We start from the raw sequence: 72,089 nt of genomic DNA on the forward strand, positions 1-72,089 counted from the left end.
CATTGTCTTGAGAGATCTTCCAGGGCACAGAGCAGAGAAGGGTAACCAGGGGAAGCCCAGCAAATTCCCTGAGATAGGGAGGGTAAGCTGAGAGTTGGGCAGTACCTGACAGAACTCTGTGCTGGGGAGCTGCAGAGGGCCCTCCTCAAGCATTCACCAGGATACTGACCAGCACAGTGTGTGAGGAAATGTCCTCAGACAGGAAGAAGAACCACTCAAAAAGATTAAAAATACCCAGGAGTCACAGGGAGCCAGTTACAAACTTTGTTCCCACCAGTTAGACACAAAATCTCAATTCATGAGGCATTGAGTAATATTACATATTTAGAAAGGTCTCGCCTCAGTAGTCAGAAATAGGTAGCCCCTTACTGAATACTGCTAGAATCCTGCCTCACAAATCTTAAAAGCAAAACCTGAGAGGATCAAACTAGTTCCAAGTGACTTAACAGTAGCTCAAGAGTATTTGTAGAACATAAAAATATCCAGTCCCCAACAAGGTAAAATTTATACCATCTGAAATCCAATTAAGAATAATCAAACATGCCAACAAGCAGGCAATAACACCCATAATGCAGAGAAAAATCAATCACTGAAACCCATAACTGACACAAATACAAAGACATTAAAGCGGTTATTCTAGCTATATTCCATATTTATATACAGATACAATTTTTAAAAAACAGGATGGTAGAGTAGAAGGATGTGAACTCATCTTCTCCTGTGAAATCTCCAAAATTGCAACTAAGCTCTGAACAACCATCGACAGTAGAATGTTGGATCCACCAAAAAAAGATATCCCACTTCCAAGGGCAAAGGAGAAGCCCCAACCAGACAGTAGGAGGGGCGAAATCACATTTAGAATCAAACCCCATAGAGATCTCTTCAAGAAAATTAGAGATACCACGGGGACATTTCATGCAGAGATGGGCACAATAAAGGACAGAAATGGTATGGACCTAACAGAAGCAGAAGATATTAAGAAGAGGTGGCAAGAATACACAGAAGAACAGTACAAAAAAGATCTTTGTGACCCAGATAACCACAATGGTGTGATCACTCACCTAGAGCCAAACATCCTGGAGTGTGAAGTCAAGTGGGCCTTAGGAAACATCACTAAGAACAAAGCTAGCGGAGGTGACGGAATTCGAGTTGAGCTATTTCAAATCTTAAAGGATGATGCTGTGAGAGGGCTGCACTTAATATACCAGCAAACTTGGCAAACTCAGCAGCGGCCACAGGATTGTAAAAGTTCAGGTTTCATTCCAGTCCCAAAGAAAGGCAATGTTAAAGAATGTTCAAACTACCGCAGAATTACATTCATCTCACACACTAGCAACGTAATGCTGAAAATTCTCTAAGCCAGGCTTCAATAGTACATGAACCAAGAACTTCCAGATGTTCAAGCTGGATTTAGAAAAGGCAGAGCAACTAGAGATCAAATTGCCAACATCCACTAGATCATAGAAAAAGCAAGAGAATTCCAGAAAAACATCTATTTCTGCTTCATTGACTATGCTAAAGCTTTTGACTGTGTGGATCACAATAAACAGCGGAAAATTCTGAAAGAGATGGGAATACCAGACCACCTTATTTGCCTCCAGAGGAATCTGTATGCAGGTCAAGAAGCAACAGTTAAACCAGATGTGGAACAACAGACTGGTTCCAAATTGGTAAAGGAGTCCGTCAAGGCTGTATATTGTCACTCTGCTTATTTAACTTATATGCACAGTACATCATGCGAAATGCCAGGCTGGATGAAGCACAAGCTGGAATCAAGGTTGCTGGGAGAAATATCAATAACCTCAGATATGCAGATGACACCACCCCTATGGCAGAAAGTGAAAAGGAACTAAAGAGCTTCTTGACGAAAGTGAAAAAGGAGAGTGAAAAAGCTGGCTTAAAATTCAACACTCAGAAAACTAAGATCATGGCATCCGGTCCCACCACTTCATGGCAAATAGATGGGGAAACAATGACAGACTTTATTTTCTTGACCTCCAGAATCACTGCAGATGGTGACTGCAGCCATGAAATTAAAAGATGCTTGCTCCTTGGAAGAAAAGCTATGACCAATCTAGACAGCATATTAAAAAGCAGAGACATTACTTTGCCGACAAAGGTCCCTCTAGTCAAAGCTATGGTTTTTCCAGTAGTCATGTATGGATGTGAAAGTTGGACTGTGAAGAAAGCTAAGTGCCAAAGAATTGATGCTTTTGAACTGTGCTGTTGGAGAAGACTCTTGAGAGTCATTTGGACTGCAAGGAGATCCAACCAGTCCATCCTAAAGATCAGTCCTGGGTGTTCACTGGAAGAACTGATGCTGAAACTCCAATACATTGGCCATCTGATTCAAAGAACTGACTCGTTGGAAAAGACCCTGATGCTGGGAAAAACTGAAGGCAGGAGGAGAAGGGGGCGCCAGGGGATGAGATGGTTCTATGGTATCACCGACTCAATGGACATGAGTTTGAGCAAGCTCCAGGAGTTGGTGATAGACAGGGAAGTCTGGTGTGCTGCAGTCCATGGGGTCATAAACAGTCGGACATGACTGACTGACTGAAGTGATAACAGATATAAAGGGCTTCCCTGGTAGCTCCCCTGAAAAGAATGTGCAATGCAGGAGACCCCGGTTCAATTCCTGGGTTGGAAGGTCCGCTGGAGGAGGGCATGGCAACCCACTCCAGTATTCTTGCCTAGAGAACCTGCATGGACAGAGGAGTCTGGCGGGCTACAGTCCATGGTGTCACAATGAGTCAGACACGACTGAGTGACTAAACACATAGATAAAAAAGATATTTTTAAAAGACCCAAATGAAACTTCTAGAAATGAAAACTGAAATGTATGAACTAAAGATTAATGACAGATCAGAAATTGTGGAAGAAAGGATCATGAACATGAACACAGAGCAATATAAACTACTCAAAGTGAAAAATGGATGTAAAAGAGAATTTTTTTTAATTTTAACAGAGCTTTACTACACTGTAGAACAACTTCAAGTGACTTAATATATACCTATAGGAGTCCCTGTAGGAAAGTAGAGAAGAGGGAACATAAGGGAAAAAATTGCAGAAATCATGGCCAAAAGTGTTCATCATTTGATGAAAACTATAAGCCAGGAAGTGCAGTGAAATTTAAACACAAGAAACTTGGTGAAAACTGAACAAAGCACATCAAATCAAAGCCTTAAAAACCAGTGTTTTAAGAAAAAGTCTTAAGAGCATCCAGAGGAGGAAAATTACATACAAAATAAAAAATATATGGGTGGCAACAGATTTCTCATCAGAAACAATGTAAGCAAGAAGATACTAGTCAACATCTTTCAAGGGGTGAAAAAAAAATCAACTTAAAATTCTGTACCTAATAAAAATAACTTTCAAAAAAAAAGTTGAAATAAAGAATTTTTCAGATGTATAAAAGCTGAAAGAATTCACCATCAGGAAACTAGCACTACAAGAAATGTGAAAGGAAGTTCTTCAGGCAGAGGAAAATAGATCCAAATGGAAATAGGAATCTATACAAAGGAAAGAAGAACAGAAATGGAAGTTTTCTTGCTTGTTTCCCCTAAATAGAAGTAAGGTGCTAAGGAATAAGGCTGCATTTTGTTTCATTTTGTCTTATTATTTTTTATTTAAGTATGATATATACAACCAAAGTACATAAATCACAACTGTATAAAGTATACACATCACAGATGTGTAACTGATTAATTTTTATAAATCAAACATAGCCCTGGAACTACTACCCCAGGCAGGAAACAAAGCACCTTGGGAACTTCCCTGGAGGATGAGACTGGGTGGTCCAGTGGTTGAGACTACACACATCCAATGCAGGGGGCTTGGATTCCATCCCTGGTCAGGGAACAAAGATCCCACATGGCATGACCTAAATAAATAAAGAAGAAATTTTTTAAAAAGAAGCAAGCACCTCAAAAATTTCTTTACCTAGTCAGTCAACCCTGTGGGTAAAGCTGTCTTGACATTTACAATCATAAATTAATTATGCCCATTTTTGTATTTTATAAATGAAACTGTTCAAAATTTACATTAAAATACTTCATATATTCTATATGACATGATTAAATTATAAGAAACTTGTATTAATATATTCTACCCCAGTATAATTTGTTAATTTCATTTGCAGTGCTTCTAAATTTACTAAAGTGAAGAAAAAAAGAATTGGCTACATTTCCCCTTTTCTTATAATTTCAATGGAAGGGGGGAAAAAAACCTATTTTTTCTTACTTGGTAACTGTAAGCTGAGCCTGGAGCTTCCTTATTGGACAATTCTACTTCACATGTATTCATTAGGTAACCACTTCAAAAACCTACAGAGGATCTGGGTAATAAAAGAGGATATATTATACCTCAGAACCTGCATATCTTTCGAATATATATAGTTCCAAAGGAAAGAGACTGATGAAGGAAGAAGCAAACTGGTTCTTCCCATTCCATCCCATTCCTCTTACCTCACACTTGGTAGAAACGTAGAATGAATTTAGCCTTCCAGCTACATCTCTTGATATCAAGGTCCTCTGTTCACTGCCCATGCAGGCAACAATAAGGAAAATAATATCACATACCACTGACTTATTTTACTTATCAATCCAAAAGTAGTAGGTTAATAGAGGGGTTCTCTGGCGGCTCCAATGGTGAAGAATCCACCTTCAATGAAGGAGACCCAGGTTCGATCCTTGGGTCTGGAAGATCCCCTGGAGAAGGGACTGGCTACCCACTCCAGTATTCTTGCCTGAAGAATCCCATGGACAGAGGAACCCAGCAGGCTACAGTCCATGGGGTCTCAAAGAATGAGACACGACTGAAGGACTAGGCACAGGTTAATAGAAAATTGGCATGGATAACCAGCACACTTGCTTAAGAAGATGGCCATGACAAAGAACCAAGGGACTGATATACAAACCTCCAGCACTGGGTTTTGCAACATAAGGTGAGGGCAATTAAAAATAGGCTTCTGTGAGATAGATGATTACACTTTTGTGGTGAAATTAAGGGGGAAGAGTTTATCTTTTACAGGAATTTACAAAGAAGTCCTCCCTACCTCATCAAAATTTTCTTTCTCAGTGGTGGTTAACCCCTAAAACTAGAGCTACCACTAAGAATCCCAAGAGTTGGACACAACTGAAGTGACTTGGCATGCACGTATAGTTGATTTAGTGTTAATGTTTAATTTCTTCTATATAGCAATGTGACTGTTATCCACACACACATATATATATAAGTTACAGACACAGATATATATACAGATACAAAAAGATACAGATATATATTATAAGTTATATCTTTTTCATATTCTTTTCCATTATGGTTTATCACAGGGTATTGAATGTAGTTCACTATGCTCTACTGTAGGACCTTATTGTTTAGGATTATCACATCTTGTGCCAGCCATATAGACCAACCCAGTGACTTAACCAGAGGGACCTTCACTGGGGAGAAATATTTGGATTAAAGTAATGATAAGTGGAAGAAAAATGAAATTGTTGCTAAGGGGAAGTTAGCTAATCAATAGGTGTTACAAAAGGCAAAGTCTGATAAATTTTGGTACTTTAAGAGAAGCATAGAGCAAGAGAATATTATTCTCTTAGTTTTAACTCAGATGCCCTTTGGGTGAAGGACTCATTTATCAAAATATTCTCTTTTGAATAATCAAGAAGTAAGCAGAATAGCCAACCCAGTGAACATACATATACACACTTGTGAGAGTGGTCTGTGTCCTCATGATGGATAAACGAAATGTCTGACTGTAACCATATGAACAATACGAAGGTGGCTATGCCTTTTGGTTACTATTTCGTAGGATAGAGCTATTATGGAAGACCTGAGTTAGGAAGAAAATAAAGGGAATATATATCCACACTGATTAATAATCATCTAGATTAGCAATTGCATGCCCATTAATTTTGATCGTGAAGATTTAAGGAATATGAAAATAGAAGCTCATCTTCTGGAATACAAGAGTAGAAGTTCATCTTCTAAATGTTCCTTTGTCAAAACATTGTGTGTGAAAATAGCTCCTTGCCCAACACTGTGGGTGAAAAACCATAAAGAGGTAGAGGAACAATTGAGACTCTCGGATCACTGAGAAAGGAAAAGAATTTAGTATAACTTGGTAGGCCCACCCTCCTGAGAATGAAAAGCCTGAAAGTCTGTGTGGATGGCTGTGGGAAGCTCTATGTCATATCCAAACCAAAGTCCATTTAGCAGTCACAAGTACTTGCAGTATCTTACAGCCTAAGGGGGGTCAATGTGATCAGCTGCCAGGTGTATTTCCTAATTGTAAGAAAACTTTTCCTCAGTTGTGTCCAACTCCTTATGACCCTTTGGGCTGTAGCCCACCAGGTTCCTCTGTCCATGGCATTTTTCAGGCAAGAATATTGGAGTGGGTTGCCATTTCCTCCTCCAGGAGATCTTCCTGACCCAAGGATCAAACCCAAGTCCCTTTGTCTCCTGCCTTGCAGGAGGATTCTTTACTGCTGAGCCATCAGGCAAGCCCTAATTGTGAGAAGCTGATACTCTAAATGTCAACAGCAGGTCTAGTGGATCAAACAGCTTTTGCTTTCTTGAAAAAAGAGAATCTTAGGAGAATTAGGAGCTGGTCTAGGAGTAATTGATGAAGAGGGATTCACTTTTAATGAGGAAAGATATTTTGAAGGAAAAAAAAAGACTTCTGGGACCTCCAAGAAGGGGGACCTCCAAGGCATTTTCCTCCAGGAGGAAAGATAAAGATGGCAATTGGATGGTAACACAGCATTGGGAAAATGGGCTTTTCAACCAGCACAGACACAGTGATAATCTGCCTAAACTCAGCAGCGGAAACAGGCTTGTATATCACCACATCTGGGCTCTTCGCTGTCATAACTCAAATGGAGTCTGAGCTGCCTGAGGCCCAATAACCAAAGATTCTCACTGCGTGGGAGACCTGTGGGCTCTACAGTCTGTGGAAATTTGTAACTGGAGAATGTTACCTCTCAAAGTGCTCTTTAGCAACTTTAGTGTCATGACTGATGGCGAACCATTCCTTTCCTGTAACATGACTAGCAGGTATTGGACAAGACTTTAAACAGGACTAGAGGGCTCCCCATAGAGAAGAGTTATTCCCAGTTGTGGAACATCTCACTAAGAACCACTGTCTCTCAGACAGAGAAAAGGAATTTGACTGTGTTTTCAAGAGGTTTGGAGTCCTGAAATAACAGAGACACACATGGCCTCTAACCTACACCTCTCTGAGAAAAGGTAGATTTTGTTGGAATGGACAAAAATAATGATATGTAATTATATCTGATTTATATTGTACTGTGTATCCATGACACTACTGTATGGTATAATACACAAATCATAGATAAATTTAATATTGTAGAAGCTAATACAATTTATGGCATTACCCAGGTTGATCTAATGTATTATGAGATTATACTAAAACACCCTCATGATGTTCTTCCTATGGAGGAGAAATGGCTTAATCTCTCTCACCTAATGGATATATACATTAAGTGCTGATAACTGTGAGTCAGGAAGACAGAAGTATTATAAAGTTAGTTCAAAGTATGAGGAGGTTTGTGCTAGTCTGTACTAATATTATTGGATTGTTCATCTGTTTAAATCCATACCAAACCCTTGTTAGTTATTATAGATGTTTGCAATTTGGTGAATTTTGATTGTCTCTGTGATTATGTCATGCTTTAAGGCAAGTAATTACTGTCAAACCAAGAGTTATCGTTAGGTCTAAAAAGGGCTTACTCATAGGTCAGGGAGCTAGACCATGCTATGAGGGGAAGTTCCAGTTCCAGAAGAACTGGAATTAGCCAGATCAAGACATGGAATGTGCTGGTTAATGGAGTTGCTTTGGAACCATGAGTTTGAGGAGTTCCCAGCCAATCTGTTCCAGCTTTGAGCATTGTTGATCGATAACAGTGAGACTGATGATTTGCATCTGCTCTTCGTGTCTCAGGAAGCTGTGCTGTTGGGGTGATTATGTAGCAAGAATATGCCTATGTAACCAGCAGGGAATAAGAAACCCTGGCTGAGACTCCCATTCTGGCTCCCTAGGTTCAAGGTGCTCAAAGTCACTTGGTCCTAGGGAAGAAGCACACATGTGTGGCCCTTACAAAGAGAGGACAACTGGAGCTCAGCCTGACTTCTCCAGACCCTCTTTGTAAAGCAGCCTTGGGTGGTGATGTTTATCTTTCCTCTATGCTGATGCTGTATCAGATCCCCTTCCTGCAATAAACCACGGATTTGTAAGCATTTTCATTTTGGTTCTGTGAGTCTTCCTTAGTGATTGAACACTATCTAGCTGTCACCATTAATGCAGTTAGATTCCAGATGCTTTAGAAAAATAAGGCGTAACAGCCATAATTTCTCAGCCTCATCTCCCCTTCACCTCCCCACCCCCACACCACATACATACACACGTACACACTCTCTCCTAGGATGACAGCTCACATCTCTCACCCAGGAGAATGTAGACCACCTAAATAATACACAGTGGAAACTTGAGTCTGTCAAAAACTGCAAGATACAAGAAACTACTGGGACTTGATCTTATCTGTGGGGTACGGGGAAATCCCAGGAAATAGTGGGGAAAGGGCTTTGGTAAGAAATGGGGGTGATTAACGAAGAAAGACATGAAGAATGAGCTAAAAGAAAAATGTAAAGTAAGTCTGAGAGAGCATTCACTTGGAACACTGCTAAAGCCTTATATCCTCACTCACTGTGGGCCCAAAAAAGCTGTCACAGGACCCATCCATAAAACCCAAGCCAGTCTCCATCCACAGTACTGGTCAGACTCTACTGAAAGTTTACAGTAAAGAGCTACCTAAATCTGCATCAAGGATCAGTGTATTCAAAATCAACAAAACAGAAGAGAAGCCCAAGGCAAATAAGGAACAACAGACAAACTGATAGGTGTCTTAATTTATGTAATCCCAGAAGCAGATCCTGAGACAAAGATCTATACAGGAAATTTGAGAGGTGATTCCAGGAGTACTAGGAGAAGAGTGGCAAAAGGAAGCAAGCCAAGAAGGGTGCATTGAAGTTACACTTTGACTAATGAAATCTTAATCCTCCTGGGACACTCTGGAGGCCAGTGTAGAATGGGCTTCTCAGAGTTATTCCCATAGTTGTAAGGGAGCCACAAATCACTGGATAAAGATTGCTAGAGTTTGAGGGTGGCATCAATTCTCTGGTATTTCCAGCCTGAGGTACATATGCAGAGCAGTATCAGGCCACCAGAAAAAGCCATCAGCAAGGAAATGCAGATGCTGGCAGGTGGGAGGCCAGAAGGTATGAGCCACAGCAGTGAGGCCAAAGGAGATAACAGGCTGGGCACTGACAACATAGTTATAATCCCAAGAGTTTTTCTCCAGCAAAGAGTAATAGCAGCCATCTTTCCAACTTTTACCTTTCTTAGATGGCAGCTGAGGACTCATTTTGTAGACAAGAAGGAATGGGTTCTGTCTCATTGGTTACATTAGGGGCTCCCGTGTAGGGTTTTTGAACTTGAGTGCTGTGTCCAGCTATATCATACTTTAGATTCATATCCTAGAACTGAGCCACCCAGAAGATATATGCCACCCCTTACCCAGTACCACCATGGACACAAACCTGTTAATGGATAGACACCAAGGAACAAAATTGACCTAACTAAAGGTGTAAGGGTGCTCAGAATACCCTCACAGAGTGAGTAGGGTATGTGAGTTGATGCTACTAGAGTGCTAGAGTTGATGATGTAGTTAATGAGTGGATGTTCCAAAGGGTGGATAAAACTTTATTAAGAAAATATATTATGCAGGTTTTAACCCTGTTGCACGAGGCCAAATGACATGCAAAGCCTGAAATATTTGCCATCTGATCTTTTTTCAATGTTGACCCACTACTGTAAGCCACAAGTGAGTCCCCCAACCCTAGTCAGGCTCTCAATACCTCACCCCAGGAGAGGAGATCTCAAGGAAGAACCAGAAGGATTGACTGGTCTGCCTTTCTGTTGTCGGGGCTCACCAAGACCACCTTCATATTCTATGATTTGCTAGAAGGGCTCACAATGCAGTAAAGATGCGGTACTCACAGTCACAGTTTAATTCAGCCACAGGATACAAAGTAATATCAGCAAAAGGGACAGTCCAGGAGAGACCAGGCACAAACTTCCAGTTGTCCTCTCCCAGTGAAGTCATATGGATAGTGCATAATTTTAGCAATGATGAGCAGCAACACGCATAAACTATTGCCAACCAGAGAAACTCACCTGGGCTCTGGTGTCCAGGGTTTTCTGGGGGATTGATCATAAGGGCATTTAGCATCCACATGGTTGACTTTCATTACCCAGTCTCCAACCCTTCCAGAGATCACACTGATACCACATGGCCCAAGATTCACACCATGAATCACCTTCTTAACACAGACTATCTGGCTTTGCCTAGGCCCCAAGTAAACAAAAACACTTACATGGCTAAGATATTCCAAGACCTTAGAGGTTATTTCCTAGGATCTGATCAGTGGCCAAACTCTTCTTTGAAATAGGAAGCATTTGGACAACCCAGGCCTGCTGAGTTAATCCTTCATTGCACCCTTGCCTTAGTGTTTTCCCAGAACTGGATGAATGATGGAGAAAAAAGTAGCTCAGGAAAACATATCAAGGAGCTGGATGGAGAACAGCCTGGGGAGAGGCCTGAGGCCTCCTGAAGAATGAGGAGCTGTGTTTCCTTCACCTCACAGTGGGCTCCTTCCTGGGTACTCACGGATGGTAAATGTTTTCAGTTGTTACGTTCTCTGTGTGATTTTTCAAAAGCTTTCCACCAAGTTGAAGGACATGAGTCAGAGAGAACTAGACAGAGCTGTGGGAGCTATAAAACATGGTATCATTAAACAATAAGAAAGCTTTAGCAAGTACTCCTTTAGAAATGCAAAGGGAATTAAATACACAAACTGAGAAGCATACAAAAAAGTTATGGCAGCTTAACTTAAGAAAAAAAGGAGACAAAAAAAATCAATATGTGAAAAAGAATAAAAGACGGAAAAAGCTATCAATAAAATGCAAAATAGTCTCAGGAAGAAAAGAGCTTGGTTTTTGTACTTTCCCTTCATCTCTAAATGTAAGCCTGCTAGGAAGTCCCTGCATGGTGATGCTTTTAGTCTCTTGGTGGTGGTTTAGTTGCTAACTCATGTCCAACTCTTGTGATCCCATGGACTGTAGCCTGCCAGGTTCCTCTATCCATGGGATTCTCCAGGCATGAACACTGGAATGGGTTGCCATTTCCTTCTCCAGATGATCTTCCCAACCCAGGAGTGAAACCCAGATCTCCTGCATTGCAGGCAGATTCTTTACCTACTGAGCATAAGGAAAGCCCTGTTCTCCTGTTGGCTGAAGGAAATGGAAGACGTTGGAGACTGAAACCGAGCAAGACCTGTAGGGTTCCTGGGCATGGAAACCTTTGTGTGTTCCTCATTTCTTCTTTGCAGATGACACCACCCTTATGGCAGAAAGTGAAGAGTAACTAAAGAGCCTCTTGATGAAAGTGAAAGAGGAGAGTGAAAAAGTTGGCTTAAAGCTCAACATTCAGAAAACGAAGACCATGGCATCTGGTCCCATCACTTCATGGGAAATAGATGGGGAAACAGTGGAAACAGTGTCAGACTTTATTTTCTGGGGCTCCAAAATCACTGCAGATGGGGACTGCAGCCATGAAATTAAAAGACGCTTACTCCTTGGAAGGAAAGTTATGACCAACCTAGATAGTATATTCAAAAGCAGAGACATTACTTTGCCGACCAAGGTCCATCTAGTCAAGGCTATGGTTTTCCCTGTGGTCATGTATGGATGTGAGAGTTGGACTGTGAAGAAGGCTGAGCGCCGAAGAATTGCTGCTTTTGAACTGTGGTGTTGGAGAAGACTCTTGAGAGTCCCTTGGACTGCAAGGAGATCCAACCAGTCCATTCTGAAGGAGATCAGCCCTGGGATTTCCTTGGAAGGAATGATGCTAAAGCTGAAACTCCAGTACTTTGGCCACCTCATGCGAAGAGTTGACTCATTGGAAAAGACTCTGATGCTGGGAGGGATTGGGGGCAGGAGGAGAAGGGGACGACCGAGGATGAGATGGCTGGATGGCATCACGGACTCGATGGACGTGAGTCTGAGTGAACTCCGGGAGATGGTGATGGACAGGGAGGCCTGGCGTGCTGCGATTCATGGGGTCGCAAAGAGTCAGACACGACTGAGCGACTGAACTGAACTGAACTTTCTTCTTTGTAGGGATTAGGCTTCCGCCTCTACGAGCTTCCCTGAGTTCCAAAGGGCAGGTTGCTAATCAGAAAAGGGAGGCCATGCAGAGACAAGGGAGGAGCAGTCAAGAAACAATAATACAGCCTTGCAGGCAGGGTCCTGATTCTGCCTCAAGGGATACATATAACAGTATCTAAATGAAGATGTTAACTACTAGACAAAGCATTCTTCATTTCAGAGAGAAAATCAGTTTCATAACCTCAGGAACCACAGAAGCTCATCAGGAGACCACCTGAAGCTAGATTAAAGGAATGCAGGCCTACACACACCCTGATCCTTATCAGCAACCTCACCCTTTAACCATTGATGTAAAACTTTTCACCAAATCCCCCAGACTGGGACACACAATTCTGAGGGCAGGGGCCCACTGTATCCCTCTTTGTCTGGCAAAGCAATGAAACTAGACTTTTCTACTTCACCCAAAACTCTATTGAGATTCAATTAGATAGTGATGTACAGAGGCCATGTTTTTGGCATCAAGACTACGATACAGAGTCCATCATCTACTGGGTAAGATTAAGCCTCTTGCTTTGTCCTTCTTTTCTTTGTTGAAATTAATTTTTGTTGGAGCATTGTGGATTTACAGTGTTGTTAGTTTCTGCTCTACAGCAAAATGAAACAGATATACATGTATCTGCTCTTTTTTAGATTCTATTCCCACATAGGTCATTACAGAGTATTGAATAGAGTTCCCTATACTATACAGTAGGTTCTTATTAATTATCTATTTTATATATAGCAGTGCATATATGTCAGTCCCAATCTCCTAATTTGTTGCTGCCCCCCCCCACCTCTCTTTGCCTCTGGTAACCACAAGTTTGTTTTCTACATCTGTGACTCTATTTCTGTTTTGTAAATAGATTGATTTGTAATATTTTTAAGATTCTAATCATCAACATCATATGTTATTTATTTATCTTTTTATGTCTGACTTAACTTTACTCAGTATGACAGTCTTTAGGTCCATCCATATCACTGCAAATGGCATTATTTCATTCTTTTTTATAGCTGAGTAACATTTTATTACACACACACACACACACACATATATATATATTCCTTCATCAATGAACATTTATGTTGCTTCCATGTCCTTACTATTGTTAGTAGTGCTCCAATGAACACTAGGGTAAAGTGAAGTTGCTCAGTTGAGTCCAACTCTTTGTGACCCCATGGACTGTAGCCTGCCAGGCTCCTCCATCCATGGGATTTTCCAGGCAAGAATACTGGAGTGGGTTGCCATTTCCTTCTCCAGGGGATCTTCCCAACCTAGGGATCAAACCCGGGTCTCCCATATTGCAGACAGACTCTTTACCCTCTGAGCCACCAGGGAAGAACACTGGGGTACATGTGTCTTATTGAATTATGGTTTTCTCCAGATATATACCCAGGAGTGGGATTGCTAGATCATATGGTAACTCTATTTATAGTTTTTTAAGGAACCTCCATACTGATTTCCAGACTTTCCTGGTGGCTCAGTGGCAAAGAATCTGCCTGAAATGCAGGAGATGCAGGTTCGATCCAGGGTTGGCAAGATCCCCTGGAGAAGGAAATGGCAACCCACTCCAGTATTCTTGCCTGGGAAATCCTGTAGACAGAAGAGCCTGCTGGGCTATAGGCAATGGGGTCGTCAAAGAGTGAACACAACTTAGTAACTAAAACAACATCAACATACTGTTCTCCAAGGTGGCTGTATCAACTTACATTCCCACCAGTGGTGTAGGAGGGTTCCCTTTTCTCCACACCCTCTCCTTACTGTGTCCCTCTTGACAAAAGCAAGATGAATCTTTAAGTCTATGTTCAATTGCCTTCTATTCACTTTTTTCCCACAGTGACTGGATAAGGCAAGGTAATGTTTATTTCTGTTCTTAGCTATATTAGAAAGTTAATGAATTAAGTTAAAGGATCTAAACAATGTCAATAGATCTTGGACCACTAGTCACAATCCACTAAAAGAAAATTATTTTATGTCTTTGTTTAATAGCAAATTGCTAATTGTTGGCAGGATTTATTTGTGTATATTTTTGTTTACAGAGCTTGAATTTTTAAAGTACTGTAGATACTTAAAGAAATATACATCAGATGTGATAGAGAAGGAAGGGAACTGGTACACAAGTTACAAAAAGACTTGACACTTCAATAAATTTAAATAAATTCAAATAGAGCACCAAGAATAAAATTCTGAGCTTTGCTCCTAACAACTGTATGTTCACACAAAGTGAGAGAGTGAAATGTAGCCAATGTGATTTCATCATTATTCTATTTCCTCAATGTTCTCTACTTGGCAGCCCATTTCTGTGAAAACAGTTCAACACAACCTAAGGCTAGGTCCCCAGGGCTGTCGAATTGCTTTCTCTTTCCACATAGAATTGCAAGGAAAAGAAAAGCAAAATGTGCAAGTTATCTGCACAATCTGTAAAGTAAATCCCTGTTTACTTTCTGGGCCAACCTACTCAGTATCCATTCACCATCTTATCTACAGCGGTTAGAGTCATCTTGTTTACTTCTGCACCTTATCTAATACTACAACATCAGCAGTGTATTTATCAACCTTGCTTTCCTTCCTGCTTCACAATGAATGCTCTCTAGCCTCTCCAGTTTAGAGACTGGAATTAAGAAATTACATAAAATAAATGCTTCATTGGCAGGTGGATTCTTAACCACTGTACCACCAGAAAAGTCCTGTATCCATAGTTCTGCCTATTCTGGGCGTTTCATATAAATAAAATCATATACTACATGCTCTTTTGTGACTGGCTTCTTTTACACAGTTTAGTTCAGTTCAGTTCAGTCGCTCACTTGTGTCCGACTCTTTGCGACCCCATAAATCGCAGCACACCAGGCCTCCCTGTCCATCACCATCTCCCGGAATTCACTCAGACTCACATCCATCGAGCCCGTGATGCCATCCAGCCATCTCATCCTCTGTCGTCCCCTTCTCCTCCTACCCCAATCCTTCCCAGCATCAGAGTCTTTTCCAATGAGTCAACTCTTCGCATGAGGTGGCCAAAGTACTGGAGTTTCAGCTTTAGCATCATTCCCTCCAAAGAAATCCCAGGGTTGATCTCCTTCAGAATGGACTGGTTGGATCTCCTTGCAGTCCAAGGGACTCTCAAGAGTCTTCTCCAACACCACAGTTCAAAAGCATCAATTCTTCGGCACTCAGCCTTCTTCACAGTCCAACTCTCACATCCATACATGACCACAGGAAAAACCTAGCCTTGACTAGATGGACCTTAGTCGGCAAAGTAATGTCTCTGCTTTTGAATATACTATCTAGGTTGGTCATAACTTTTCTGCCCAGGAGTAAGCGTCTTTTAATTTCATGGCTGCAGTCCCCATCTGCAGTGATTTTGGAGCCCCCCAAAATAAAGTCTGACACTGTTTCCACTGTTTCCCTATCTATTTCCCATGAAGTGATGGGACTGGCTGCCATGGTCTTCGTTTTCTGAATGTTGAGTTTAAGCCAACTTTTTCGCTCTCCTCTTTCACTTTCATCAAGAGGCTTTTTAGCTCCTCTTCACTTTCTGCCATAAGGGTGGTGTCATCTGCATAGCTGAGGTTATGGAGATTTCTCCCGGCAATCTTGATTCCAGCTTGTGTTTCTTCCAGTCCAGCGTTTCTCATGATGTACTCTGCATATAGGTTAAATAAGCAGGGTGACAATATATTCATCCATGTTGTAGGATGAATCTGATTTCATTCTTTTTAAATGACTGAATAATATTTCATTATGTGGATAGACCACATTTGTTTATCTATTTGTGTATTGATGGGCATTTGGGTTGTCTCCACTTCTGGGCTATTATGAATGATGTTGCTATAACATTTGTTTCTAAGTTTCTGTGTGCACATGTTTCCAATTCTCTGGAGTTTATACCTAGGAACAGAACTGCTGGTAACTCTGTTTTTAACTTTTTGATGAACAGCCAAATTGTTCTCTAAGGCAGCTACATCATTTTGTGTTCTAATCAGTAATACACAAAGATTTCAGTTTCTCCACATTATTGCCAATACTAGTTATTTTCCATTTAAAAAATTATTATATTATCTTAGTGGATATGAAGTGATTTCTCATTGTGGATTTGATGTACATTTCCCTGGTGTCTCCTAGTGTCAAACATTTTCTCACGTGTTTCTTGGCCATTTGTATTTTGTCTTTGGGGACATGTATATTTAAGTATTTGACTTGCTTTTCAGTTGGGTTGTTTGTTACTTTGTTGTTGAGTTATAAGATTTCTTTACATATTCTGAATACTCACCTTTATCAGATCCACAATTTACAAATATTTTACTCCCATACTCTGTGTTGTCTTTTTACTTCCTGTGTCCGAGGTCAGGGGCAGCGGCTGAGAGGAGCTATCCTGCGTCTGAGGTCAGTGGTGGCGGCTGGGAGGAGCTACCCCGCGTCTGAGGTCAGGGGCAGTGGCCGGGAGGAGACACCCCGTGTCCGAGGTCAGTGGCGGCCAGGAGGAGACACCCTGTGTCCGAGGTCAGTGGCGGCCAGGAGGAGACACCCTGTGTCCGAGGTCAGGGTGGCGGCCAGGAGGAGACACCCCGCGTCCGAGATCAGGGGTGGCCAGGAGAAGCCACCTCGCGCGAGGCCAGGGGCAGTGACCTTGAGGAGCCACCCGGAGCCCGAGGCCAGGGCCGGCGGCCTGGAGGAGCAACCCAAGGAGTGGTTGCTGCGCAGGCACAGGAGGGCCTAGAGGAGCTATCCCACGTTGAAGGTCAGGAACGGTGGCAATAAGGAGATACCCCTCGTCCAAGGTAAGGAACAGCGGCTGTATTTGCTGGAGCAGCCGTGAAGAGATACCCCACGCCAAGGTAAGAGAAACCCAAGTAAGATGATAAGTGTTGCAAGAGGGCATCAGAGGGCAGACACACTGAAACCATACTCACAGAAAACTAGTCAGTCTAATCACACTAGGACCACAGCCTTGTCTAACTCATGAAACCAAGCCATGCCTGTGGGGCAACCCAAGACGGGTGGGTCATGGTGGAGAGGCCTGACAGAATGTGGTCCACTGGAGAAGGGAATGGCAAGCCACTTCAGTATTCTTGCCTTGAGAACCCTATGAACAGTAGGAAAAGGCAAAATGATAGGATACCAAAAGAGGAACTCCCCAGGTCATTAGGTGCCCAATATGCTACTGGAGATCAGTGGAGAAATAACTCCAGAAAGAATGAAGAGATGGAGCCAAAGCAAAACCAATACCCAGTTGTGGATGTGACTGGTGATAGAAGCAAGATCCAATGCCGTAAAGAGCAATATTGCATAGGAACCTGGAATGTCAGGTCCATGAATCAAGGCAAATTGGAAGTGGTCAAACAAGAGATGGCAGGGGTGAACGTTGACATTCTAGAAATCAGCGAACTAAAATGGACTGGAATGGGTGAATTTAACTCAGATGACCATTACATCTACTACTGTGGGCAGGAATCCCTCAGAAGAAATGGAGTAGCCATTATGGTCAACAAAAGAGTCCGAAATACAGTACTTGGATGCAATCTCAAAAACGACAGAATGATCTCTGTTCATCTCCAAGGCAAACCATTCAATATCACAGTTATCCAAGTCTATGCCCCAACCAGTAATGCTGAAGAAACTAAAGTTGAACGGTTTTATGAAGACCTACAAGATCTTTTAGAACTAACACCCAAAAAAGATGTCCTTTTCATTACAGGGGACTGGAATGCAAAAGTAGGAAGTCAAGAAACAGCTGGAGTAACAGGAAAATTTGGCCTTGGAATGCAGAATGAAGCAGGGCAAAGACAGAGTTTTGCCAAGAAAATGCACTGGTCATAGCAAACACCCTCTTCCAACAACACAAGAGAAGACTCTACACATGGACATCACCAGATGGTCAACACAGAAATCAGATTGATTATATTCTTTGCAGCCAAAGATGGAGAAGCTCTATACAGTCAACAAAAAAAAGACCAGGGCCTGACTGTGGCTCAGATCATGAACTCCTTATTACCAAATTCAGACTTAAATTGAAGAAAGTAGGGAAAACCACTAGACCATTCAGGTATGACCTAAATCAAATCCCTTATGATTATACAGTGGAAGTGAGAAATAGATTTAAGGGCCTAGATCTGATAGATAGAGTGCCTGATGAACTATGGAATGAGGTTCGTGACATTGTACAGGAGACAGGGATCAAGACCATCCCCATGGAAAAGAAATGCAAAAAAGCAAAATGGCTGTCTGGGGAGGCCTTACAAATAGCTGTGAAAAGAAGAGAGGCGAAAAGCCAGGGAGAAAAGGAAAGATATAAGCATCTGAATGCAGAGTTCCAAAGAATAGCAAGAAGAGACAAGAAAGCCTTCTTCAGCGATCAATGCAAAGAAATAGAGGAAAAGAACAGAATGGGAAAGACTAGAGATCTCTTCAAGAAAATTAGAGATACCAAGGGAACATTTCATGCAAAGATGGGCTCGATAAAGGATAGAAATGGTATGGACCTAACAGAAGCAGAAGATATTAAGAAGAGGTGGCAAGACTACACAGAAGAACTGTACAAAAAAGATCTTCAGAACTCAGATAATCATGATGGTGTGATCACTAATCTAGAGCCAGACATCCTGGAAAGTGAAGTCAAGTGGGCCTTAGAAAGCATCACTACGAACAAAGCTAGTGGAGGTGATGGAATTCCAGTTGAGCTGTTTCAAATCCTGAAAGATGATGCTGTGAAAGTGCTGCACTCAATATGCCAGCACATTTGGAAAACTCAGCAGTGGCCACAGGACTGGAAAAGGTCAGTTTTCATTCCAAACCCAAAGAAAGGCAATGCCAAAGAATGCTCAAACTACCACACCATTGCACTCATCTCACATGCTAGTAAAGTAATGCTCAAAATTCTCCAAGCCAGACTTCAGCAGTACGTGAACCGTGAACTTCCTGATGTTCAAGCTGGTTTTAGAAAAGGCAGAGGAACCAGAGATCAAATTGCCAACATCTGATGGATTATTGAAAAAGCAAGAGAGTTCCAGAAAAACATCTATTTCTGCTTCATTGACTATGCCAAAGCCTTTGACTGTGTGTATCACAATAAACTGTGGAAAAGTCTGAAAGAGATGGAAATACCAGACCGCCTGACCTGCCTCTTGAGAAATCTGTATGCAGGTCAGGAAGCAACAGTTAGAACTGGACATGGAACAACAGACTGGCTCCATATAGGAAAAGGAGTACACCAAGGCTGTATATTGTCACCCTGCTTATTTAACTTCTATGCAGAGTACATCATGAGAAACGCTGGACTGGAAGAAACACAAGCTGGAATCAAGATTGCCGGGAGAAATATCAATAACCTCAGATATGCAGATGACACCACCCTTATGGCAGAAAGTGAAAAGGAGCTAAAAAGCCTCTTGATGAAAGTGAAAGAGGAGAGTGAAAAAGTTGGCTTAAAGCTCAACATTCAGAAAACGAAGATCATGGCATCTGGTCCCATCACTTCATGGGAAATAGATGGGGAAACAGTAGAAACAGTGTCAGACTTTATTTTGGGGGGCTCCAAAACCACTGCAGATGGTGATTGCAACCATGAAATTAAAAGACGCTTACTCCTGGGCAGAAAAGTTATGACCAACCTATATAGTATATTCAAAAGCAGAGACATTACTTTGCCGACTAAGGTCCGTCTAGTCAAGGCTAGGTTTTCCCTGTGGTCATGTATGGATGTGAGAGTTGGACTATGAGGAAGGCTGAGCACCGAAGAATTGATGCTTTTGAACTGTAGTGTTGGAGAAGACTCTTGAGAGTCCCTTGGACTGCAAGGATATCCAACCAGTCCATTCTGAAGGAGATCAACCCTGGGATTTCTTTGGAAGGAATGATGCTAAAGCTGAAGCTGCAGTACTCTGGACACCTCCTGTAGAGCTGACTCATTGGAGAAGACTCAGATGCTGGGAGAGATTGGGGGCAAGAGGAGAAGGGGACGATAGAGGATGAGATGGCTGGATGGCATCACAGACTCGATGGACGTGAGTCTGAGTGAACTCCAGGAGATGGTAATGGACAGGGAGTCCTGGCGTGCTGCGATTCATGAGGTCGAAAATAGTCGGACACGACTGAGCGACTGAACTGAACTGAACTGAAGCACAGAAGTTTTAATTTTGATGTATTCCAATTTATTTATTTTTCTTTAGTTGCTTGTGCTTTTGGTGTCATATCTAAGAATCTATTATTTAATCCAAGGTCATGTGTCAGGGTCCAGCCTCAGCAGAGTCCAGGGATATCCTCAGGATGGATGACGTTGGCAAATGAATGAATCAATGACACGGGGTGACCAACCTTCAGTGAGCGAGGCCCGTAACTTTATTTTCAGAGAGGACTTTTATACCCTGAGTTGTACATTGAGCTAAGTAAAAAATGCAGAGTCAACTCAACATTCCATCAGTATTAACTCTTATCAATACCAGGTTCCTTCGGGCAAGAGTCTTATTTTTTGTATATTGTCTTCTGGCCCGGAGGCCTGTTGATATTTTATTACCTCTTTTTGAAAAACAGAGCAATAATTTTTGAGAAACAGAACAATAATTTTCCCTTGAAGTGTTTCTTCTTAAATTTCTAGTCTGTGTCACCCTTAAAGTACAGAGTTATATTTTTATGGAGCAAAGATTCAGTGGATTACAACAAAGAAAGAACTTATTAATTCAAAGCCTTTTATTGCTAATGTTAAGGCTACTGCTTTTTTTTTCTATATCCTGACTATATGCACTCCCAGGAACACAATGGATAAGGGATGTGGGAACTTGGCAGCAAGCATTAGCTCAACAATGTTGCAAGAGTCTGGATAAACCTGCCAAGTAAGCTAGAATGCTAACAGGGCGTTTGAAATACTCCTTTCATGCCCAGGAGATTTATCAGCTAGAGCCCTAAGTTGATTTTTTTCCAGAGAAAGGTGGTTGGGGATAGCTCCCTGTTATTGTCAGAAGAGTTGGTGAAAGGCATAAACATAGTAAGACAGACGGATTCTGTTTTTGGGGTAGATGCTTGAGCAGGTCCAGGGGGTCTCTCGAGTCCTGAAGCCTTGCTTATCAGGTCTCTTCCACATGACCTTGTCATGGGTGGGATCTCCCGTGCTGGCTCCCGGCAGTCATGAAGATTTACTATTATGTTTTCTTCAATGTAGCTTCTTCCAAACCCTTACAAAACAAAAACAAAATAACACAGCAGTACAGTGGACAGACAAAAGAACTGAAGAGTGTGATTTTCCACAGTCTTAAGTAGAGAATTTATTTCCAAATCTAGTCATTATGACTACATTTAAACAAGTCAGATTTATTTTCTTGGGCTCCAAAATCACTGCCGACAGTGACTGCAGGCATGAAATTAAAAGTCGCTTGCACCTTGGAAGAAAAGCTATGACAAACCTAGACAGTGTATTAAAAAGCAAAGACCTCACTTTGCCAACAAATGTCCTTATAGTCAAAGCTATGGTTTTTCCAGTAATCATGTACAGATGTGAGAGTTGGACCATAAGAAGGCTGAGCACTGAAGAATTGATGTTTTCTAATTGTGCTGCTGGAAAGGACTCTTAAGAGTCTCTTGGACTCCAAGGAGATCAAACCAGTCAATCCTAAAGGAAATCAACCCTGAATATTCACTGGAAGGACTGATGCTGAAGCTGAAGCTCCAATAATTTGGCTACCTGATGCAGAGAGGCAACTCATTGGAAAAGACCCTGATGCTGGGAAAGATTGAGGGCAGAAGGAGAAGGGGGAGACAGAGGATGAGATGGTTGGCATCATCAACTCAATGGACATGAGTTTGAGCAAACTCCAGGAGACAGTGAAGGACAGGGAAGCCTGGCGTGTTGCAGTCCTTGGGGTCGCAAAGAGTCAGACACTACTGAGTGACTGAACAACAAAAATATATACAAACCTGGTCTTAAAAACTTCTGGTTTTGCATGTAAGGAACTTGGAAGTTGCCACTCCCTTCTGCCAAGTCAAAGAATGAATGGACTAAAAAATAAACTCTTTTAGAATTCATAAAAGGAGAAAGGACATAGGGCAAACCACTCTCCCCAAAACTGGAGAGATAGACACACAGTCCTAGGTTACTAGAGCAGAACAGAGTTTGAAAACAGGAAATGCCATGGGAACTAGCGCCAGGGGAGAAAGCCTGAACTATAAGATCAGTGTCGACAACTCTGAGAGTTAAAAACTCCAGTTAGGAGTCTTCCCTGGCAGTCCAGTGATTAGACCCTGTGCTTCCACTGCGAGGGACTCAGGTCCCTTCCCTGGTCCCTCATGGCATGTGACACAGCCAAACAAAAACTTTTCTTAATTAAGAAAAACAACTAAAGGGGAATCCGCTCACAGGGAGGTACCCACAATACTGTGAGATTTACCTCCAGGAGCTTGACCAGGTTCCCACAGAAATGTCAGAAAAAACCCACACATGCAGGGGAAGGGGAAAGGAAACACTTTGAAATATGACCGAGCAGTCTGTCCTTCTTAACTAGGCCTACCCAGTGGAAACTAATTAACTGGAGCCTGATCTACCAGGGCTTTATCAAACCCTAACAGATATGATGAAAGGGAAGTACCCAGCTCTAGCCCACTGAAGCTATCCTGTCCTATCTAAGAGGGGAGGCAGAAAAAAAAAAAGAAAAAAAACTTGAGAAATATTTGTGAAGTTCATAGTCCAGAGTCATAGGCTCACTGAGAGACTGAGATCCCCTAATAATCACAGAACACTGAACACTTCCTCTCCCCCATACACACCTCACCAGCACATTACTAAAGGCCTGTTTACAGCAGCTTTTTTATACAGTACATCATGGCTGGCCTTTCAAGGAAAAGAAAAAAAAATCACAAGGTATACTAATAGGCAAAGACAGTTTGAAGAGATGGAGCAATCATCCAAGCCAAACATGCAGGAATGTTAGAATTATCAGGCCAGAAATTTAAAACAACTATCATGAATATACTAAGGGTTCTAGTCAGAAAATGTAGGCAGTGTGGGCAAGAACAAAAGGGCAAACATTAACTGGAAAAAATAGATGCAGCCCCATGTTCATTGCAGTGTTATTTACATTAGCCAAGACATGGAAACAACCTAATTGTCCTTCAACAGATGACTGAATAAAGAAAATGTGAGATATACATTCTATAATATTCTAGTTTTGGAAACAGTGGCAAACATTTGTCATCCCTGAGTTCAGTTCAGTTCAGTCGCTCAGTCGTGTCCGACTCTTTGTGACCCCATGGACTACAGCACCCCAGGCTTCCCTGTCCATCACCAAGTCCCGGAGCCTACCCAAACTCATGTCCATCACATCAGTGATGCCAACCAACCATCTCATCCTCTGTCATCCCCTTCTCCTCCTGCCTTCAATCATTCCCAGCATCAGGGTCTTTTCCAATGAGTCAGCTCTTCACTCAGGTGGCCAAAGTATCGGAGTTTCAGCTTCAACATCAGTCCTTCCAATGAATATTCAGGACTGATTTCCTTCAGGATGGACTGGTTGGATCTCCTTGCAATCCAAAGGACTCTCCAGAGTCTTCTCCAACACCACAGTTCAAAAGCATCAATTCTTCAGTGCTCAGCTTTCTTTATAGTTCAACTCTCACATCCATACATGACTACTGGAAAAACCATAGCTTTGACTAGACGGACCTTTGTCAGCAAAGTAATGTCTCTGCTTTTTAATATGCTGTCTAGGTTGGTCATACCTTTTCTTCCAAGGAGCAAGCATCTTTTAATTTCATGGCTGCAGTCACCATCTACAGTGATTTTGTAGCCCCCAAAATAAAGTCTCTCACTGTTTCCATTCTTTCCCCATCTATTTGCCATGAAGTGATGGGACCGGATGCCATGAACTTAGTTTTCTGAATGTTGAGCTTTAAGCCAGCTTTTTCACTGTCCTCTTTCACTTTCATCAAGAGGCTCTTTAGTTCTTCTTTGCTTTCTGCCAAAGGAGTGGTGTCATGTGCATATCTGAGGTTATTGATATTTCTCCCATCAGCCTTGACTCCAGCTTGTGCTTCATCCAGCCTGGCATTTCACATGATGTACTCTGCATAGAAGTTAAATATGCAGGGTAACAATATACAGCTTTGATGGACTCCTTTCCTGATTTGGAACCAGTCTATTATTCCATGTCCAGTTCTAACTGTTGCTTCTTGACCTGCATACAGATTTCTCAGGAGGCAGGCCAGGTGGTCTGGTATTCCCATCTCTTGAAGAATTTTCCATAGTTTGTTGTGATCCACACAGTCAAAGGCTTTGGTGTAGTCAATAAAGTATAAGTAGATGTTTTTCTGGAGCTCTCTTGCTTTTTCTATGATCCGTCGGATGTTGGTAATTTGATCTCTGGTTCCTCTGCCTTTTCTAAATCCAGCTTGAATATTTGGAAGTTCATGGTTCACATACTGTTGAAGCCTAGCTTGGAGAATTTTGAGCATTACTTTGCTAACATGTGAGATGAATACAATTGTGTGGTAGTTTGAATATTCTTTGGCATTGCCTTTCTTTGGGATTGGAATGAAAACTGACTTCTTCCAGTCCTGTGGCCAGTGCTGAGTTTTCCAGATTTGCTGGCATATTGTGTTGAGGGAAGGCAAACATGTGTCATTGGCAACTCACAAAATCCTAGGGATAGGAGTACCACAGAAACTCCAAGAAAAGAAAGTTCAACTGGTGTATTTATGAGACTATCAGAATATGGATCCATGCCAATGGTTCATCCTATTATCTAGTACATCACTGGATTGTAATTTTGCTTCCTAAATATCTTTGAAATCCATCTATTTCATCTCTCTTGCCATTATTCCTAGTCCAAACTATCACAATCTCTTTATTACTGCAATAGCCTCTTAAATGCTTTCCATGATTCACTTTTGTTACGTTTCAATGTATTTTTTGCCAAGCAAGCAGAGTTATGTTTCTAAAAGACAAATCTGATTGTTCCCTTCTTCTGCTTAAAATCTTTCAGTTGTTTCATATTACTCTTTTTAAGATCTTATCAGGGTCTACAAGATTCTGCTTTACTGATTCTTCACCGACCTTTTCTCCTTGATCTCACAAGATGCTCTAGCCCCATGCACTCTAGTGACATCAACACTTCATTTCCTATAAGTAGAAGTTGTCAATAAATTTATAACAGAAAAATGAACTGTTAGGTAGGCTCTTCCACCAATGAAATTCCCCAGATCCTTTATTTCAGTTGGGAATTTTTTTCTCAAATTCATCAGCCGCATGCCTTTGGACAGCTTCCATCAGCTATCATCCTTTCACTGGAGTTTTCTTTCAGCTTTCTTCCCTCCTGCTTTGTTACTTCACCACAGTTAGAACAAAACCACTGCCACTCTAGACGACTTAGGGTCCTGTCACTATTTCTTTAAATTGCAGCAAAATACACAAAATAAAACTGCGTATCTCAATCATTTGTAAGTGTACCATTCAGTAGTGTTAGTGTGTTAACACTGTTGTACAGCTATCTCCAGAACTCTTTCAACTTGCAAACCCCAATCTGTGTACCTGTTTCCAACTTCCCATTCTCTAATCCTCTCAATTACTATTTTACTTACTGCCTATATGAATTTGACTACTCTAGTTCTCTCACATAAGTAGAATTGTACAGTATCTGTCCTTTTGTGATTATTCACTTATGTCCTCAAAGTTTATCCATATTGAAGCATATGTTAGAATTTCCTTCCTTTTCACAGCTCAAAAAATATACCATTGTGTATATAACACATTTTGTGTCTCTTTTCATCTGTTGATGGACACTTGGGTGGCTTCTACCTTTTGGCTATTGTGAGTAGTGCTGCTACAAACAGATGTAAAATATCTTTCCAAACCTTTCCAAAGCTTTCAATTTCTTTGTGTTTAAAAACAGAAATGGAATTGCTGGATCATATGGTATTTTATGTTTAGTTTCTTGAGGAATTGCCATACTGTTTTCCATAGTGGCTTCATGATTTTATATTCCCACCAATAGGGAACAGGAGTTCCAATTTCTCCACACTCTTGCCAACATCTGTTCTGTTCTTTTGTTACTAACCATTTTAATGGGTGCAGGGTGTTATCTCACTGTGGTTTTGCATTTGCATTTGCATTTGCATTTCCCTAATTATTAATGGTGTTGAGCAGCTGTTTGTGTGCTCATTGGCCATTTGCTTATCTTCTTTGAATAAATATCTATTCAAGTCCTTTGCTTATTTTCAAATTGCAGGGTTTTTGTTGTTGAGTTTAAAGAGTTATCCATATATTCTGGATAGTATTTTGAGTACTTATTAGAAACATGATCCACAAATATTCTCAGATTCCATAGGTTACCTTTTCACTCTTAATTGTCTTTTGATGCAAAGTTTTATTTTGTTGTTATCCAATTTACCTATCTTTACTTTCTTCACCTGTGCTGTTAGTGTTATTTCCAATGAGTCTTATTAGTTTGTATTTTTATACTGGAATCAGATATAGATAAAATAATAAATGGGAAATATCGAGTTTAAAAGAATAAAAAGTTTCTACATAGAGTCAACATTGATGCCTACTTTATCCATAACTATAGTCTTATTTTTCTTGGAGCTCTATACTCTTTCTGCTGTTTTTCCATGATGCAATATAAACATCTGGTTCAAACCTATAGGCATTTTCCTTCTATATATTGTCGAGTCTTACCTCTGACAAAATATTCAATCCTGCCAACATTCCTTCTTTGACAATATTTCTGCCAGTTTTAAATCTGAATTACCCCTTGGCTTCAGCTGTGCCGCTGTGCTTGACTCTATGGTGGTGTTTCTTACTGAAAGGAGAAAAGACTTCTCTGGGATTTCTCATGCACACCTTCCCACACAGCCCACCAGTTGAGAATCACAGCTGTTCAGGAGCCAGCAGCCTTTCTTCCTGCACACCACTGCTCGTCTCATGACTCACTCTCCTGTCTGTGGTCCAAAGAGATTCTCCATGTTGATTGGAGATCAGCCCATAATGCTGATTTGATCATTCCCTTTTTTTTCTTTTTTCCTTAATATTTATTTACTTGGCTATATCTAGTCTTAGTTGCAGCATGCAGAATCTTTTTTAGTTGTGGCAGTTGCAGCATGCAAGATCTTTAGTTGTGGCATATGAACTCTTAGTTGCGGCATGTGGGATCTGGTTCCTTAATAAGGGATTGAACCTGGGCCCCATGCAGTGGTAGCCCAGTGTTTTAGCCCCTACACCACAAGGGAAGTCCTTCCCTTTTTCAAGAAAGATTCTGTGGGTTCTTTCATCAGGTAATCCAATTTCTCTGATGTCTGGCTTCTCCTTCATCCAACCTAATGCATCTGGGCCAGACAGAACCAAACCATCACACCCAAACTGGCAGCATTCAGTAGGCAACAACCTGAGGGGTAGATGAGTAAGGTGGTAGAGCAATAGCAATGAAGGGGCATCTAAATGGCAGTGAAATGGCTTCCCAATCAGAAAAACAGGTTAGACTTAAATGGCACCTCCAGCTACCCAGTTGCCCAGGTCAGGACCTGAATGCCATCTTAACTCCTTTCTTCCCTGCTGCCCTCAAATCTAGTGCCAAGTTCTCTCAACTTCACCTCCTCAGTTCAGTTCAGTCGCTCAGTTGTGTCCAACTCTTTGCAACCCCGTGGACTGCAACACACCAGGCCTCCCTGTCCATAGCCAACTCCCAGAGTCTACCCAAACTCACGTCCATCGAGTTGGTGATGCCGTCCAACCATATTATCCTCTGTCGTCCCCTTCTCCTCCCACCTTCAAATCTTTCCCAGCATCAGGGTCTTTTCCAACGAGTCAGCTCTTCGCATCAGGTGGCCAAAGTATTGGAGTTTCAGCTTCAACATCAGTCCTTCCAGTGAATATTCAGGACTGATTTCCTTCAGGATGGACTGGCTGGATCTCCTTGCAGTCCAAAGGACTCTCCAGAGTCTTCTTCAACAGCATAGTTCAAAAGCATCAATTCTTCAGTGCTCAGCTTTCTTTATAGTCCAACTTTCACATCCATACAGGACTACTGGAAAACCCATAGCTTTGACTAGACAGACCTTTGTTGGCAAAGTAACATCTCTGCTTTTTAACATGGTGTCTAGGTTGGTCATAATTTTTCTTCCAAGGAGTAAGCATCTTTTAATTTCATGGCTGCAGTCACCATCTGCAGTGATTTTGGAACCCCCCAAAATAAAGTATTTACCTCCTCAATACTCCTTAAATCCATTTATTTCCATCCATTTCCCCTATTAGTAATTCAGGCCATCGTCATCTCTCATTGGAGGCTCTTCTTTTCATGCCCTTTTGTAGTGTAAGAGGAAAACAGACTTTCCCTCTACCATTCTGAGTTCTTGGCTAAAAACAGATTAACAAGAGAAAAACAGTTTATTAACACTATGCTGCATGTATACACTGGAAATAACCAGGAAAAAAAAGGGTAAAACTTTCTGAGATGGACCAAGCCACTACTTTAAATAACCATCCTCAGTAAATACAAAGGAAAGATTTGGGGAGTAGGGGGTGGGGAAAAGGCAATTTACAGGAAGGTGAGAGAAGGAAATGTTTCTCAGCAAAAATTGCCCTGCTGGCAGATAAATCTCAGGTTAAAAAGTTTTATCTGGTAAAAGCTCTCTTCCGGGTATAGGTCCCCTTCTAATGTAAATTTTCTTTATGAATGTAATTTCCCTTACAAAAAGGTAACTCCTACTCTGTTTTCAGAGCTTCTGCTGTGTTTGCAGTTTTCAAAAAAAAAAAAAAAAAAAAAATCAGCTCAAAGTAACTCAATGTGCCAGAGATATATTAGGGTGGCATATTCAGGTGTCAGTACCAAGATCTTACTGATTTACAGACGAATCTGATTTCACTTCTTTTACAATAATACACTATCCCACCTACTGAGCTCCCACTTTGTGTGAAGCTTTACACTAGTGACAATTCGCACATTATCTCATTTTATTCAACCCTCCAAAAATCCTATGAGGAAGGATTATCAGTCCCCCTTTACAGATGAGAAAAATAAGGCTCAAAGAAGTAACAGATAAGTTACAAGATGGTTCCATGCCCAGTGAAAGCAAAATTTAAATCCAGCTCTGCCTTCCAAATCTACTTGATTAGAAACATGTACTTGTGATGTATGTCTGGCTGTCAAATGACAAAAATAATACAACTTGGTAATGAGTTTGATGTTCTTTATTCAAGGAAGAACAGTCCATGGACTGGTGGAGTGCAGTGCCTGGGAGGCAGCAGAACACCCTTCCTGAGAGATTTTTGGCAAGTGCTATTTTTATAGGGATTAGAAGAGGCAAGGCAGGAATGGCATGATTGGCTAGGAGGTCAGGAATTACCTTCTAAGGTGAGCAGGTCCTATTTTCTCGGGCAAGATAAGCTAGCTAAACTGAGCTGGAGCATTGTGATTGGTGTTAGGTTTTCTGGACAGTCCAGGCTGACTTAGGTTTTAGGTTTGTGACATGGGACAGGCCACTGGGGCAGCCTCCATTTTGTGCATCCTGATACTATGAATTAACTTTATCATGCCCTAAACAGTATATAGCTGAAAATCTGGGCTAACTAGAAAAAACAAACAAACTTTTTTCTAGGTCCAGAGACCCAAATCCTATCTGTTAGCATTATACTTTTGACCTGCCTGTTTCTCTTTCTACTTGGTCTACACGAAGGGTTGGCAAAGTATGGATCACAAACCATAGTTTGCCTCCTGAGTTAAGAATGGTTTTTACATGTTGTGGTATTGTATTTACAGTTAGAAATATGTATCTGGTCTTCATCCCCATCTCTGGCACACAACTCTTAATAGTTTATAATAGTGAGAAATTGGAAAAAAAACTTAAATATTGGAAACTAGTTTATACTAAATGGTGAGTAAATTTTGATATACCCAGAATAGAGACTATGACAAAGCCGTAAGAAATTAAGCCATAGAAGAATATTTATTGACATGGGAAAATGTTAACAATATACCTCTATATGAAATATGCAAGATACAAAACAGTATATACAGTTTAATACCATTTTTATGGAAAGAAAAATAGCCATATATACAAAATCATGCATAGGAAAAAAAATAGAAGCATACCAAATGTTAATAACGTTATCTCTAGACAGTGGAATTACAAGTGGCTATACAATTACCACAATAAATTTTACCTGCCTTCCAAACAGTATCTGCTTCATGCTATTCTTTCTTGGTTGTGATCAATTTGATACAATTTCTCTTCAAATAGGCTCTGTACCATGATATATACCTCCAAATCATATTGTTATTGCCATTTAAAAAGTAGATGCTACTTGCTCTTTCATACTGGCATATGGAGATTATTTTTAACTAACACAATATACTATAAAACATGCCACAGCATAGATCTGGCTATAGAGAATTATTATTTAGAGAATTTGAAAACCTTCTAATAGAGAGAAATTTTAAATAGACAAAAGGATACTATAACTAGTTAGGGGTCCATAATGAAGAGTGTGAAATAACTCAGGTTCCATAACTGGAAACTTCTGGATCTCTCTTTTTTACTAGCTGACTTTGGGCAAAGGATATTAGGGTTTTTTTAGTCTGGAAAATGTGGTTAATAAAAGAAGCAAAAATAAGTTGTTGTTGTTGCTCTTTTTTTTTAGTAAGGGAAAATGGGACCAGAGATTAAAAGGTTTTCTATAAAGATGAATCCCAGAGATGGGGGAGCCTGATGGGCTGCCATCTATGGGGTCGCACAGAGTCGGACACGACTGAAGCGACTTAGCAGCAGCAGCATAAAGACCTAAATAAATGTTAGATAAAACAGCTAGAAAGAAATTCAAATTTGGTGTTGCAGAAAAATTAACTCACATTTTTCTGTAGCACCAGTTCTTACTGTTTTTTATCTTCTTTGACAGGTTTTGACATGCCAAAACTGAAATCATTTTAATCAATAGCCTTTAAGTTCTTTAACAGTTAATACATAAAACATACTTTTTCATGGAATTTGAGGTAAATGTTTTAAATAAATATGGGTTACAACAATTAAACACACTGACAACAAATGTAATTTAGATTTTACCTCTCAGAATTCATTCCAGAGTAAAGCAGTTTACTAAATTCTAATTAAAAATACCAAGTCAAGATGTTGTATCTCCTAAAACATTAGAGAATAGGAAAAAAAAAAACAATGTGTCCACTTTTCTTTGATGTTTTCCACGCTCCAGCACCATTCCAAACTGCTTCCTTATTTCTGTTCCCTCTCTTCGAAAGAATTTCAGGCAAATCTGTGACTAATTAATCATTTTTAATAGTTGCTTATAACTATTATCTGAAAGGGAATAGTTAATGACTTATAATACCTCACAGATAAATTTATTTTCTAAATGCCTAGTGGTAAATTGTACAACTTGCAAATGAAAAAAGCAACTTTTACAAAAAACTCATGAAAGGAAGATTTTATAAGAATGGGGGGAAAAAAGAGGGATTTTCTGTTTTTCCCATCAAAGATTTGTTCTTTCTCTCCAGAAGTCATGGAGCTGAGAAAGATAGCTGGAGTATGAATAGGAAAAGCGCACCACATTTACAGAACTCCACAGCACACTGTCACTCTGCACCAGCAGCGTTCTGCCGCCTCTATGCCACTCCATAAATGTCCCATTAACCTATCACAGTGGCGGCACAGTTCTAATTCCTCAATGAAGATCACAAGAAAAGTACTTCCAGGTTGTTCGAAGAAACCAGACTATTACACCAATACATTTCAGCGGTTGGAGGAGACTACTGGCACACCGTATTTATTGCTTAACAGTACAAGAATTAAACAAAAAAGTAGAGACTAGAAAATCACTTTTAAAATTCACAAATACGAATTTGCAACAGAAAATTGAGGCATAACACTTATACTAACAAATCTGTTAGATGAATTATCACTTCAGCACATTAACTGCAGGTGTATACGCCTGGATTTTCACTTAATCCATTACTCCATGATGAACACTATAAAATGAAAGGTGACAGACTTATGAATTAAAATCACAAGAAGAAACTCTTGAAGATCATCTTCAATGAGCTCCTACTCCAATAAACCATAAAGAGCAGTAAAAGGTAATACTCACTTAACAAAATGAGAATCCCAATAACGAGAAATCAGGTATTTATGTTCCTCTAGAGACACTTCTTCCCCACCTAACAAAGGCACTTGACATGTAATGAAATGGACAGTTAACTCAGGTACTGCCCTGGGTAACTGTTACCTTTCTAAAATTAGATGCAGTGGTGATTAACTTCAAATTAATCCTTCTGAATCAGCCTGAAACACACATGAAAATATCACAAGTTCTCTATTTTGGCAGATGATATAACCAAAGAACAAAAGATATGCTGGTGTTCACAATGAATTGGCTGACTTGAACAGTCCAGGGTTCTCTCTCTGCACAATATATTCTTGGATGACCATGGAATTTGTATATAATTATAGGCAAATTAACCTTTCATATAGTTTCAGATGTTAATGTTCACTCCTTTTCTTGTCTTTTCTTACTTTTTTGTTCTTTCCCAAAGCCTTAGATGATTCCTCCTGAAAAAGATGTAAATTAATGTAGTATCTTCCTACACTTAGGAATCTTAAATCTAGTCATACAGAATATGCAGAATAGTGAAAGTGTAATTACTTCCATATGTATCATCTTTCTGTTTTACAGGGCTCTTTCACTTATCACACTCTATTTTAATATTTCCAAAACAGTCAAGGATAATCAAAGAAAACATTTATCTCAGTTATCTAACAAATTTATATTTAAGTAGTATCAATATTATTTATGTTTATTTTTATTGGACTTCCCTGGTGGCTCAGACAGTAAAGAATTTGCCTGCAGTGCAAGAGACCCTAGGTCAGGAAGATCACCTAGAGAGGGAATGGCTTAACCCACTCCAGTATTCTTGCCTGGAGAATTTTATTATTTTCTGTGAATATATAAATTTTGGCCATGCTGCAGAGCTTGAGGGACTGAACCCATGTCCCTGCAGTGGAAGCCTACAGTCCTAACCACAGGACCCCTAGGGAATTCCCCTTAATGTTTTTTAATCTATTGTTCATTTTCCAAAGTAAGGCAGCAAAATTTAAATGAATTAGATATGAACGTATCTGAAATATGAGACAAAAATCTCAAAATATAAAAGAAGAAGGCATCTAAAGGCATGCCAGGGAAAAGGGGATATACTTTGACACTAACAGAGAATATTAGAATTTTATGGATGTTTAAAGACCATCCAGTTCACTGTAGCATTAGCTGCAACTTCTACAGGCCTCAACTTTAGGGAGTGGAAACTGACTGGTCTTAAGGTTTTTATAAAACCCCATGAATCTACGAAATTAAGGTCTGAAGAGATGAACCAATCTGCCCAAGATCACACAACTAGTCAATCACACTGTTCTGACCAAAACCTAAGCCTCCAGTTTCCTAGTTCAAAGGATCTTCTAATGTACGTCACTCATTCTAATTCACTCTTAATTTTCTTTTTCATGTTTTTCTTTTAATCTCACAAGCAGCAGTGAGAAACTCTTTAGATATAGTATCAGTAACCACTTACCGGTGAATTTGTGTAGTTCTTCTCCACTAGAATGTTCCTGGCACAGTTGTTGATATGTTTGAAGCGATCTGGTCCTAGCAGAACCCCTCCATACCAGCGTGATACCACCACCATGACATCTCTCACATTCAAAATCTGTTATTTTCAGAAGCATAATTATGTACAGATATGGACAAGTACAAATCTGAGTTTTAAAGAAAAATGAAAAAATATATATACACATATATAAAATTGCACATAAAATTTCCCCCCGACTTTAATGGCATAACCATGAGTGAGCAGAGTGAGGTTAGTAACAACTGAGGGGACAGATGTTAGAATGAGAAGGGAATTTGGAAAACACTGTGCTCCACAGTGTCCTCAAATTCTAAACCTGGAGGCCACCAGTCAGAGTGAAGGGGAGGTCATACTGTAGGTTACGGTTCTTGGTAACTTCAACCAGAATAGCTGAGCTTAGGCAGGTTTCTACTCATACGTCAAACAGCAGCACAAAACCTGCTTTTGAACAAACCGCTAGACAGAACTGAGGCTGTATGAGTAATCTCTGGTGCCTACCAGTAAGGTCTTCCACAGTTTGACATTTGTTAAATGTTGCCCTTAACATGAAGCCCACCAGTCTACAGGCCTGACCCCCGCAAAGTTCCTATCAAGGGAAGGGCCTGGTTAGAAAACAAACCTCTACATACAATGGCAGAAGAAACTACAGCAGCTACCTTAGGGAAAAAAACCAATCCATTCTTAAAATTAATGAACAATCAATGATCACCAGATAGATGAAGAAAATCCAGCACCATGAAAGAGAAAGGGCAAGATAAACAAACTAAAATGGACAAGGAGAAATTTAAGGAAGAAAACATCTGGAAAAAAAAGCTAATTATTATACTCAGAAAAATTGCAGAAGACACTGCATTCATAAAAGCAGAACAGCAAGCACACTATGAAAAGGGGAAAACAGAGAACAAGAAAGAAAGAACTGAAAATTAAATATGGTTGCTAAAAAAAAAGAAAAATTTTATTCAACAGAAATTTTGGAAGGCACTCAAGAAAATGTCTCAGAACATAAAGCAATGAAATGAACAACTTAATAAAAAAAAAGAAACATTCTGGATCTACCCAGAAGTCCAATATCCAACCAACATGAGTTTTACAAAGACAGAACAGAGAAAACAGAGGAGAGGAAACTGTCATGAAGAAAAAAGGATAACTTTTTCCAGAGCTGAAGATAATCTTCTATTGTCTATCACTGGAAGAGCTTGAAAGCATAGCACAAATTATTAACCTTTTGCTTTCTGCCCCATATCCAGTGGTTAAAGTTATCTCTCAATCAATGTTTAAAAATTATCTCCTAATAAAACCAAATATGGCTCATTATATATCATATAACTGATTGACTTATTCCTAAATGGAGCTCTGTTTGGTTGAGAAATTTTATGGCTCACAGAACAGGACTGACAGGGTTTAACTCACACTTACCTCCATGAGATGGAGAAGACGCCCACCAGCTGCTGTTTCCCCGTCATCCTCACAGTCCTGTAAGAAGGTCTGCTTATCCTCACAGTATATTCTAGAAATCCATATCACAGTGTTACACTTTGAAACCTTGAAATACTGAAGTAAATGTTATACCCCCTCATACTTGTTGCCATCAGTTTACTTCCAAAATTAGCATATTTATTTTAAAAAATCTTTCTTGATATATATTGGTTATATTTTCACTGATGATTTACTATCCAATATGCTTCCCTTTTTATATTCTGGAAAGCTAAAATCAACAGTACTTCCTTTGAATCAGAAATGCTACAATTTCAGAAAGTGAGCTTACACATATGACACTTTCTGATTCATTTAATCTTGAAGCTGAGATTAGATACAGTAGTCACTAAAAAACGTTTACTGAGAGTCAGCTGTCTGAACATTACACATAAGAGGCACTAACAAATGGTATAAAGGAAACAGCTGGTACACTGTCCTCAAAGAGCCTAAGCTCTAGTGAAGGAGAAAAAAAGTACATTAAAAAGATGGAGGTGATAAAACCAACCTAAATCAATATTTTATACTTTTCTAAAGTCTTTATTCTAGCCACGAAGCATTTATCTTCCCCACTATAAGGATTATAAGATTTATTTTTTTCCATAATTTCCCCCTGGATAGTTATCAGTATCAGAAATAAATCACAGTGTTTTTACCCATTTAAATTATCTAGAAAATTAGCATCTGGAATAATAAATAGGGCTACACTGTAGTTCAACAAGCTTGGAAGCTAAGTAAGAGGTATAAAAAGAAAACAGTGCCAGTTAAGATATGCCATCTAGTGGGTTTTTTGGGCCCCTACAAATACTAATATTCTATCTAGGACTAGGCAAATATAGCAAAGATATCTTTCCAGCTATTGTGATAAAAAGCCAAATACTACCTTATCTATACACCTAAGTCAACTTTATTAGTTTTATTATACCAATCATATTAATTCATTCATTCATTCATTCATCCGTCTTTCCATCCACCAATCCGTCTATCCATCCACCAATCCATTTATCCATTCATTTACTCAGTAAATATTAACTGCCCAGTTCGATCCCTGGGTTGAGAAGATCCCCTGCAGGAGGAAATGGCAACCCACTCCAGGGTTCTTGCCTGGAAAATTCCATGGAAAGAGGAGCCTGGCAGGCTACAGTCCATGGGGCCACAAAGTGTCGGCTAAGACTGAAGCCACTGAGCACGAATGCATGCATACACACACACACACACTGAACCAAGCTCTACTATTATTTAGAGTTGGCCTGATTTCAAGAAGAGAGAGTTAGTACTATTAAACAAAATTTTGTATGGCAAATTTAAGGTAAAAAGGAGTCAGGGATTGACTTTAAGGAACAAAAGAAGAAATTTAACTATGTAAATCAATAGTTAGGTTTTTGTTTTTTTAAAAAAGAAGTACCATGGACATTTTCACTACCCCTTTCCTCACATGCCAGGAAGACAAAGATGCAGCATCCAATACCTGTGTGGACCAATGGCCTGAAGAGTGCCCCATAACTCCAAAGCAGGGACACAGCCCCAGAACCAGGAAGTAGCCTTAAAAGGACCCTAAGCATTCAAAACACACAACACAAAGTCCATGGACCACATACAAGTTATTTCTTTAACTCCCAGTGGAGTCCTTTAAGCCTCCACTTTGTGCCTTTTTAGTCTTCTCTGACACACAATTCTGACAAGCTAAGTTCCTTCATTCCCAAATATCAATTATATAAGGGGGTGATTTGGAGGGGCTGTTACATGCAGTCAGCTGACATCTGTGAGAAGTGATAGTTGATCACCATCAATATGCAGAAATACTCAAGTACTTAAACCTGGGGCTTGAAATACAGTATCTGGCACATTATTTATTTTCAGTTCAGTTCAGTCATCTAGCCGTGTCCCACTCTTTGAGACCTCATGAATCGCAGCACGCCAGCCCTCCCTGTCCATCACCAACTCCCGGAGTTTACTCAAACTCATGTCCATCAAGTCGGTGATGCCATCCAGCCATCTCATCCTCGGTCGTCCCCTTCTCCTCCTGCCCCCAATCCCTCCCAGCATCAGAGTCTTTTCCAATAAGTCAACTCTTCGTATGAGGTGGCCAAAGTATTGGAGTTTCAGCTTTAGCATCATTCCTTCCAAAGAAATCCCAGGGTTGATCTCCTTCAGAATGGACTGGTTGGATCTCCTTGCAGTCCAAGGGACTCTCAAGAGTCTTCTCCAACACCACAGTTCAAAAGCATCAATTCTTTGGTGCTCAGCCTTCTTCACAGTCCAACTCTCACATCCATACGTGACCACTGAAAAAACCATAGCCTTGACTAGACGGACCTTTGTTGGCAAAGTAATGTCTCTGCTTTTGAATATACTATCTAGGTTGGTCATAACTTTCCTTCCAAAGAGTAAGCGTCTTTTAATTTCATGGCTGCAATCACCATCTGCAGTGATTTTGGAGCCCAAAGAAATAAAGTCTGCCACTGTTTCCCCATCTATTTCCCATGAAGTGATGGGACCAGATGCCATGATCTTCGTTTTCTGAATGTTGAGTATTAAGCCAACTTTTTCACTCTCCTCTTTCACTTTCAGATAACGTAAAATCAATATCATGTCCAGTGACTGTCGAAGGGGCAGCCACATAGCCGTGTATTGACAGGAATAAGATAGAGATAAATAACATTAAATTCTCAAATTCAGATCTACCACTTAACGACGATGTGATCTTGAAAAAGTTCACCTTTTTACAGGGGCACAATCACTTAAATAATTAGAATTAATGCATGTAAATTGAGTGCACAGAGTAGGCACTCAATAAAGATGTGAACTAAATAAATGGTACCTATTAACAATTTTACAGCACATTCTAACCACTGAGAGCAACCACAATCTAATCTCTCTTTTTTACTGATGACCCTAACTCACTAAAACACCAAAATTCTATACCCTGATACTCTAATAAGTAGGGAATTATGTAACAAATGGGTTTTGGGAAGATGTGGCATTTAATGGGATGTGACTTAGTAATATTAAAAACTCACCAATCAAAAGTGATAATTTTTTTTGAGTTTTCTGAATTTTAGATAGCCTAGATTTTACAGATAGTCTCAATCACATTTTAAGTTTATACCAAATTCCTATGTCTATATTCTGATCTATTTTAGTCCTAAACTATGTTAAGTCTGTATAAATTTGAATATTTAAAAAAATACACCCTTCATCTCTTTACAACAAATTTTGCAGAGATTTGTATAAAACTTTCATACTCAAAGACGTGTAGTGAAAGAAGCACTCCAAATTCACTGCTAATGGGAGCATAAATTGGTTTAAAAAAACTTCAGAAAAAATTTGGTAATATGGATTAAGAATTTCAAAAATGTCCACATTTTTTGATAATTCTACTTCCAGGAATCTATTCATTTTTTCCTTTTTAACTATACTTCTGTTTCATTTCAAAAAAGAATATGAAATAATCAGAACCTATCCTAAGGAAATAATCTAAAAAGTATACAAAGATGTTCACAGGACTATTCTTTATAATAGTTTTAAGAAATGAGAAACAAAGAGGAAATGGTTAAATAAATTGTGGTGTGGAACCTCAAACAAGTATTACAAAGCCATTAAAATAATGTTTAGAAAGCAATATAACAACATGGAAAAATGCTTTTGTTATATTAAGGAAAAACCTGGATACTAGAATGAAGCATTAAAAAATAAACTTTAGAAAAGATAGAAAACATTTCACAATATCAGTTACACTGAATGGCAGAGAATGGTTAACCTTTTCCTTTTTTTTCTGCCATTTCCAAATATTTTACACATGATTATTACTTTTACAATGGAAAAAAGAAAACACATAATTGGGTGTTTGTTTTGAATCATGCATCTGTTTCTCCCTCCTTTTTTTTTTTTGACAAACTGCACATTCCTAAAGTAGTGATGATCACTTACCGGTACGCATAGATGTTGTGGGTGGCACTAGCAATTTTCTTATTCTCATACAATTTGGCAAGAACCATTTTCACCTTAAAAGCAGCAACAATATAAATAAACTGATATATATTTTTTATTTGCTCTGTAAATGCTAAAAAAAATCTTAAAGCATATTGATATACATACTGTTGAACTGAAATTAACAGTTATTTAAATAATCAACTACATTTTGAAAAAGCCATTTCCAAAGTTTTCTCCTCATTTTTAGGGGCAAAAACTGAATTACTCCAATTGGTACAAAAAAAACAGTTCTAGAATTTTTGAGCACCAGTTTTCAACAAATATCTGAGCAGTAACCATGTCCAAGATACTTGTATATAAGAAATTTTCCCCATACTGTAGAGAGAAAGTTAAGTGAGAATATGAGAATTTCTAGAAATGGCTCTGAAAATTTACCAGCGTGAGAGGTGCAGAGTAATGGTATGTTTCAAAACTTATGAAACCAAACTCTTCCTGGAAGAAATAAGGTTCAGAGAGGACGTAACAAGAGCCAGAACTTGAAAGATAAGTGACAATTCTGCATCAAAACTGAAGAGTAGGGTGGGGCAAGAAGAAGTCATTCCTTCAGAGGAAAGAGCATGTACAAATGAACCAGATTTAGTAGGAAGAAATAAATAATGCTTAAGTTTAACTAGAGGCTTCGCTGGGAGCTCAGTTGGTAAAGAATCTGCTTGCAATGCAGGAGACCCTGGTTCAATTCCTCGGTCGGGAAGATCTGCTGGAGAAGGGATAGGCTACCCACTCCAGTATTCCTGGGCTTCCCCTGTGGCTCAGCTGGCAAAGAATCTGCCTGCAGTGCAGGAGATCTGGATTCGATCCCTGGATTGGCAAGATCCCCTGGAGAAGGGAAAGGCTACCCACTCCAATATTCTGGCCTGGAGAATTCCATGGACGGTACAGCCCATGGGGTCACAAACAGGCAGACATGACTGAGCAACTTTCACTTTGGGCTTCCCTAATAGCTCAGTTGGTAAAGAATCTGCCGGCAATGCAGGAGACCCAAGTTTGATTCCTGGGTTGGGAAGATCTGCTGGAGAAAGAATAGGCTTCCCACTCCTGTATCCTTGGGGTTCCCTGTGGCTCAGCTGGTAAAGAATCCGCCTGCAATGCAGGAGACCTGGGTTCAATTCCTGGGTTGGGAAGATCCCCTGAAGAAGGGAAAGGCTACCCACTCCAGTATTTTGGCCTGGAGAAATCCATGGACTACATAGTCCATGGGGTCACAAAGAGTCAGACATGACTGAGTGACTCTCACTTAGTTGAAATGGAACTCCAGATAAACCACAATATTTTTATTATAAGTATGACCTATGCAATAATGTTTACCTTAAATTCCAATTTAGGTAGGTATCCTGGCAACCTTAGCAGGGACATAAAAGAGAAAGGTTCAGAAAGTGACCAACAGTTTTATGTAGCTCTGCCTTTAGAGTATGAACGTAATGATAGATGTATCAGATGATTAACGCAGGGTCATATCACAAAGTGACTTGTATAACATGTTTGAATTTCTCCTTGCAGCCAAAGGAAATCAGCAAAGATTATTGAGTATGCGGGGGAAGAGTGACACGTGGTCAGATCTTCCAGAAAAGTAGTTGGCAAGGGGCACGGATAAAACTGGAGGTAGGAAGATTGAGTTAGAGACGGGGACACCAACTTGGATCAGAAATGATGCTATCTTGTGTTTCTCAGACTCAGATTCCTGACTAGTAAAATAAGTAGACACTGACCTCTAAGATTTATTTCAGCTCTCACAAATTATGATCCTCTAAGTCTAAGTGACTATAATCAGAAATGGAAAAGGGATCCAAGATGAAGAGATTCAGAATAGAATGTGTAAGGATTCTGGCAACAAGAGTATAAGTAATGGCCAAGGGCAAAACAGGGTTTCTGAGGGAAAATCTCAGAAGTTTGCACCAGAAGCTCTTATCCCAACCACAAATTAATGAAGAAAAGAACTTCCTCTTCCAGAGACTAACAGAGAATTAAAAGGCAACCTGGTGCAAAAAATTATATTCCTATATATAGGGCTTTAGAAGAACTTGGAGAGACCAAAGGGAAGAAGACCGATGCTTACTCTAAGACTTCTCTGGTTAATTTAACTTCATATGTGTACTGAAATTGTCTCTTACATTCATAAAGTTTAGGGTAGACTATAGCAGCAAGGAAGAAGAAAACAATTCTGCTGAAGAGATTGAGAAAGACAAAGACCTATGAATACCATTTTTGACTGAAAAGTTTCCCTAATGATATCCTTTGGTGGTTATCAGGTCACCTAAAATCAGAAAGCTGAAAGGAAAAGGAATTCAGGTTGGAAAGACTGAGCTCAACCAGTCTGTCTACTGTCCCCCTACTTGGGTAACAACAAATCAGGCTAGGTTTTATAGAACTCCCCTGTGATACGACAAATGATTTTTTTTTTTTCACAAATGATTTTTTAACAAGTTAGTAAGCATCATAATTTTCTATGCCACCACAATGGGTTTTTCTTCTTTGAAAATCCATTAGTTAAGCCCTAATCAGAGTCTGCATATAATTTTGAAAGCAGTCATCAACAGAAATAAATATTCCATGATTCCCAATAATTTGGGGGTAGAAAAATCAGAAATAATTTTTGTCTCGAATGAAAATTAAAAGCAAAAACAAATATATTATTGCAAAACCATTTGCATGAATTACTTTGATAAAACAACATCAAAGTACACTGGACACAGTAAATTTACCTGTTTGGGACAAACTACTGGAGCCAAGTGTGCCTGAAAAGTACTTCTTCGGTCTGTAATAGGAATGCCATGATCAATCGGAGGTAATTCTTCTATTTCTATAAATGTAAAGAATTATGTTACTTTTTAAAATTCTTACATACAAATACTGAAAAATGGGCAAATAGTATAGCGGAGGGAGTTAGCAAAGAGATGTAAATTACATGGCTAATCAACTCAAATAACCAATACTGTTTGTCTGTTAAATTACAATTTAAAATGTCCCCCCAGTATATCCTACATTAAGATAAAACTACTTGACTTATAAATGCTTTTCACCTGCTAAGTGGTCACCCAGTGAAAATGGCGGGTTGGCATGCAAATACTGGACTGTTTCAATAGTATGAGTTGGCATAATATCTAACTTTTAAGAGTATAAAGGAGTCCTGAGATCAAAAAGATCAGCTAATACAGAGTATTTATTTATTTTACTGTTGATGGACCTCTGGGTTGGGAAACCTATGACTTTACTTTGTATAGCTGTAATATAATGTTTTCTGCTAATAAAACCGTTCCTACTTCGTAGGACTGAATTAAATATATCAACAGTACACCATATTGGTATGCCATTGAGTACCTGATTTCCAGTTATTCTGCCCTTTAAACAAGCTTAAGAACAATTAATTTTTTTCTATTTCTACAAGTTAGTTTACCTTACAAGAGATAAAATACTTCAACTAATTCATACAAAAATATTTCTGGAGCATTTCAAATAACTTGCCTCAAATCCCTGCTCTGGTTTATGGCAGGAATAGAATAAGAAGCCAGGTTTATGGAGGATGTTTGACCTTCCCCCGAGGTGTGTTGTTTTTTTGAAAAGATTGTGACCACTGTACTGGTACACTACTAAGGTCAATATGAACTGGATGTGATTTATTATGACTTTAATTTTCACTCTTTTTATAGTGAATCTTCTTTCTCTAAAGAAATCCTATGCCAAATCCACAAATATGTAAATGAATAAAATGGGAGCTACTCAGAGTGAAGCAGGGGCAGGTATCCTGGGTCTTGTCCCCCTACTCATTCACTTCTTTGTCCTCTCTCTTCCACTAATTTTGAGAAACTATGCAAGAACTTTAAATTTTCATTCACTATTTAAAAGGTACTATATGATAGCAGAGGAAACTCCCTATCTTCAAAGAAAATGAACATCCTCTCAGGTCTATCATGTTTTTGTAAGACAGGTGAGGAACTGACGATATTCAAAATTTTAAAATACTAAAATGGAACATACTTTCTGATAGAAACAAAGAGCTAATTTATCACAGCAACCTATTCATAAGTTGAATACTACTCGATTATGGAACAAATTTGAGCAAAAACTAAAATCTTACAGGCGTTTCATTAGCTTTAATTCAGTGGTTGCACCTTCAATTACTGTATTTATATTTGTTAGCACAGACTAAAATTTAACTCTGAGCCATCAGTAGAAAACAGTATGAATTGAAAACATTAACATAGCTTTCTTAGTTTCAATTTCTCCCACCATTAATTCAAAACTCTAACAGCAAAAAAAAAAAGAAAAACTAAGTTTCTATTTTTGTCCTCACTATTCTGATAGACTTAGAAAACACCAAAATGACCAAGAGGCAGGAAAAATATAACCCAGTTCTCTGTAAATAAGAATTCCTTAAAATGTGACAGTTTACTAAATCTCTCAGAGATCTAACCAGTCCATTCTGAAGGAGATCAACCCTGGGATTTCTTTGGAAGGAATGATAAAGCTGAAATTCCAGTACTTCGGCCACCTCATGCGAAGAGTTGACTCATTAGAAAAGACTCTGATGCTGGGAGGGACTGGGGGCAGGAGAAGGGGATGACCGAGGATGAGATGGCTGGATGGCATCATGGACTCGATGGACGTGAGCCTGAGTGAACTCTGGGAGATGGTGATGGACAGGGAGGCCTGGCGTGCTGCGATTCATGCGGTCGCAAAGAGTCGGACACGACTGAGCGACTGAACTGAACTGAACTGAACTAACACCATTCCAAAAACCAATCAGTGCTACCCCCTGTGCTGTGCTGAGTCACTCAGCTGTGTCTGACTCTTGGTGACCCCATGGACTGTAAGCATACCAGGCTCCTCTGTCCATGGGGATTCTCCAGGTAAGAATACAAGGGTGCGTTACTATGCCCTCCTCCAGGCGATCTTCCCAACCTAGGGATTGAACCCAGGTCTCCCACATTCCAGGTGGATTCTTTACGCCTGGGCCACCAGGGAAGCCCAAGAATACTGGAGTGGGTACCCTATCCTTTCTCCAGGATATCTTCCCAACCCAGGAATCGAACCAAAGTCTCCTGCATTGCAGGTGGATTCTTTACCAGTTGACCTACCAGTGAAGCCACATCACTACTGTCCTCAAAATAAACTAGTAACATTCACTATACCTGTTCGATTTTCACTGACATCAAAATCCAAAGTTTTAACTTGATTTTCTGGTTGACATGCTAAAACAAGATCATCTTCACATTCAACATCTTCCTCTTCAGTTTTCTTCTTTACGTCTGGGCCTATGTGGATATGAGACATTATGACTGATCATACGACAATAAGAAATGACACTTAAAAAACTTTGAGTCTTCATCTCTAAACATCAGTCTTCAACAGAAGGAACCAGTGTTCACAAGTGGTTGTCTCCAGAGTTGGGACAAGGAAAATGTAAGATGAGCTGGGACATCTTGTGATTGTAGAGAGTAAAGGAATGTTCAGAAAAAGATGGGAGCTTATAAAAATAACACAGGAGCCTACCTGCGAGCACTCTGAAAGGCCAAACCTGGAACAATCTGAGCAACAAAATAATGACAGTATGGAATTTTAGCTCACTAAATAAAATGAGTTCATTCAAATGTAAATAATCAAATAAATGTGGAGAAGAGACATCTTGTTCTAACAATATAATTCCAATTAATCATACCAAGCAGGAAAGAAAGAAGTGAGAATCACCATATTGTTACAATACCATATTGTTTATAAATATTGTTGGGAAGATACACTAATAGATACTAAAATCAGGGGGCGGGGGGATGAAAGTTTGAAGACAAATAGGGTATTAGCACAGCCTCAAAGTATCTCCCCCAAGAGACTTATCAACTGTGATAATTTGATATGACAACCTAGATAGACCATGGTACACAGATACTTGGTCAAACACTATTTTACATATTTCTGCAAAGGTATTTCTTAGATGGAAACCACATTCAAATCAGTAGACTTAGCATAAAGCAGATTGCCCTCCACAATGCAAGCGAGACTCATCCAGGTAAGGTCTTAAAAGAAAAAGGACTGACCTCCCAAGACAAGGAGGGAATTCTGCCAACATGCAGCTTTCATAGCCTCGAGTTTCAATATCATTTCTTCTGTAGGTCTCCAGGCTGTCAGCCTACCTTGCAGATTTTGGACTTTCAAGCTTCTATAATTTTGTGAGCCAATTCCTTAAAATCAATCAACCTCTCCCTCTGTCCCCAACCTTTCCTTCCCCCCACCTCTCTCTATAAATGTTGAGTTGGCCAAAATGTTCATTCAGGTTTTACTATCACATCTTATGGAAACCCCAAACAAACTTTTTGACCAACCCAATACATAGCTACATCCACACACATACATACATACATACATACATAAGACACACACATTTTATTAGTCTGTTTCTCTGGAAAACTTGACTAATACAGTAACTTTATAGTGGAGTCAGGTACCCCCTTAACCAAGGGATCAAGGTAAATATCACCAATAATAAAGCATACTGATATCATCAGCTCCTTGATATAGTACATACACTATGGAGGACACAATATCATTTCTGTGATATTTTTGCCAAAATGCCTAGTCTTACTCCAATCATGAGAAAACAATGGACAAACTCAAGGTCATGAAAGGTCATGAAAGTCAAAGAAAGAATGGGGAACTATTTTTAGAGGAGTAAGGAGAAAAAAATGCAACAAAGAATCCTGGACCAGATCCTAGAACAGCAGAAGGAACACTAGTGAAAATATTGTTATATTGTATTTACCATCGCTTGCTTTCTGTTCTTAATAATTATACTATGGTTACATAAGACGCTACTCAGGGAAGCAGAGTGAGGGATACAGCAGCTATTTCTACTATTTTTGCAACTTTTCTGTAAGTCTGAAACTAGTTCAGAATTTTTTGAAGTATAAATAGCTGTAAATAACTACTTCAAGATTTAATATTTCCATAGTAGAAAAAATAAAATAAAGAATAAATACATACTGAAGATTAATAGTAAAATAAAAATGAATTACTTGTCAAGTGGGTGCCCTGGAGAAGAAAATTCTCATGACATATCCTGATCACTTCCATTTTAATATGAAGTCTAGAAAATTTTTTATTAAAAAATTCTGAAGAAAATTTTTCAAAATTATAAATTATATAACCTAAATCAGTAACTCAAAAAACTGAAGTGTGGTGAAACTAAATTATAGATATAGGTGGGAAAAGGAAAATACCACATTAAAATCAACAATTTAAAAACCTTCCTAAGAGGTGAGTGATTCTAAAGTTTCGGAGTTCTAAATTTCTACTGGTATACGTAATACTTTTGCAATTATCCCACCCTAGAATGGGGGATTGGCACAAACTAATTTTGAGACCACTCTTCTCAGACACCCTGAAATGCCACAAAATCAGAACATGAATCATAAAAAGTCAAAGAAAACACTTCAGAAAATACTGTCCCATGATCAGAATATCTTCAGACCATTTATCCCTCTGATTTTAATGGAAGCAGTAAAAATACTTGCTTCTATAGAAAAACTGCAAAATGCTCCCAAAAAATATATATTTCTATCAACTTTAAATGTTTACTGATTTTGCTACGGGAATCCTCAATAATTGGTCTCCTGTAAATAACCTTCTAAAACTTAGTCAATAGACTATTGAATTGTTGTTCTTTAATTCTTCTTCTCCCCAAACTAAAAATAATTCTATCAGTGATAACAATAAAACTCTATTTGGAAATAAAATCATGCTTAGTAATTTTCCTTTCTAAAAGGCTTCTGTAGTACCTGGAGCAAAGACTAGCAAAGTAAACAGAAAACATAAGAAACTTCTATGCTGTTATATACTTATGATTCAATGAGAGAATAATAATAAAGCAAAATATTAATTCTCAAATGTTCTGAAATTAGATAGTGGTGATGGCTGCACAACTTTGGAATCTACTAAAAACCACTGAATATACATTTTAAAAGGTTAATGATCATAGTATATGAATTCTATCTCAATTTAAAAATCAAATTTCAAAGTCACTTTTTATACCCTAAATATTGGTCAATGTGTTTTCCAAAGTTCTTTTTCTATAAACATTACACTCATTTGAAGCTAATGTCTAACATATCAATAATGCATGAAGAATGTTACATGGTTGATATTGCCATAGAAAGCAAAGGTTTTTGAGCAAAGTTCTTTAACCATAAAATTCTTTCTCTGTAAGAGCTTACAGTAATCTGAAACCAAAGAGGCTGCACCTTATTGAAAGAAATAACCATATTTACACGAGTAAAGAACTTTTCAGAGAATATATTTTATTATATAAAACCATATAACAAGATATAGGTCTTTATTAAAAGTTTCAGTGAGAATATATACATGAAAATTTAATTACTGTAAATTAAAAGAGCAATGATAACGTTTTTCAAACCTACCTGGTTCTGTCATCTGAGATTTTTGTATTAGGACATCTCTTATTTTCTCCACCCACAGGTAAAGAATACTTTCACCAATATTCTGGCTAAACAAAATTCAGGGGAAAAATTGTTATTAAAAAAATTATTTCTCAAATTCAAGATAATATAGACATATTTATAATCTAAGAAATTAAATGATATCTAGCCATGTGTTTTCTTTTTTTCTTTTCTGCCTTGCTGCACAGCTTGTGGGATCTTAGTTCCCCAACCAGGGACTGAACCCAGGCCCTTGTAGTGATAGCTCCAAATCTTCACCACTGAACCACCAGGGAATTCCCTAGCCATGCCTTTTAAAAAGAAATTATAAAAACATGAGATTTACTAACATTTGTAGATGAATATTTAATACATCAATATTAAAAATCCCAATGGCTCCCAAATTAACATTGCTTACTTAAAATAAGTAGAAGAGCTACAACCAAAGAGGGGAAAGAGAATTTCTGAACTTCAAAGGAATTAAGATAGATATAAACATGATTTTGTTTCTGTCAGTGAATATAATTGTAGTACTGATGCCCAGTCATTGCTTGCTTTCCTAAACTTTTTGAACAATTTCAAACCACTTATTTTGTATACTTATTTCAACAATTAAGAATACAAAGCATTTTAGAAACTCCCCAAGAAAGCCAAGTTACAAGACTAATGCAATGCAAAGCTTTAGATTCTTATTTTGTTTTCCACATAATATTCTATTGCCCAAATTCATTTCGGTCCCAAAGAGCTATCTGGCTGCATCAGATAATTGAATCCATCTCAAAGGCTCACTGAGAAAAAGAAGAAGTCATAGTTCATTTCCACAGAGTTATGTTAAATGATGGCAACAGCAATAAAATAAAGGCCCAAGTGTCTGTTTTTTAGGGAATGATACTAATTTTAGATGTATTAATATGTGTGTTTAAGGAACTCACCAAACTACTTCATAACACCTTACCCCTTCCTCTAACAGTTGCTCTTGAAACCATTATCTCTCTTTATCACCACTCATCAGCACCCAAAGGAAGCTTTCAAAACAAGCATACAGAAGAAAACAACACTGTTTTCAAGTAATTCTGTACCCTCAAACACTCCCATCCCACCCATAATCCCTGAGCACTAAAACGACCCTCTGTGCTCTTTGACAACCTGTCTTATTTAGAAAGGGCAAAAGTCAACTGGAAAAGTTTTAAAAATTAAGAACGTTGGTTGAGTTTCTTTTCAACAATTCCTACTCCCTTCCTCTCTCCTCCATAAAAGATTCAGAGGTATAGAGACAGAGAAAGGTAAAATGTATTGAATATATACTAAGCCCAAAGTACATTATATATTGATATACCAACACATTTAATGCTCATAATTTGCTAACAGAGTAGGCTTTATTTTCCCATTGTACAGATGAGAAAGCAGGCCTGGAGAGATCAATTAACTTGCCTAAAACAGTCTTGTAAGCAGTAAGAAGTCCAGAGCGAGAATGGGAATGCAGACTTACTCCAGAGCTCAGGTCGCCCACATCACTTTGCTCTCCTAGCAAGCAGCTGTGCCCTTAGGCAAGTAAGACACTTGAACTGCCTCAGTTTCCCCACCTACAAAACAGATTTACAGCATCTTGTCTTACTTTACAAAAGCAGTCTCTTTTCAAGTGGACCGGTCTTAATTCACTCAACAGATCTGTAAGGGCCTCGCCTACACACCAGGCACTATGTGCAACCCTGAGGGTACAGCAGTGAATGAGAAAACTGGGTCCTTGGTCTCAGTGCTTGCAATTACTGTTCTTAAAAACATATGCTTTTATATGTAATTCTCTCCATCTCCTAACCCCATTCTACTGAATTCATCACATCATCATCATCACCAAAAGTAGGAGCACTAATATCTAGTGTTTATTGAACACCTACCATATGTAAGGTGTAGAAAATGCTTGGTTACTTCATTTAATCTTTACAGCCCCCTTTGAGACGGGAAAATCATCCCTCTGTGAATATATATTCATATTCAGATTTGTTATTTTTGTTAGGGGACTTCTGGGGGAAGGGCAGTGGAAAATGCCTTGGAAGAATTTCTGCAGTTAATAACTAATTTTTCTAATAATAATAAGACATTAAACCTTAACTCTAAATTTCCTCTCCTCTAACCCATGGCTTCCTGAAGAAAAATATTCCAGAGCACTCCATCTAACATCATTTACTGACTACTTCCTTTGTCCCTACTATTTAACTAGATTTACTGAAATCTAGTTTAAGGAAGTGGTAGTAGATGTGAAAGGTTTCCTGAAGAAAATGAAAATTCTTTCCCTTGGACCTCCAAATTCTATCACTGATGGTGGTTTGGGTGATGTCATTGTTCCTGCTTTTTTGTGTTTTCTCTCACAACAGTCGTTTGTAAACCCCCCCCCCCTCTTTTTTAAAGAAGAGTTGATTACTTATATCTTTTAACTGCAGACTAGGATTTGGTGGTTTTCAAACTTTTGCCTTCACTGTAATGAAATCTCTCATGGAACCAAAAACAAATTAAAATAGACAAAAGTTGGAGCCCTCCCTCCTGTGCCCTTCTTTTCCCGCACCCCAGTGGTCCTGGAGGAAGTTTGCTGAATTCTAAAAATCGGTGCAAAATCAGAATATTCATTATACGGTGAGATGCTAAGCTTTTAATTTATGAAATTATTGTGGTATAGTAGCTGAATATAAAAAGTCTAGAACAAATTTTTTTCAAATTGAATAAAAGATCAACTTGGATTAAAAACTGCTATTTTAGTTGAGACATAACTGTGATTAACTATACTTAAATAACTAGAATCCAATTCAGAATGATCAAAACAAAGTCAAGTTACTTGTGACTCTCATTTGACCTGTGGCTCTAATTTTCATTTTAATTCTCCAGTATGTATATTTGTTATTTAAGGGTAAAGATATACACTAGAATGTACTACAAAGCTGGGTAACCTCAGACAAATCACTCAATCTGAGTTTCCATCATCTCATTTAAAAATGACAAAACTTGATGAGACGACTCTTCTGACAAGAACAAAAATGAGAGCTGCTATTATAAAGTGCTAAAATATATCACATGGATTATGTCACTTAATCCTCACAATGATATTATTTTATTATCCTCATTTTACAGATGAGAAAGAGGTCGCATTATTTCAAAAACTGACCCCAGAAGCCTGCCCAAGACACCCTTAACATCAGCTTGATTAAACTTCAGACAGGCAGAGCTTCCTGACTCTAGGCCCTGACCTCTCTGTTCTTAGAGCATTTTCTTTAGAAAACTTGTCATCATAAATTTTTCTTTTGCTCCTTTGAGATTATGGGTATCTTTTTAGAAGCTATGTCAGCTTTAGAACCAAGGAGTGTCTTTCTCAAGGACCTGGGAGCCATTCTTCTGAAATGCAGCCATCAAGGAAGAGAATGCCCTGTTGCCCAGTCTCTGTTGGAAGGAGCATCTAACTACCGATGAGCCACGATCTGCACACACAGATGGCCTGACCACGAGAAACACTTGCAAACTCAGGAAGTAACTGAATGTGCTGGACACTCTCTGATCAACCTTCCCCAGCATCCCCCCTGCTTTCCTACAGGTTAGCACAGCTTATCCCAGCCCTCAAAAACCGTGCTGCCTTTGGTTTCAGCCAGCCGAGTTCAGACCGAGTTCTGCCTCTCTCCCCTGTTACAATAGTCTTGAAGAGAGTATTCCTCGCCTGTTTAACTTGGTTTGGTGCACTTTCTGCTTTGACAAGGCTCATTCTCTAGGTTCCAAATCTAAGACTTCATGTGATACATTACACTGTGAAGAGCTGTGGGAAATTAATCATTTTCTTGGATTTAAAAGTAAATATTGTTGAAATGAACTATCATAAATTCAAATTTTAAAAAAGCTTAATCTTTTTCATTTTTCTCTTAATACCAAGTGGTATAATGTTTGAAATATTTTTAAAATCTATCATTTACCTTTTGTTTTATAAAAATCACTATTTTCATATATTCAAACTATCCATGTTTAAAATGCAAAATGTTTAAACAAAAATAAGGTATGATAAGCAAATAACTCCACATCTACCCCATCACCAAATCCTAGTTTATGTTCTTAAGTATTCCTCTAACTGACCATTCTTCTCCCCTACATTCTTGTTGCCTCAATGAAGATCTCTCCTGTCTCCCTCCTTGTTACTGACTGCTGCTCCGACAGAGTCCCTTCCTTCAGACTCTTCACTGCCCACCCTCCACACTGCCACACGGATCTGATTACATCACTCCCCTGCCTAAAATGCCTGGAGCCTAAAGATAATGTCCAAACTCCTTACCCCAGGTAACAGGTTCTTCTTACACCTATATCAATTCCTATCCCCAGCATATCAGACTGTTGAACTCTGCAGTTCCTTCTATCTGAAAATCTCTCCCTTTCTGAGTATCTGCCAAGCACCACACCCAAAGGTCACCTTCACAATGGAACCCTCCTCTGCAACCTCACCACATTTCCAGAGACCTCTAAAAGGAACAGCACTTGGTCCAAACCTCTCAGCAATTATGTCACTATAGTGTATTGGTACACATCTATCTTAATTTTTAAATTCCAAACTCCTAACAGAGTGCTAGCATATAGAAAATACTTATAAAATGTTTACTGGACGAGACTGTTAGCTTTCAGATTTCTTCCCTCCTTGGCATAAAAGAAAACATAGTTCACCTTCTTATCTAGGCAAAAAAATTTTTCAGCAGTCAAAATGATTCTAAATAAATATGAAAATCTTGACAATGTTATAATATTTAGAACATAATGAAACTATAAACATTAAGAACTATATTTATACATTTTAAATGTTTACTTTTCAATGACCAATAGCATTTCACTTGTTGCCCCTTGCTGGGATTTTATGGAAAAATACCATTAAAAGTTGTCACACAAAACTTTTAAAAACACAATCTGCATTTCTACCTAGACCACATGTGTGAAAAGAATACTATTGGACTGGGGTTATTTTCAAGTGCTTTTAATAAACAAGATGGGACGAACAATATCCTATCTTCAGAACAAACTGCTTTGTTATTTCTGATCCTTCCTAATTCTCTAATAGCTCAAGAGAACCAGCTAAGGAGATCGGCAAGTTGTGCCCTAAGGGAGGGTATCTCTTAATAAAGGGGGCACTTTGGGGTAGAAAAAAGGCAGATGGGAAGCCATTTCAGAGTGCATGACACTGTGCAAAATAGAAAAATCTCACTGATGAATATGACTAACAGGACGGAAGGCAAGTGTGGGAAGATTTTCCAAGAAGAGGAAGTGTTCAACACCATCGAAAGTTAGAGGCCAAATAAGATAAGAACTGAAAAATGAACATAAGATGTACAATTACGACATCTTTGGTGAGCAAATCTGCAGCGTTATTTATCTTATTCTACTCTAGGGGCTACACTGGTAAATAGGCATAAATAGAAGATTACGGAAAGAAGTTTGTTGGGGGCACAAAAGTTGGAATGGCCAATAAGATCATGGACAGAAAACATTTCATTGAGAAAACATGTAATATCTATATTCTGAGGACTATGGAATCACTAAATGGGAGCATCTCCCATTGATATCTCCAGTTCTAGGTTACTTCTTGAGTCAAATGTAAACCTAGGGACTCAAGGAAGACCACACTTCCTCTTGGTAAGAACCAACAGAATCAATTCCATGAAGACTTAGTTTTTTTTTTTTAATTTATTTATTTATTTGGCTTCTCTGGATTATGGCACACAGGATCTTCAATCTTCACTGTGGCATGTGGGATTTAGTTCCCTGACCAGGAATTGAACCCGGGCCCCTGCACTAGGAGCTCAGAGTCTTAGCCACTGGACCACCAGGGAAATTCCAAGACTTAGTATTTTTAAATTTACTATTCTGTGAGGAAGAGAACCCTGGTATAGACACAAAGTGGGTTTTCTCACTGTGCCAGATTGGGAGGCCACCTAGAACGTGTAAGACAATCCTATCAGTTCCTGGATTATAGTAAAGCTGATATTTCAGAACATTATTTGTTATACTAAATTAATACATCTCAATACAATTCACCCGAATCACAGAAACATTTTCTCTGGACTATTGCACCAGCCTCCTAATTGATATCCCAAATCTAGTTGCTCCCTTCCAGTCAGTTCTCCACCCGGACACAGAACGGGGTTTTCAAAATGAAAATCTCACCACAGCATCAAAGTACTTCTCGGCTCTTCTAAGCTTCCCATAAGTCTCAGGACAAAGACAGACACTCCACATGACCTACAGAACTCTCCATAACTTCCCCTGCTCACCTCGCCAGGTTCCTTTCCCACCATGCTCCCTTTTCCCCAACACCCCCTCCTTATACCACCATTATTTTGTGTCTTCATATGTTCCAAACTCCTTGACACAGAGCCTCTGCACATGCTGTGGCCTTTCACTGGAGTTCTTTTATTTTAAGTAACTCAGCTCTTAAGTCAAACAAGCCATCCCTCACCTCCTACTAGGTCAGGTCTTATTTCAAACTCAGTACTACACATTAATATCCTTCTTTCATAGAACTCATCACAGCTGCAGTTTGACATTCATTTTTACAGAGTTATCAGTAATATCACCCCTACCAGCAAATTCTAAATGCTATGAAAACTGGGACCATTTCTGTTTTTACTAATTATATATATCCAGGATCTAGTATAATACCTGCTATGTAGTATCTGCTGAATGAATGAGTGAAAAATACAGTATACTATCAATAGACTCTCAGTCCTATGGCCTAATACAAGAACATTACCATTAACAGTACATGGTAGTTTAAAGAATAATTATGCTTAGGATTCTGCTGTTACCAGTTTCATTCAACATAGCCTATGAAAATATCAAAATAAGAACAGTGTCTCTGAATTTACTTTCACAGCTAGCTAAGTGTTTTTATAGCTATTAGTTCCAAAAGATACTTTTATTTTTGTTTCTAAACAGAATTTATATCAAATGTATATATAAAACTATATAACTAATCTTTCAAGGATTCTTTAACTGTACTCTTTTTGTTAATGGAAAAACAGATTAACATAAAGTTTACAAAAGGGCCTAATATATCACAGTTCCAACAAAGCCCATAAGAGTCACTAATAGCACTGTTTTATCATCCATTACTTACATGTATATTTCCTCAAGGCTATTAGATAAATCTGCCCGTTCTTGCCCTTTAAGCCAAGGAGCACTAAGATTAAATAAAACAAAATAAAGATGATTACTCAAAGACTGTGTTTATATCACAAAGAAAAAATACTGATTAATCACAAACTGATTTTAAGTTTTAAAACTTCTCTACTTTGATCAAAATATTATTTTATGTTGTAAAATCTAAACAGTTCCAAAATGCTTTCATTTGCATTAACTCATTTAGTCCTCTCAGGAAACCATGATGACACCAACAAATTATTCAATTAAAATTAGTTTAAAAAATGGAGGAGTGCATATCATAAAAGCTGCCTAAGTTTACGTAAGTAGCAGAATATGTTCCAGAATCTATATTTCCAAATTCACAGTATTTGCCACACAACCAGAGTTCCCAATTTTTTCTAACTGATGTCCCAAAAAACAACTCTAACAAGTAAGTCAATTGCCACATGACTATAAATCAACTTTTTCTGAAAAGAGCACTTATGTTTACAAGTTTTCTATAATCCTATCTTTCATTCTCAATGAATAAAAATGAAAAATTACAGAACCATGAGTGACAGCAAACTTTACTGCTGTGGTTTTAAAACACTCAGGGAAACAGGTTAGGAATGACTCTACAGACCAAGGTTTCTAGATTACTAGACTGTCTAACGAGGAAGATTCCCTTCCCCATCTCTAACGACATTCTGGAGCTATTTTATCCCCTATGAATCCCTTGATTCTTATATACTAAGTGGCAAATGTCAGTGTGTTTTTACATAATTTAATTTTTAAATGTAAATACTCCACATTAAGTCCAACGTGTTTTTACTTTCTATATACATTTTGACATTTTCTATATACATATTGACTACAGTCTATATAAACACAAGGTACAGTACAAACAATCTTTGCAAAGTAAAAGTCTTTATAAAAATATAAATGTAGAAATATAGCTTACTTCAGTTGATAAATAGGTGGAGCTGTACCTGGGTATTCATTTGGTAGCATCACCTGCGAAGCAGTTTAAAAACAAACCTGCTTATACTTTATCGTGGTTCAAAAACAACAACATTCATAAAGCCAGTCACCAGACAGATTTCTAACTTGCCAAACTAAGACACAAAACCACTGTTTTATCAAATTTCAAAAGCGAATTCCCTCCTCACATTTATGCTTCCACCTTAAATAATTGTTAGTTGCTCAGTTGTGTCCAACTCTTTGCGACCCCATGGACTGTGGCTCACCAGGCTCCTCTGTCCATGGAATTCTCCAGGCAAGAATACTGGAGTGGGTTGCCATTTCCTTCTCCAGAGGATTTTCCTGACCCAGGGACTGAACCCGGGTCTCCCGCACTGTAGGCGACGCTTTACCGTCTGAGCCACCAGGGAAGCCCTAAATATGTTGTTAAGATGATGCCAATTTTTTAAGGAGATTATTTGCCGAGAAAGTATAAAAGCAATTAAAATTAGAAAAAGTAGGGTGGACAAAGACAAAAGGGAAACTGAAATAGAGTCATTATACCCCAACCCCAGATGACGAGGGTGGCATTGTAACATGTTCCAGATATTTTTAAGAAATTAAAAAAAAAAAATCCTACCAAATACTATTAAATAGCTAACACTTATTAGAAAACCATGCATATTTCTTTTGAAATCAGTATTACTATAAAAATGAATACTGATAAAAACTCAATTTGGCATCTTTTATGTTGGAAGTACAGACAGGCACCAAAGAATAAGCATTAAACACAAAGCCGTAAGTTTCATGTATGTATCCTAACCACAACTGATTCCCAATTAACAAAGAAATGAGTTATCTATTCTATGAACCATCTAAATTACTAATCTATTCTTTCTCAGAAAACGTTAGCCATCTTCCCAGGTTTACACCCTCTTCTATTAAATGGAGAAGATAATGAAAGGAAGTGAAACTGGAGTCTGCCAAAGGTACATGAAGAACACTTAAAGAACTGGCATAGGAAAGAAGGGTATTATCAATGAAAGCACTACTGGAGAGTGATCTAACTACCCATACATTTAGATCATCAATCGTTAACAAAAGTCAGCAACAAAATGACAAATCAGAGCAAGTCACACAAGAATAATTAGAGAAATACAACAGTAGTCAATGATACAAAATCAATACTGTAACTGGAAAACGGCTGTAGATGAAGAAGAAAAATACCTGTAAGCAAAGTGTCCACTTGGGGTCATCTATATCGTCGCTAATTCGAATACAAAATATTTTGGCGCAGTCATCAATGACACACCATTCCTCGCCATATATAGCAGCCATTGCTTCAATTTCCTCATTCTGAAAGAGATTGATGAGGGGAAAAAGTCAAAAAAATTTTGACTACCCTAAAAAACCTGAGTCTTCCTTACTGCTTTATAAGGTATTTGCATTTAACATAACCATCTTGGGTGAAGGAGCCCTAAAGGAACGACACCAAACGTTCTCAGCAGCGGGTCAAAATGTCCTACTCCCTGGGTACCAGACTCTATAGCAATGACTGACGCCAGCCTTGCTCCTACATCGCTATGCCTTTGACCACTACTGAGCCAAAACATATATGCACTCCTATATTCTGTATGAGACTCGCAAGTGAAAGGATAAACGTATCTTCTCCGCTCCACCTTCTCTTTTTAACAGGTAACCCCTCCCACATGCCCCCCAACCCCTGGACCACTGCTACCTATTATGTTTGCCCTTATATTACTACTGCCTATCTCCTGCTTTGTTTTGAATTTGGCCACGAGGCTGGGTGATTGTTGGGGTTTTGGGTAATCAAATCCTCGAAACGCTTCAGAAATAACCTTTGGTTTCACGTTAAAAATAAAACGGGATCTAAAGGTAAAAATGGGGAGCAACGTATACTTCCAACTTTGTATGATTTCATTTTGTCCTTAGGGCCCATTAGGAAAAGCTTCAATAGCGCCCACGTGAGCCACGCGCTGGGGGTAAGCTCAAGCCCAACAGCATTAGATCCACGGGTCCTCAGGGGACTCCAGGGTCCGTGTTATAATTGCCCCTTTTGCAAACGCAGAAACTGGGGTCTTAAGTGACCACTACAAGATCACCCGGCAGAGACAGGCTGGGGAGCAGAACCCTGGTTTCTGCCTCCAGCCCGGCGCTGCTGAGTCGCGTGCTGATGGTTGACGATGGCACCGTCCAAGGCAGGCCCAGTGCGCCGACGCGCGGGAGCCGCCAGCGCGATAGATGGGCTGAGATCAAGCGCCGGGAAAATGGGATACGGCTGAGAGAATGGCGCAGCCTCAGCCCCTGGTGGTGCGGGCGAAACCGGGGGTGGCCCCGGGCAGAAGCCCCCTCTGCCGAGGAGGCCCGGGGCGGCGAGACGAGGCCGAGCCGAGCCTGGAGGTCGGCGCCCCGCTGGGGCCTCACCTGCCTCTGGTCGCTGCCTGCGTCCCCCTCAGCCATGTGGCCCCGGGAGCTGCCGGGCGGCCACCGCCTGCCCAGGTCCGGAGTGCGGGGGCGGGGCGCTGCGGCAGCGAGCGGAGCGCGGGCTGCAGCTAGACCCGACCCGGAACCGCAACCCTGCCACGCCGCGCCGCTCGCCTCTGCTTCCGGGTTGCGGGCCAGGTTGGGCAGGGGGCTGCCGGCGCTAGGGCCTTGTCGCGCCAGCCTCTCCCCACCTCTTCCGCCGGGCCTCTGGACGCAGTCCCTCCCAAGCAGCGGCAGGAGTCCGCTTGGAATTTGCTCCTGAGACACTCCGGGGCTGGGGGCTTCTGCTCGCCCACGGCGGCGTCCGTGCTATCGAACTCACCCGTAGACTGGGGAGTCGGGTTCACCGCAGCGTCCAGGAAAGGACTCACCGCAGTCCACAGTTCCAAGACTCATCTTTGCATTTTAAGCAGGGTGGTTTTGTTTTGTTTTACGTGTTTTAAGATGTTTTTGTGATTTGAGCAAGGGTGAGATTAATTTCCCCTAAACTATAAGAGCAGGAGAGGGCAGAAGGCAATTTTGAAAACCTGCTGAAAAACTTAGAACTCGCTGTTGTGTTATGATAATTTTCTTGGGTGTCCTTGGACTGTTTTTCCGGGAGAGCTTTCGCTCAAGACACTGGGTTTTACCAGTCAACATAAAAGTCCTTGTCTCACTGTCCAAACATTTGGATCTGTTTGTGTCGTTTCTCCCCTGTCCCCAACCCATGCATTCCAGTATATTGGTTGTGGCTAACATCTGTCACTTTACATGAGACACCTTAATCAAGTCCCTTAATGTCTTATTCGAAACACAGTTCATCCCCTTTTGCTTCACTTTCCTCACGCACACACACAAACTCAAAATATTGCATCTTTCCTCTCTCTTGTCTTCCCTAATCACGGGCGTGTTTTATTCCCCGCTTTGAAACACTTATCTGAATCAGGAGAATTACACGAAGAATTCCACCCGAATTAACTTTGAAGGGATCTTATTATAAGTCTTGTGGATTTATTAATTCAACAGACATTTATTAGGTTCTTACAGTGCTAAGCTTTGGAAATGCAGATTTAGATGTGCACTGCCTTTAAGAAGCTAAAATGAGGGACAACAAAAGTAAATTAGTCTTTAAATGGGTGGGAATTACCATCTGGCTCAGATGGTAAAGCATCTGCCTACAATGCGGGAGGCCCGGGTTCAATCCCTGGGTCGGGAAGATCTGGAGAAGGAAATGGCAACCCACTCCAGTATTCTTGCCTGGAAAATCCCATGGACGGAGGAGCCTGGTAGGTTACAGTCCATGGGGTCGCAAAGAGTCGGACAGGACTGAGCAACTTCACTTAGTAGCACAAGGCGGAGAAGGCAATGGCACCCCACTCCAGTGTTCTTGCCTGGAGAATCCCAGGGACGGTGGAGCCTGGTGGGCTGCTGTCTATGGGGTCGCACAGAATCAGACACGACTGAAGTGACTTAGCAGCAGCAGCAGTAGCACAAGGAAGGGCCTCTACTGAATGCCTTCGCTGTTCTCTTGAAATGATCACATTGTTAATCGGCTATGAGTTAACAGAAATTTTAAGATCTTTTTTTCAAAGGAAGGGCCATCTGTTCTAATTTTATTGGGCTTCTCCTTCCAGAAGATGCTTGAAGTGAGTTACAGAAGAAGAGGTAGAGATTAGCTCATTGAAAAAGGAAGGAAATTGTTTCCGATGGAGAAAAAAATATTAGCAGAAAAATTGTGGCCCATTTAGGGAACATCATGCATTTCATTGCCTCTGACATCACAGCTGTCAACCTCTTTTTGTCATATGACTTGCATAATCCCTTTATGATTGTCTCCATAAATCTGCACATGTGCACTCATTTTGGTTCCAAGAGAAGGCTTGAAGGACAGCCCTCTTTCGTGTCAGCCACACCCCCTTCCTCCAATTATTTGGTTTGGATAGTATGTTTTCCTTCATCTTCAATAAAAGTATTTTTAAACTCCTCCTTCCAATCAAGTAGGGCCCCAAAGTTCATGTGTGACCAGTCCATCACGGTATTTTTCTTCTTGGTGAGGATTTGCCTGAAAGTTACCTGAGGTTTGGGCTTCCCAGGTGGCGCTAGTGGCAAGAACCTACCTGCCAATGCAGGAGACATAGATGATCCTTGCATCAGGAAGATCCCCTGGAAGAGGGCAAGGAACCCACTCCAGTATTCTTGCCTGGAGAATCCCATGGATAGAGGAAACTGGCAGGCTGTCATCCATAGGATGACAAAGAGTTGGACACGACTGAAGCAATGTAGCGTGCACACATGCACTGTGAGTTTTGGCCACTGTGCATTTCCAGGTTGCCTGAAGATTTCTGCAGTTACCATCCTAATACTACCTAGATGACTGTCTATTCTTGAATAAACAGCTGTTTTTCTTCCTTCACTCTGAACTCTACTGATCTCTTAACATCTTACAACTTGTTGCAAAAAATAGTAACTGTCACCCTTAAAAAAGAAAAAAAAAAAAAAAAGCCATAGAATCCTTTCTTCAGTGAAAGCTTATGTAAAACAGATTAGGTTGTTCTGCCTGAAATAGTGGTGTTGGGCCTGAAGTCCCAGCTACCTAGCAACCTCCCTCCCAGTGGACCTGCAAAGACATTCAACCCAGATTTTAAAACTATTGCATTAAAATGCAATAGAAAACAATGCGCAGCACAACTTAACCTTCTAAACAAGGCATAGTATTAGTATATCTAGTTTCTCATACATAGCACCTCTTTTCTTGCCACAGACATCAACTCAGTCTATTTTACCTTCTGGAGACTGCGCCCATGATTTTCTATTGATTCCTACTTCTTCATAGCTAGAGTCTTTAATCTTCTCTTGAGCTCAGATTCTAAATTGAAGTTACTCTTTCTGCCAAAGTACACAAAAATATTTACACCACCACTTTATGAAATGATTCATTTTCAAGGCATTAACTACTTTATGCAATATCCCATCACACTACAAATGTTCCTTTCTGGGTCTACACACAGAGGAAGTTAAAGTATGTCCTTATGAATACTAACATGATTTGAACAGCTTATTATAACTATTCCCACCTAAAAATGCATTTTAAGGGGCATGAGACTAAGGATGTTGCAAATTGAGATTGTGGCTGTGTCTATTTCATATTGCAAATAGGACCTCGGTAACCTTTTTTTTTTTTTTTTTACACTTCACATCATTCCCTGCAAACAACCCTGAATAAGGTTCTAAACTCAGATATTCAAAGAGCACTTTGGAAAAAGAAGAGGGAAACAATTACTGAAGTAATAAGTGTGGCAGACAACCTAGATTTGCAGAAAGCAAGATTTTATAGGCAATTTAGTTGAAAAGGCTTTACTTAATAGGAACTTTGAGCAGTTAAGCAGTTGCTGAGAATGGACAGCAAATAACAGATTTGGAAAGATGCAAGGTCTCTACACCAGATCCTGCTGATTTCCCCATCCATTTACCTAAATGGCTGGTTACTGAACATCTTCTTCAAACTCAGTATGTTCAAAACAACTCAGTATCTTTCTCCCTAATCCTACTCCTCTTCCTATCTTCCCCATTTCCGTATTGGCAACCCCTGATCCCTGCATCATACTTCCCTCATAGCTCAGCCAGTAAGGAGTCTGGCTGCAATGCCGGAGACCCAGTTTCTATCCCTGGGTTGGGAAGATCCCCTGGAGAAGGAAATGGCAACCTGCTCCAATATTCTTGCCTGGAAAATCCCATGGACAGAGGAGCCTGGTGGGCTACAGTTCATGGCGTCATTAAGAGTTGGACACAACTGAGCATCAATAATTGGCCAAGCCTGAAACCTGGGAGGGATACTGTACAATTTTCACTGTCTTCATACACAGACAACAAGTTCTAATGATTCTGATTCCTTAATATCACTTACCTTCCTTATATTCTCCTAGTTTTTCTGATTCCATCTGGACCCTCTTTAAGTTACCCACCTCACATCTGCCAGAGGAATCCTTCAAAATGCACATGTCTGATGTGTCTTTCCTCCCTGGAAATCCTTTATTTGCTCCCCATAGCTGTCATGGTAATACTCAAATACCCTAACACACAAGATGTGTTCCTAGCTACCTCTCTGATTTTATTTCCCACTATTTTACCCAGACCAGCCTCAACTATTTTACTGAAGCTTTCTTTGATGAAAAAATTCTATGGATTTAGCAGGGGGCAGGGGGGAATGTGAAAACTGCTATTTTACACCATAGAAACTGTGTGGGGTGAGAAGACATACAAAATGGAAGTGTTACTCCGTCAGTCATGTCCAGCTCTTTGAGACCCACAGACTGTAGCCCATCCCTGGAACTCTCTAGGCAAGAATACTGGAGTGGTGGCCATTTCCTCCTCCAGGGGATTTTCCTGACCCAGGGATAGAACCCAGGTCTCCTGTAATGCAGGCAGATTCTTTACAATCTGAGCCACCAGGGAAGATGTACAAAGAGACCAGTGAATGGAGTGAAGGAAGAGGATGCATCTGTTTAACAATACAGCTATGTGGTATTAGGATGATAACTGCAGAAGTCTTCAGGTGATGGGGAGGCATGTGGCCAGATCCCTCAGAACTTGCACGTAGAGGAGAAATATGATGATTGCCTGTACCAGAATTTCTATGTAGAGTGGACTTCAGAACCCAATATGATTGGAAGGAGGTGCTTAGAAATTTTTGCTTAAGATTAAGAAACACCTTGGACTGCAAGGAGATCCAACCAGTCCATCCTAAAGGAGACCGGTCCTGGGTGTTCATTGGAAGGACTGATGCTGAGGCTGTAACTCCAATACTTTAGCCACCTGATGCAAAGAGTTGACTCACTGGAAAAGACCCTAATGCTGGGAGGGTTTGGGGGCAGGAGGAGAACAGGATGACAGAGAATGAAATGGCTGGATGGCATCACTGACTCAATGCACATGAGTTTGGGTGAACTCCAGGAGTTGGTGATGGACAGGGAGGCCTGGCGTGCTGCAATTCATGGGGTTGCAAAGAGTCAGACACGACTGAGTGGCTGAACTGAACTGAAGAAACATAAACTGTCCAAACTAAATACATGGAGGGAGAAGGAGTCATACTCAGACCATAAAGGACTGAAGTTCTCTCTTGGTACCAAAATGAGTGCATATAGATAGAGAGATGTTGTGGAAATAATCATTAACAGGTTATATAAGCGATGTGACAAAAGGGGTTGACAGCTGTGATAACAGGAAGAGGAATGAGTTATTTGAGTGGGAAAAAAACCTAACCTGGAATTATATACATCTGACTGTAACTGAGATGACTGTCACATCAGGAAATGGCCTGTGAACATGAGGAAAGAGACCTGTGAACAGTACTCCATAAACCTATTTCAACCTACATTGATGGTTTGAATACGGGTCTTCTAAATATTCTCTAGGACCTTGCTACTTAAGGTGAGGTCTGTGGACCAACAGCATCATGTTATCTAAGAGCTTGGTAGAAGTATGGAAACTCAGGCGTCCATGCCAGACCCATTGGGTCTGCGTTTTAGTAAGATTCCTGAGTGACTCTTACGCAAATTAAATTTTGAGAATCTTGTGTGATGGCCATGGGAAAGCACTTCTCAGATCTTGGAGGACAGGGAGGGTAATTGACTGAGGGCCCCACTATGCTCTGAGATCTGTTACTGTGTTTGCACTGTGAGACTGTACTTCCCGTGGGCTGCCTTCAGCCAGGCACACAGCAGTGACCAAAACCGACCCATTCCTGAGGGATAAGACAACTCCTCTGATGGGAGGCTTGGGCTCCTGGGCTCCCAAAGGTCTTGCTGAACTTTCCTTAGGTTTACTGCTTCAAAGTCACTACCGACAATGACTGCAGCCATGAAATTAAAAGACACTTGCTGCTTGGAAGAAAAGCGATGACAAACCTAGACAGCATATTAAAAAGCAGACATCACTTTGCTGACAAAGTTTCATATAGTCAAAGCTATGGTTTTTCCAGTAGCCATGTATGGATGTGAGAGTTGGACCATAAAGAAGACTGAGTACTTCTTTTGAACTGTGGTGCTGGAGAAGACTCTTGAGAGTCCCTTGGACAGCAAGGATATCAAACCAGTCAATCCTAAAGGAAATCAACCCTGAACGTTCACTGAATATTCATTGAAGCTCCAATACTTTGGCTACCTGATGTGAAAAACTGACTCATTGGAAAAGACCCTGATGTTGGGAAAGATTAAGGACAAGAGAAAACGGGGGCAACAGAGGATGAGGTGGTTGGATAGCATCACCTACACAATGGACATGAGTTTGAGCAAACTCCGGGAGATAGTGAGGGACACGGAAGCCTGGCGTGCTGCAGTCCATAGGGTTGCAAAGTCAGACACAACTGAGCAACTGAACAACAACTGCTACACAGCCTTCCTCTGTCCCTTCTTTCTGTCTCTCCACTCAAGGTCAGATTTGCATCAGTTTGATGGCTCTCAGAGCCTCTTCAGGCTCTTTCCTATTTTTTCTCACAGGCATTTCCTCCAGCAAGTTTCTTGCACATTTAACCTCATGTTGGCATCTGTTTCTTCAAGACCCAGCACGGGCTGCTCTAAGATACACTGTAACACGGGTGAATTCTGCCTACATAGTACTGACTTGAAGTCATACATGGTCCTGAACTATTTTTCTGAGGGAAATATGTCCTTAAAATATTTAAGAAGCAAAACACAAACACCTTGGCACACTATTAATGAGTCTTTCCTCGATTCCTGTGCTTATTGTATGCTCCCAGCTAATGAAAGCTAATGTGGCAGATGCAGGCCAGTGAATGCTGAGGCTGTAGCTTCTCTTTGTCCCATTTGTGCTCTGGCCAACCGTTTGACCAATCATGCCCAAGAAATGTGACAGAGGCACAAAGGAGGATTCACATGATGCATTTAAAATATAAGTTTTAAGGAGAAGCTCTCAAAAAAAAAAAATAGTCAAGGAAACAGAGCCAAGATTAACAAGCAACTGGGGAAGGAAGGAAATCCTTGAATATTTTAATATCACCATAAATAACACAGCAACCTAAGAAGGTTAGCTGGCAATTGTACAAACAGTAGCAAGAAAGAATAATAATTTTAGGCACTTCCTGACTTCAGGAGATTTGAAGAGAATGGAAGGGTGACACCTAATGTATACTACTAGAGCTCATATCGGAGAAGGCAATGGCACCCCACTCCAGTACTCTTGCCTGGAAAATCCCATGGATGGAGAAGCCTGGTAGGCTGCAGTCCATGAGGTCGCTGAGGGTTGGACACGACTGAGCGACTTCACTTTGACTTTTCACTTTCGTGCATTGGAGAAGGAAATGGCAACCCACTCCAGTGTTCTTGCCTGGAGAATCCCAGGGACGGGGGAGCCTCGTGGGCTGCCGTCTATGGGGTCGCACAGAGTCGGACACGACTGAAGTGACTTAGCAAGAGCTCATATACCATGAAACCATGGGTTAAGGACCCTGAGAGCACTGGTCTGATCAGCAACCCCATTTCAGAAATAGGCACCCCTATCTCCAAACAAGGTGTGCGGCCACTTCAGTGACCTCAAGGGCAGGGGCTGGTTTCTCAGTAACAGTGTGTCCAAAGGTGTATTCCATAGAAATTCATTCCTCAGAGAGGAAGGTCATAAAGTGAGGTGTTCCGTGGTCAGTCGAGTTTATCATCTCTGTGCTAAACACACCTCACCTGATAATTTTGTGTTAAAACTCTTAACGCCCTTAATATTTTAACATACAATATAAATCTCCAAGAGAGGATGGTAGTACGCAGCTTTTCTGAAAGAATTTAAGTAAGGAATCCCCACCTCTCTCCACCCCCTAAAATCTTAGAGCAGTAGAATTACTAGAATGCTTTTAGATAAACACTATCCCCACTTAGCATCATTATACCTTATGTTCCCCTGGTGATACAAGTTCAAGGTCACTGTTGTATTTATTTCTGATCCAATACTAAGAAGGACCTGGGTCCCCACTTGCCAAAAATACTAACTCTGGCTTAGAAAGAAAAAATTTTTTTTTAATTTTTAAGAAACATCTTAACAAAGTTCTAGAAGGGATAGTTACCGGTTCTATTGTTAGTTGTTAAAACCTTAGAACGGATTGAGTTACGGCCAACAGAGAAGAGGATCAGGGAAGGGAATGAGAGGAGTGAACCAGGGGCTTAGCCTCCCTCAGCATCACACACAGTGACCCTGTCTTGGCCCTGGGTTCTTCCACCTCCTTTCGTCTTACGTGGTACTAAAGTTTTCTTTTTCTCTAAAAGTTTTCCTCGGACTGAAAGTAGAAACAGAATAGGATCAGCTCCCTCTGTACCCCAAAGGGGATGATCATGTGAAATTTTTAAATGCTTGATGAAAATATTGGGGCTTCTCAGGTGGCGCTAGTGGTGGAGAACCTGGTGGCCAAACCAGGAGACTTGAGACAAAGGTTCGATCCCCGGGCTGGGAAGATCCCCTGGAGGAGGGCATGGCAGCCCACTCCAGTATTCTTGTCTGGAGAATCCCATGGACAGAGGAGCCTGGCGGGCTACAGTCCCTAGTGTCACCAAGAGTCAGACATGACTGAATGGACTTAGTAAGCACATATCCTCAAATGCTACTTTGTTCAGTAACACTGTAAAGTTTTATTTTTTCCTATTGTATTAAGTCTCAGTTCCTCTGCTTGGCTTTCAAAGACCTTCAGGTCAGCTTTCCTAATGCAGCTGTTTAATCCTATTCTCCAAGACTCTCCACAGTAATTGCCAACCCTGTCTATTGTTACTGAAGCTTCCCTTCCAGGCTCACTGCTCATCCTAGTCCAGGCCCTCTCAGCTTCCCCTGGACCACTGCAGTAACTTCTTAGTTCATTTTCCTGACTCCAGACTTTCGCTTTCCCATCCTGCTTCCTGCCAACCGAACGCTCTCACTGAAGGATCACTGTGATCATGCCAGTCCTTTGTTCAAAAGTCTTTCCATCTTCTGCAGTCCCCATCTTGGTAAATGGCACCTCTCTATACCAACTGCCGGTACCAGACACTTGGGCGCCACCCTTATTCTTCCTTGTCGCTCACCCCACTCATGGACTCAGTCACCAAATTCTGTATGTTCTGTCACTTGTATCTCTCAAATCAGTCTCCCACTGCTTTTCTCCATCTTCAAAGTCCTTGTCAAAGCTGAGGCCCCTTGACTGGACCGCTACAACAGCCTCGTAACCTGCTTCTGACCTCACTGTCTTTCAGCCCATTCTCTGCCTTGCCACTTGACATAGCTCTCTCCCTGATAGAGCTCTAGTGTTGCGACTCTCCTGCTTAGAACTCTTTGGGGTTTTAATTCCATGCCTTTGAGGATGAATCTCAAAGTCTCTGACACTCTGTAAAGGATGCTTTGTGATGTGGCTCGTTTTATGTCTCCAATCTCATTGCCTCATCCCAACTCTCTGTCCTGCACCTTCTCTTCTGGATTTATTGAACTAGATCCACTTCCTCTCAGAAGGCATGTGATCGATTGCTCACCTGCTTGACTGCTCACCTCTAGCCCTTCTCGAGTGTTACTCCCTCTACCTGGAATGTTCTTTCCTCCCACATCCAACACATTGTTTTGGACTCGGCTTCCTTGATGGCCATTAGCATGGCTCTCTTCATCTTTACCTTGCAAGCACCCAGTACAGTGCCTGGCATTGGGTGGGCTCTGAATTCAGAGAAGTTAAATTGCTCATGGTTCATACAGCTGGTAAACAGGTAAAGAAAGTGAAAGTGGTGTTAGTCGTCACTTAGTTGTGTCCACATGGACTGTAGCCCACCAGGCTCCTCTGTCCATGGCATTTCCCAGGCAAGAATACTGGAGTGGGTTGCCATTCCCTTCTCCAGGGGATCTTCTTGACCCAGGGATCAAACCGGGGTCTCCCACATTGCAGGCAGATTGTTTACCATTTGAGCCACGAGGGAAGCCCCTAACAGGTAGAGAGCTGGGATGCAATTCAGGTTTCTGAGTTTTGTGTACCTGCCATTTTACCCCACTCCAGTACTCTTGCCTGGAAAAATCCCATGGACAGAGGAGCGTGGTAGGCTGCAGTCCATGGGGTCGCTAAGAGTCGGACACGACTGAGCGACTTCACTTTCAATTTTCACTTTCATGCATTGGAGAAGGAAATGGCAACCCGCTCCAGTGTTCTTGCCTGGAGAATCCCAGGGACGGGGGAGCCTGGTGGGCTGCCGTCTATGGGGTCGCACAGAGTCAGACACGACTGAAGTGACTTAGCAGCAGCAGCAACCATTTTACTGCATTGTCTCCTAACTTGAGATAAAACATTTTAGACGTAAAGTCCCAGTTCATTCATTCATTCAACAAATATGTTTTGATTTCCTAATATGTGCCATGCATAGTGTTAGATAGAGGGTGAACTGGTGAACAAGGCATTCCTTGGCTTTAGTATACTTCTACTCTGATGAAAGATACAGATGAATGAAGACACGTTTGTATCACTATGTGACAGATATTATTATAGGAGTACATACAAGGTAAACCTGAAAGACTACAGGAGGGGGTCAGGGAAGGTCTTTGGAGAGAATTGATTTCTAAGCTCTGACAGTACATAGCATAAGCCTCGGGAAGATGAGGAAGCTGAGGAAGAGAGTTCAAGACACAAAAGAACAACATCAGCAGAGGTCTTAAAGCATCAGAGACCATGGCAAATCAGGGAACTGAAATTTGTTCACAATTGCTGAAGTGTAGAATTGTTCAATCACTCAGTCATGTACAATGCTTTGCAACCCCATGGACTGCAGCATGCCAGGATTCCCTGTTCTTCACCATCTCTTGGAGTTTGCTTAAATTCATGTCAATTGAGTCAGTGAAGCCATCCAATTGTCTCATTCTCTGTTGTCCACTTCTCCTCCTGCCTTTGATCTTGTCCAGCATCAGGGTCTTTTCCAATGAGTTGGCTCCTCAAATCAGGTGGCCAAAGTATTGGAGCTTCAGCTTCAGCATCAGTCCTTCCAGTGAATATTCAGGACTGATTTCCTTCAGTATTAACTGGCTTGATCTCCTTGCTGTCCAAGGGACTCTCAATAGTTTTCTCCAGCATCACAATTTGAAGGCATCAGTTCTCCAGCACTCAGCCTTTTTTATTGTCCAGCTCTCACATTCATACATGACTACTGGAAAAACCATAGTTTTGATTATAAGGACCTTTGTAGGCAAGATAATGTCTCTGCTTTTTAATACGCTGTCTAGGTTTGTCATAACTTTTCTTCCAAGGGACAAGAGTCTTTTAATTTCATGGCTGCTGTCACCATCCACAGTGATTTTGGAGCCCAAGAAAATAAAGTCTGTCACTGTTTCCATTGTTTCCCCATCTATTTGCCATGAAGTGATGGGACCAGATGCCATGACGTTCATTTTTTGAATGTTGAGCTTTAAGCCAGCTTTTTCAGTCCCCTCTTTCACTTTCATCAAGACAGTCTTTAGTTCCTCTTCACCTTCTGCCGTTAGGGTGGTGTCATCTGCATATCTGATGTTACTGATATTTCTCCCCACAATCTTGATTCCAGCTTGTGCTTCATCCAGCCTGGCATATTGCATGATGTACTCTGCATATAATTAAATAAGCAGGGTGACAATACACAGCCTTGACGTACTGCTTTTCCTATTTGGAACCAGTCTGTTGTTCCATGTCCAGTTCTAACTGTTGCTTCCTGACCTGCATACAGATTTCTCAAGAGGCAGGTTAGGTGGTCTGATTGAAATCTTGGAAACAGCCTCTTACTACAGAGTGAAGAATAGATTAGGGCTGAGTGTGGGAGAAAAGGTAGGATGGGGAGAATAAAGAAGAGAGACCAGAGTGCTTGCCACTGAGAATGAGAACAGGAGGGAAGCGGGAGAGGAGCTTCGCTTTTAGTTGTGCTGAGTTGGATGCATCGGTGTTTGGTCAGAAGCTCAGCAGTGGTTTGGGGACCCGCGTTACAGATTGGTGAGACATGAGCAGACAGAGGGTTAGGAAGCCATGGGGACATGGAGCTCTTCTATGGAGAGTGTGAGGAGAAGGGGAGTTTACGGAAGAACCTGCGACACTGCGGGGAAGGAGCTCAGAGAAAGTGAGAGAAGAGCATTCCCAGGAGGCGGGAAGTGGTCACTGGTGTCAGACGCGGCCAAGGGTCAGTTAAAGTTAGGACACTTAACGGACTCACTGGCTTTTGCAACAGGGATGCCTTTGGGGTTCCCAACAGGAGCAGTTTCAGTGGAGTAGCGGGAGCAGAAGCTGCTACAGAGAGATGATAGAGTGCAGAGGAGACGGTGAGACCAGCGGAGACTGAGTTTTAAAGCTGTTTAACTCCAAAGGAGTTACTGATCTGAAGCTGAAGCTCCAATCCTTTGGCCACCTGATGGGAAAAGCCGACTCATTGGAAAAGACCCTGAGGCTGGGAAAGATTCCTGATGCAGGAGGAGAAGGGGATGACAGAAGATGAGATGTTTGGATGGCATCACTGACTCAGTGGACATGAGTTTGAGCAAGCTCTGTGAGATAGTGAAGGACAGAGAAGCCTGGTGTGCTGCCGTTCATGGGGTCGCAAAGAATCGGACACGACTGAGTGACTGAACAACAACAGCTCTGAAGGAGGAGGGAGACAGGGTACCACTCTCTGGAGGAGGGTTTTTAAAAGATGGCAGCGATTGGAGTGGGTTCATCTCTAGAGCTGGAAGATCTAGGAGAGGGTTGATGCTGAGGAAGGGGGCTTGGAAACGTAAGAAGGGCGTGACTGCAGGTAAGCATGTTGGTTTGGTGGTAAGAAGTTCGGAGGGTTCTCTACTAATGGTTTTGTGTCCTTGGTAAAAGTGCAAGTGAATATGTCAGTCACTCAGTTGTGTCCGACTCTTTGCAACCCCGTGGACTATAGCCCACCAGGCTCCTCTGTCCATGGGATTCTCCAGGCAAGAATACTGTAGGTGGGTTCCCATTTCCTTCTCCAGGGGATCTTCCTGACCCAGGGATTGAACATGAGTCTCCTGCATTGGCAGGTGGATTCTTTACCACTGAGCCACCAGGGAAGCTGTCCTTGGTAAAGTGGGCAGCACAGTCATCTGCTGAGGGTGTCCTGGGGAGCTGGCAGGTAAGGGATTTTAGGAGAAAAGAAAGTGCAGTGAAGAGCAGGAAAAGAAGCTCAGTCCTGGCCCCTTATCTTCTCACCCTGTTCTTTGTCCCTAAGCCATCTCCTGCAAAGCTGAAGGCTCACCTCCCCTCGACACAGATGGTCACAGATGTAGCTCTCTGGTTCAGAGCTCCCCTCTGAGCTCTCAACCAGAGTCTACCTGTCACCTCCATTTGAGCCTCCGCAAGCTCTTTCCACTACTTGCCCCTTCGGTTTCCACTCAGAACTTCTAACAAGGAAGGACAAAGGATTGCTGGGCAGTGCTGAGAATCCAGCCAGTGTCTTGTTTCATGAGTCGGCACTGCGGTCTGCACGTGTAGGTCCTGCGCTAGCTTATGTTGCCCACCCCTTCTTAGCCAGTTTTGCTCACAGTCTTATCTGCTTAAAAACCATTTGTTCCTATTTTTTAGGTTTAGCTGAGACAGTACATTTGAAAATATTCCATGCACCATGTTTCCTCTTTTCCAAGAGTTCTTGTTAAAAGTTGTATACATTCCCGGATTTTGTTGTCATTCAGTTGCTCAGTCATGTCTGACTCTTTGCGACCCCATGGACTGCAGCACACGGCTTCCCGGTCCTTCACTATCTCCCAGAGCTTGCTCAAACTCATGTCTATTGCATCAG

The 72,089-nt window shown here is 40.4% G+C and overlaps 1 protein-coding gene across 1 annotated transcript; it reads right to left on the reverse strand.

Moving 5' to 3' along the window:
- Positions 1–32,173: 32,173 nt before the first annotated feature.
- IMPACT (impact RWD domain protein) lies at positions 32,174–58,376 on the reverse strand. Its single transcript, XM_052660526.1, has 12 exons — positions 58,303–58,376; positions 57,085–57,213; positions 55,859–55,911; positions 54,893–54,955; positions 47,749–47,834; positions 44,473–44,595; positions 42,046–42,143; positions 39,284–39,384; positions 35,297–35,387; positions 33,824–33,958; positions 32,775–32,810; positions 32,174–32,230 (listed from the first exon to the last, which is right to left on the reverse strand). The coding sequence occupies exons 1-12, from the start codon at positions 58,336–58,338 to the stop codon at positions 32,174–32,176; spliced, it is 1,008 nt and encodes a 335-aa protein (XP_052516486.1). The 5' UTR covers positions 58,339–58,376.
- Positions 58,377–72,089: the final 13,713 nt, after the last annotated feature.

This window comes from Budorcas taxicolor, chromosome 22 (genome assembly GCF_023091745.1).
Source record: "Budorcas taxicolor isolate Tak-1 chromosome 22, Takin1.1, whole genome shotgun sequence".
Taxonomy (NCBI): Eukaryota; Metazoa; Chordata; class Mammalia; order Artiodactyla; family Bovidae; genus Budorcas; species Budorcas taxicolor.

Excerpts from the sequence above, each read along its gene's own strand:
- IMPACT (XM_052660526.1), bottom strand. The coding sequence starts at position 58,338 with ATGGCTGAGGGGGACGCAGGCAGCGACCAGAGGCAG. Across the intron at positions 35,388-39,283 it reads CACAACATCTATGCGTACCG|AATATACTGTGAGGATAAGC; the intron begins GTAAGTGATCAT and ends ATGGATTTCTAG. Across the intron at positions 32,811-33,823 it reads AGAACTACACAAATTCACCG|GAGGAATCATCTAAGGCTTT; the intron begins GTAAGTGGTTAC and ends CATCTTTTTCAG.